This window comes from Uloborus diversus, chromosome 3, assembly GCF_026930045.1.
Source record: "Uloborus diversus isolate 005 chromosome 3, Udiv.v.3.1, whole genome shotgun sequence".
Lineage (NCBI taxonomy): Eukaryota > Metazoa > Arthropoda > Arachnida > Araneae > Uloboridae > Uloborus > Uloborus diversus.
In genome coordinates, this window is record NC_072733.1 from 168,509,046 (window position 1) to 168,581,134 (window position 72,089).

Sequence of the window (72,089 nt, forward strand, 5' to 3'; positions counted from 1 at the left end):
ATGTTGAAGCTAAGAACTCTGGGGAGAGTTTGACCTTCAAACCATTCTTGTTGCACCACTACTTATGTCAGATTAACTACCAATTAATTTGCAATACCCTCATTTTACACGGATTTCATTACACACAGTTTAAGATCTGACACCGTTATTTCATTTTATATGGATGAGTTTTGATTTCTGCAGATGCAGCATTAAAATGCATCAAGTTTTTCAAAATTTTCATATTTTAAACTTCTAAGATTGTAGATAACAAATGATTTGGCATGCTTATAAGGGAGCTTGAGCCATTGGAGACATTTTTAGAGCTCTTTTCAGAAGTAATGTTATTAAACTCACACAATTCATAGCTCACTTGAAAAAAAGCTTTTAGAAGTGACAAATAAGAACAAAACCAACAACAATACCAACATTGATGATACTCGACCGAAAGCTTCCACATTTAAATTTTGAGCCATATTTTGACAGTGGATCTTTCTGATTTGTGTTTATAAAGGAAGATCCCATCATGGAAATGATGAAAGTGACCATGGATGTGCTCATGCCCCACAAAGGAAAAGCCCTGCATAGAAAAATGACTGCCAAAGGAATATCATAAACAGCTCTTATTCATATTCCCTAAGTTAATTCATATTTTCTTCATATCCATTGTGTATTTGTATTGGAATTAGTACATATTTTTTATCAATGGAACATAACCTAACCTATTTTAACATTACTGTTAAGTCTTCATTTACACAGCGTTTCTGTGGAATGTAACCCCTGCAAAAAACGAGAGTCCATTGTATGTAGTTTACAATTTACATGTTGGTTATAAGTAGTAATCCTTACTATGTGTTTGCTTTGCACATTGCAGAGTTAAAAAAAAAAAGTGTAAATATATTTTAAGTGACTGTTTTTTTCTCTCTCTCTTTAGCAAGTGTAAAAATTAAGTAGGATGCTGCGAATACAAATGCTATCAGCTGCAGAATCGGCAGATACCTGCTGGAGCTGTAGATTTGGATCATCGGTCTCACAGTATCAAATAAAGGACACTGAATGGTCGAAACGAAGACAAAAAAGCTGATAATATGTAAACACAATGTATATGTATGTTTTAATGAAACATATTTATGTTATAAATAATATGTATGTTTTTTACATGTTACCTAGCTGATAATATGTAAAAAAAAATGAATAAAAAAATTTTTCCCAATGAACTTGTAAATATATAAATTGTTCCAAAATATTAATTTAAGAAAAAAAATAAGGATTTTGATTATATCATTTATATGAACGAATGAGGGAACAAAAACATTTATGATGGAAATACTGTCAGTGGGAAGAACTATCATGCTTAAATCTGATCCTTACTCTTAACAATAATGAATCTTAATTTCCCACAATCTTAACATTTGGCGTAAAAAAAGTAATTTGCTGCTCATTAAAAATCATAAAAAATGAAAGATATTACTGTCAGTAATCTAATTATAAAATAAATGATAAACCGTCAATTTTCCTCTAGTCTAGTTATTGTAGCTGTAAATTATATCGTTTTAAGACAGAAAGGTCGAGGGACCTTTGACCAGTGCGCTAGGAATAAAACACAAACGCACAGTTCTGGGTTTTATACCTCTAGTGCAGTGTCAAAGCTTCATAGCTATGGGTACCACTTCTCAGTAAAGACGAATTCCGTTTTTTGAAGAAAAAAAAATCGTCACACAGATTTCCATCCTTCAATTAAAAGAGGTAAAACAAAACCCTAAAACTGGAAGGATGGAAGTCTGTATGCCGATTTTTTTTAAAGACTGAATTCTGTTTTAGCAGTATTGCCCAACACTGGCTAATAGCTACATATATGATCGGCCAGTACTGGCTCGAGTATCGGCCAATGCTGCAATAGAGATTGCTACCCGGTATTGGCCAATTTAGTTCGGCCGGTACTGGCCAATGCTGGCATCAAGTATTGCCCAATATTGTTAAAAAGTCAGCCGTTCGACGCTGGCCAACCCAACTTTAACCGATATTGGCCAAAACTCGCTCCGAGTATCTGCCAATACTGGGGAAAAATTGCCGGCCAACATTAGCCAATTTTGATTTGCCAGTATTGGCCAATACTGGCAACGAGTATTGCCCAATACTGTAAAAAAGTTAGCCGTTTTACGCTGGCCGACCCAACTTTACCCGATATTGGCCAATCTACCAAACACCGTGGTTATGACATTGGCCGACACTGCTGTGCTGCTGGGGGTAAACATTAGTGGTCGCCCTCGGTGCTCCTTCTAGACGGCACCATTTCATGCTTCAGAAGGGAGCCTTTCCCCTCCCTTGTATCCATGCCTGATTACCGGTTCTGTTACAAACGTTGCAACCAAATGAAGCATGGACAATGAACCACCAACTATACAATGTTCCTTGACCATGCTATGCTGTCGGGAAATCGACACATACTTTGACAATTAAACATTTAAAAATCAGCATATTTATTCTACTTATTATAAGTTATCTTGTGAAAAATTCTTGAGGAATTTTGTTTGATTATAAGAACTATATGATGCGGCCTGCGGCCGCCCCTCGCTTTGGCCGCCCTTGTGCGGCGCACACTCTGCACACCTGCTAGGATCGGCCCTGGTAGTAATATGAGTTTTGAAAACTTTATACGGGGAGGGGATCCGGAGACCTAACTGACAAAGGGGCCCACATTTACCTTCGGCAACCTTATGAATTTTTCCCTTTTACTATAATTAAAAATTAAATAACTATTTGAAGAATGCAGAAAATATCTTGAAATTTCGAACACTCACCCATCACACAGAGCTATGAAAGATTATGTATTTTTAAGTCAGTATTTTAATTTCTCCGTAATTAAGTTCCGTATTACTGATTCCTTTTCAAACGATATATCGGACGGATAGAAATCTAAATGTCGTTACCGCGGTAGTAGATATACATCGATACATGAGGGTATATCGCTCAGCACTACTTTCCATGCATTCAACCTGGAGATACTCTACTCCAAAGAGAGCAGCGGAAAGAATAGGCAAAAACTTTGACAATTTTAAATATTTCAACAAGAATATAAATATCACTTTGAAGAATTTATTTTTCAACTAATTTGTTACAATTTTTGTTTGATTGTTACTTTATTATTGCAATAAATACCATGATTAGAAACACGCAGATTCTGTGCTGCAAGCGGATAGAAAGAGGCCAAGCCACACTGCAAAAAATATCCGTTCTATTTTGAACCAATTTATGGTGCACTTGTACAAATATCGCGAAAAAGAGGTTCAATTAAATTTTTTCAGAAGCGATGATGGCTCGAAATCATGGTGCAACCGCTCGAAATTACGAATCTCACCGTATTTCAGTTCAACTAACGAAGTGAAGTGAAGTTACTCACCGGCCACCATGTTTTATTTACTTTCGCATATCGACCGATCCCAAGCGGTAATTTTGTAATCCACGCTATGGCTTGGTTTCTTCCATGCTCGATAGATGGCGCCACTACTTTTTCATGATTTTTTTTGCTTTCTTTTCAAACCATGGATAGCTTACCATCCGGCTTTACTTACTCAAATATTAATATTACAAACGATCAAAACGAAAATTTAACTTACAGAGTAAAAGAAATCACTGATAAAAATGCTGCAAATGTAAGTTTTAATTTTTTTTCTTAATTTTATTGCGGATAATCCCGAAAAAAAAAATGTTATTAAAGGGACAGAACAGCCGATTTAAATTATTGCATGGTTTTCATATAAGAATCATAACCCAAAGTTTAATTATGAGATGAATGTTTCAACTTACTATAGGCAAAGGTTAATGTACTTGTAAAATCACCCATGTAAGTATTTTTTACATTTATGGAATTTTTATATTGTAGTATCTCCTTTTGGTAATGAGAAATAACATAAACATGTTTAAAATTGGATGTTTTAAAACTTTTTATGTACATTTGTGAATAAAGATATTATTTAACTTATATTTTGTGTTCATTTACTGATTTTTCCATAATTTTCAAGTATGTTCGGTTAATTTTAAAAAGCAATGCTGTAGTTGAAAAAAATATTTTGGGGAACCCAAAAAAGAAAAGATGGTGTGAAACCAGTTAACACATTATTTGCAATATTTTTACAACAAATACTTTTTTTGGAGACTGCATGTCCCCTACTCACAACCACTGCTCTGTTTATATGACATATCCAAAACATGCAAACAACACTTTTTCTGACTTTAATTGACTATTATTAATGTGTCGCTATGTCGAAATAAATGAATGTGTTGCTTAAAAAAAACTTTGATGATTAAAAATACAGTGGACGCTGGTTAATTGAGTCCGAAGTAAATTCAATCAAATGCGTTATTGAATCAAATTTTCAAAAACAGAACAAAATCTTTATTGAATCATCCACTTTACAGAATCAAAACTGTGTAGAACAAAGGGGATTCATGTAAGAGGTGGCCACTGGATAAACCATAAAAATAATGTGCATTAGGTTTGTTTGCCACTTAAAACTTGCACATGCTACAAAAATTGAATTTTTTGTATTTTTTTTTAAATGTTTTATTTACATTAAATAGAAAAATTAGAGTTCAATGTTCTTGTCTCCACTACAGCTTAATTTTTCTTGATGTTATGCAGGGGTGCCACCTGGGGGGGGAGGGGGGTTGTGGCGCACATTGCAGCGTTGAAATTTAATGGGAGGGGTTGCTTTGAGGGATATTTTTCTCTTTGGGGGGGGGGGGGGGAGAATTTGTGGCATTTAAAGAGGTGCCTTTGCTTTTGAGGGGTATAATCATTCCTGTGCTATGTATAGATTATAAAATGGAGGGAGGGTTCTGTTGAGCAATCACGACTGCTTACTGTTTTCACCTGACAGCAATTGATTTATCTTTTGATTTTATTTTTCTATACTTATAATGCAGCGTTCTGTGCCTTGGAATCAAATTACAGTGGACGCCACTTTATGTGATCACCTTTAATATTTGTGTAACACAGTTGTTTAATTTTATCAGCTGAGCCTTGTTTGGTTGTGCATATGTAAATTCAACTTTCTCTTTTATTATAATCAGCCGGTTATTGATATCAAATCACTTTCGCCTAATGTTATCACATTAGGTGGTGTGTACTGAATTTACAAACCACCACCTTGAGTTGACACAATCTTTTTTAAGCAAAATCGGTATACAGCACATAACATCTAACATCCAGCCCATGGCATTCATTTGAATTTTGAGGTCTTGAATTCAAAGACTGGTTGCAATAAAAGCCGTTAGTAGAAACAGGAAAACCCAACGTGTCAAGTCCTATCGCAGTTTGTGATTGTAAAAAACATGATTTAAATTAAAGATCTCAAAATCCATTTTTTTTATGTACAGTAACAATACACATTTTAAATGCTAAACAAATTCAAACAAAAACTTATCTGTTGCATTTTTTAAACATACTTTATATTAAAACACTACCAGCATATATTTTTTTTCTAAAAGAACACCCATTGATTACAAAGTCAGCTTGATTACTTCCTATCAATCTTTGAATTATGTTTTTTACTCAACTTGTATAAAATTGTAATTTATTTTTTCTTTTGCAGAAATACTCTTACCTATCAATTTTATTAATTTTGATTATCAATTAGTTTATGCAATTTGGAGTTTTAATTCAATGAAAAAGTTTGCCCTGCCTGTCTAAGGGGGAGGGGGTGATGAACTTTTTTTCACTCCCTCCCCCTTATACATTTATTTCTGAATCAATCATACGTTATTTAAAAAATGAAATGTTTACCTGTGGGCAAAAATAGTTGAAGAAAAATTCAATGCATAAACGAAAAAAAAAAAAAAAAAATTTGCTTATGCGTTTAATTACTTCAAATTCATTTTTCTACGCACAGAAACGAAATAAAAACTCAGGCACATTTGAAACAATATATAATATTTATTTCATGAGCTTAATTCTTCCCCATTTAAAAGAGGTTCCTTGTAACCCCCGAAACACGTGTGTAGTGTCCTGCAGATTTAGACATTAACGTTGTATTATTTATGTTTTGTTTTACTTTTCATCACAAAGGCAAAAGCACAAATTTAGCTTTTACTTTTAAATCTGCTCATATTTTTCCTCCAAAAAAATAATAATAATAACAAAAATAAATAAATAAAAAATCTTTTAATTAGTTAAATGCAATTTTAAAATTATGAGTTGAAAAAATATCTTTATGCCTAAAAAGTAAAAAAAAAATAAATAAGTTCTTGTTTTACATTATAATTATTGCTGGATTCGATAGTAATAAAATTAACAATGAAATCGAAAATCGGCGTAGGTGATTAAATGAAAGAATATGCAATAGAACCAGAACTTTTTTTTTGCTCATTTAGATTTTAATAACATAGATTTTTTATTTTATTTTCGATTTCTTAGAAGTACTTGAAAACAACATAATAGTACGTTAAACTACGCACTGCTTCTAATATTAAAGTTGGGCCAAAATACAGTTCGATCACGCTCTAAACCTTCGCATTAAATAAAACCATTTCATTGTTTTACCATATGCTATCCACCCGCGCTCAACCGATCAATATTTTGGTTCAACCTCGCACTAGTCTTTTGCGCGAGCGAGACTCATTCTAGATTTCAGCTTTCACCATTCGTGCGGGAAGAAAACGACGCCGCTTTATTGTTCATTCTTTCCCCAAACAGAAGAGCCAGCAAATGTTCTCCTGATTTTGGTTCGATGTTTCACCGATACTTTTTACAGTGCAAGAAGTACTCATCCAAAGACGGTGTGCACCAACCCACCATAGGCGACTACATCGAGCCATGTGCAGAAGGCGGCTTGTCTTAAACATTAAAGTCCGAGTGTATCTTCCAATCTATGTATGTATATCACTCGAACTTCATGCGAACGCCTGAGAGCCGCCCATCGAACTAGGAATTGATAGATTCCTAACTTTACAGACATCATGTGTGAATAGGTTACAGAGTTAATTACTTTAATAGTTAGTTGCATGGTTAATTACTTTACATTGTTTGCGACCTTAATCAGCGGACATATTAATTTAAAACTTATTTTGTCTTCCTTCTAGCTTTCTTCGAAACGTCGGATTCTACAATCTGGAAAGTGGCAATATTTTCTAAAAGTAGCAGTGACTCATCACTAGGCGTACACGTCACGAATGTTTCGAGTGGCTTAGGTAAAGTGGGGTTTTTGATTAGATGATTTTTTCATCTTTTCCTTTAAAGGGATTCAATTTTTGTCCCAAAAACATCAATTAATATTTGTTCGCTAACTCATTTGCTCGCTGTCTCAGGGTGCAAGTATGGGATGAAACCCCCTTAGTACTCCTTCGGTACGTCCGTTAAATGGCGTTGTACACCAACCCGCTGCAGGCGGCGAGGTTGAGGCGGGCGCAGAAGGTGATTAATCTAGCCGCTTTTAAGTGTCTCGAGTAGTGAACAAGTTTTTTCGAATTATCTTAAAGGATTACCAATATTCTCCTAGCTGCTGAACTCTTGAACACCATTTGAACTACATGGTTAAGTATGCTTTTGAAAGTCTTAGCTTTTAGTTAAGGCAAAACTTTTGTTGGGGAAAGGGGTTATGAATGCCTTTGTCAATCAAAAGGTTTCAATCAAAGGTCAAAATTTGCATCAATTATAGTAGATGTAAATGAAAATTCAAATAGTAAACCTTTTTTCGTTTATATACTTCTTAAACAGTGTTACCATCATTCCAAGCAGAAGCGGATTTTAAGGGCAGAGGGTGGCACGGGCTCATCCCAAAGGGATAATAATGTACACAACTAAATATTTTAAAAACTGTTTCTCCATAATATTGCTACACACTTAATCCATAACTACACACTTATTCTTAACATTGTAACACACTCTCACATGGTGAAAAATATAGCTAAATTTGTAAAAACTGAATCTCTGAGGCTACTGGTCTGTTTGATTTGTCCTCGTGTGTTGTAATCATTATCTCAATATTTCTCTCTAACTAATACCTCTCATTATAATAACATTAGAAAATCGCTCGTCAAAGTATGACGGGTGAAAATAGCTTTTACTTTGAACGAAGCAATTGCCTGTTTGATTTCGTACTGATTTCATCTATAAATGTAGTGAAATATTGTATTTCGTGAGTGCCTAGTTTAAGTGTATTAATTTTTCATATGAGTTGTATTTTTATGGTGTGTTAGGATATTGATTATTAACTAGGGTTCGGGCAAGCCTACCCTGGCAGCCTCGTAATGCTGCGATTAGGATCTGCATAGCCTTCACAATGCTGCCTGCTTAAGTTTGCCTCAATTATAGGGAACCGCCGCCTTCTGCTCGCTATCGGTCACCAGTCCCCGGAAACTGCAAGCAGTTTCATTCATCGGAATCAATGCATTATTAATGCTTTAAATGTAAGTATAATACTAAAAAAGTTTGCTTATCGTTAATCTAGAAAAAAAAGTCAACTAATTCCACTTGCACCAGTGCTACAACCTTGCTCACCACTCTTGTTCATCGTTCACCACATACAAACTACATCAACAAAGTCCAACAGATGCGGGTTCAATATAGTATGAAGTATGATAATATCAATACATTCTGAGCACTAAATATTTTGGGCCTTGACGATTTGGTCAGAATGAAAGGATGATTGCCCAAAATTTGCTGACTGTATGAAAATCTCAAGTGTCAAACGTTTACTTTCACTTCAAATGATTTTGCTGAATAAACTCAAGCATATTATGCAACAAATTTATAAAACAGTGGTACTCCATAATTATTAAAATCGACTGCAAACTATGGCATTTGATCTATCTAGCCAGGATAACTGTTGAAAATTTTGGAGCAAAGGTTTTATTTGAAGTATATTATCCCAGCTGTAAAAATGTGCCTCAATGTTTGCATTTTACTTAGTCTACTTTTGTAAAAATATGAACTTCGTCATGCACACAAAATTAATTAACGTGTGGTGTGTTTACTTCTGAAAAGTCCGAAGGAAGGAGGCTGCTGCGTCCTTAATGTACTTATGCGAGAACTTTTTATTCCACATAAATGTGTTTTCTTTTTGAATTGAAATATCGTTGCTCGTCCTTCAATCTCGGTTATGTTTAAAGTTTTAGCTGGATAGCACCGGACCCCCTGGCATAGACTCGCTAATCCCCGGGGGTTCGCGGACCACAGTTTGTGAAACTCTGCCTTAAACATATATTTGTACATGCCCGTCATTTCAAGGAATACTCGAAAATATCAAAATAAATGAAAAATGCATAGTTACATCATATTTTAAAATCCAGGATTAAGGGAGAAGGCAATTAAACCTTCTAATTGCCTAAATAACGGGCCTGTACACTCAAACCTGTTTTTGTGCGATTTTTTTTTTTTTTTTTTTTTTTTTTTTTTTTTTGTGCGACATATAAAATTTTCAATCAGATTGGGACTTAATTGACGAAATTATATTCAGCAAATTTTATCTGACAATTCGCTTAATTAACATCATTCAGCAGAATTTGGAGCTCTATTCGACAAAATTGTCATCATCGGCGAATTTTGGAGTGTAATTCGGCAAAATTGTAATCATTCGACCGAATGTGTAGAAATTCAGTGAAATTTTGGAGTTCTATTCGGCAAAAAATTTCATTCGGCAAAATTTGGAGCTCTTTTCGGTAAAGTTTGAAATTTTATTCGGCAAAATTTGTAGTTCTATTCGTCAAAAATAATCATCATTCGGTGAAACTTGAAGTTCTTTTCAGCAAAATTCGAAGTTTTATTCCGCAAAATTTTCATTCGGTAAAATTTGGAGTTCTATTCAGCAAAAATTGGGGTTTTATTCGGAAAAAAAATTGAGTTCTATTCGGCAAAATATTATTTGGCACAATTTGGAGTTCTATTCGGCAAAATTTTCAGTTGGCACAATTTGGAGTTCTAATCGGCTAAAATTGGGGCTTTATTTGGCAAAATTATCATTCGGCAAAAGTTGGAGTTCTGTTCGACAAAATATTATTCCGCAAAATTTGAGGTTTTGTTCAGCAAAACTGTCATTCGGCAATATTTGGAGTTCTATTCGGAAAGTTCTCATTCGGTAAAATTTGGAGTTCTATTCGGAAAAAATTAGGGTTTTATTCCGCAAAATTTGGAGTTCGATTCGGCAAAATATAATTCGGCAAAAATAATAGTTCTGTTCGGCAAAAATTGGGGGTTTATTCAGCAAAATTATCATTCGTCAAAATTTGGAGTTGTGTTCGGCAAATTTATCATTCTGAAAAATTTGTGGTTCTATTCGGCAAAATTTGGAGTTCTATTCGTCAAAATTTAGAGTTTTACTTTGAACATTGGGTTTCAAGCTTATCGCACTGAAACATTTGTTATCACTCCCTCCATTTAGTATTACTACTCTAAGGTCCCTTGGGACTTTATCGAAGGTTGACTGTATACAGCGGAATGCTTTGATATTTTTATTGTATTTAAACAATAAAAGATAAAATTCATGTTTTTATGGAAACAATTAACTAACAGGAAGACAATAAATTATTTTTAAAAAAAAATCAAAATTCTAATGTCGAAAAAGTTTGTGCACAAAAAGGAAATATTTATGTTTCACAAGTATCTTCAAGTAGTCCATGGTGGTTCCAATGTATTTGATGATATTAAATAAATGATTCTGCATAGACATTACGAGATTAGAGAAGGTTTTGGAGCGAGTCAGTAGCAAGTCTAGTCGTTACTAGTTTGAGCTCTTGTATTGATAGTACTGATCAAAATTTTTCTGGTTGTCACGTGAGAGGGTTCTTTAGATGTTCGCCATACTGGTCAGCTCGTCAAACTGACATTCTGAGATGTGAACCGTTCTTTAGTTCAGCAAGGTGTGTACAGTAGAACTCGCTTATAACGAGCCCTGATTTAACGAGGACCCAGATTTGACGAGGAAATCAGAATTATTTGGTTGGTACAACGTTTTGTCTATGGGAGCAGAACTCTCATATAACGAGCAAACTCCGCTTAAAGCGAGCAATTACTTAAGTAATTCATGAAACTTCTATTGCACTCTTCCCGCCAACTCGGCTAATCCTTTCTCGGAAAAACCTTTTTGGCATCTTGAAAGGGAACAGAAAATTAATAATGAGTTATAAATCCTGAGAACAAGTGATGAAGGTCTTTTTGTTCAAAACTTCTACCCTAATCAGGGGCTAAAATTTCGTTTTTCAGCCCACGAGTTTTCTCCAATAAACAATGACACAAGAAAGAGACCACTTATACAATTGGAAGCAAATCAACCAACTTCTTCGATATGTGGTATAAAATTAAAAAACATATAGTAAATATGTATGGATTTTTATGATTTTTTCCAAACTCGTTGTTTACGAGCACTCTGTTATAACGAGCAAATGTCGCGGTCACTTCAAGTTCGTTATAAGCGAGCTCGACTGTATTAATAAGTTCTATTGCTGAAAGGTTTTTTTTTTAACCACATGGGAGCTTTTCAACCAGCAACATATGCGGACTCAAGAGTTTATGATTTTCGGAGCTTTGCCTACCATTTAGGAAGCAAAGCGAGTCATATCCATTAGGGTGGGTCGATTTTGACTTTTTTTTGAAATTGAAAACGCCTGTGGTGGGAACAGTTGTGTATTGACATCTAATGCTCATATATATATTTTTTTTTTGGTAATCAAAATATATTTAGATCCCTCATCAGTCCGTTGAAATGTCACCAAATATGTAAAAATTGACACTTATTTTTATTTTTTAAATTTCTCATGTTTGATTTTTTTAATCACCGGTAGTGAAAATGATTGCCTAGTAAGGTTCTTCACTCATAAGTAATAATAATAATAATAATAATCAATCTCCACTCAACCGGTGAAATTTGGAATATTTTCATAATCTTGACGTTTTAAAGCAAAAATTTTATCCAACACTTTAAAAAAAAATTTAAGCATTTTTTATACTTTATTTTTCTATAATAACACTATAGAATTCTTTAGGATTAAAACAGGTATAAAATATTCAAGTAACAGAAGTCTGTCGTCGTAGTTTTACAGCAGCTCTTCGCTCATTTTCCCGAAGTATTAGGGGAAAATGACTAAGAATTCACCTCTGAGTTTTTTGTAATAAAGAAGTTTACACCTTATACTTTGCTGTTCTCAAATTTTGGCATTAATTTTCGGGAAGCCAATGTTGTACGTATAAAACCATCATGGCGTGTTGCTCCACAAACAGATAAAGATGCTTCTGCCACCAACCTAACTGCTCTTTCTACCGCTTGTGTATGACATGGTAAATTCCACAACTCACTTTCAATAACGTCACCCCGTTTCAGCAACTTTCTCAAGTTCCGCATTGGGTATATGTTTGGTGAGTGGAGGGTCTGTAACGACACAATTTTGCCAATTTATCAATTTCGTATAGTTTTTTGCTTGAAAATTTAGAGGTGGAATGACAAAATCATGAACAGTTTCATTAGTAAGAGTTCGGGCCTTCAGGATTGTTCTGTAGCCTAATTTCCTTACCGAGGATCGTGTGCCGTTGATCATGGCTATCAGCAGGTTTTCTGGATGACCAAAAAAAAAAAAAAAAAAAAACCATTTCTTTGTATAACAGGGTCAACTACCGATTTCAGATCATCGCTAAGATATCTTGAGTAGTGAATAACTTCCCAAAGATGCTGTGCACCGGCTGTGCATGAAGTCTCAGTTTTAATCAAAAACCAAACTTTTGCATACACTCTTATAATGTATTCTACAATAGTTCCTATTTCCAGCGATAACTCTTTTGTACCAACATACAAACGAAGTACTCTGTTTGCTGTTGTAAACCACCTAGCATGAGCTAGCTTTCCTGGTGATTTGGTACGCAGTGATGTTGAACAATTTCCTAAACTTATTGCTTGACATATTTGATATAAGTATTTTTGGTCACTGCCAAGTCTGTCTGTATCAACTGTTGGCAAATCAAAAGCGATTTTTTTAAAGTTGACAATTGGAAGCTGCTCACATGTGCCAAGAAGCTTCATATGTAAAAGGACCTGTAGTGCTTCCATCAAGATGCCGTAACAGATAGCGTAAAGGTAGCTCATTGGCGTGCAATTGACATATGAGCCACTGCAACGGCCTTTTTAAATGAAGCTCAAACAGTCTTATTACACCAGGTTTTACACCAGTATTGACTGCTGTTCCATCTAATCCTACTGCAATTAAATCCACAGTAGATACTTGGGTTGTTTTTAAATAGTCTAATATGCTTGATAACACTTCATTCGCTGTACCAATTCTTCTGCTCTGAGTTTTTCGTTACGATTTCTATTTGGTTCATATATGTTTGGCTAAGTGCCAAGAACAGGCCGATTTCTCAGACTGGGGGTGGGTGATTTAAATAGTTTCATTATATCACAGAGAAGGAGAAAAATAAACATTCGGAGGAATCACACCATCTGTCTCTTTGACAGTTAAAACTAAGCAGAAGGAGCAAAGAAAAAAGGCAAAACGCGCAATTTCAGATTCCCGGCAGGGGCGGTATATGTAATATGATATAATAATTATTTTGTTCACAGACAAAGGGTCTTACTATTTACACCACAGGTGAATTAAAAAAAAAACATAAGAAATGAAAAAAAAGTTTTAAAAAAAGTCAATTTTTACATATTTAGCGAAACTTCAGGGACCTGGCAGAAGGTATAAATATATTTTAATTACCAAATTTTTTTTTTAATGAACATTAGATGTCAATACACAACTTTTCCCACCACACGCGATTAAAAATATTATACATAAGATTTTTTTTAAAAAAATGTTAACTTTTTCATATTTGGCAACCCTTTAAGGGGCTGACGGGGGATCTAAATATATCTTGATTTCCAAAAAAATTTTTATGCGAGCATTTGATGCTAATACACAACTTTTCCCACCACAGGCGTTTTCGATTTCAAAAAAAAGTCAAAATCGACCCACCCTAATATCCATCATAGCCAAAAGCGCACCATACCACAAGGGAACATCGACATTGTTGCCGGATGAATATGCTTTTGAAATCTTTCCTCTAGTCACATAAATAGAATGAAAGCTCATCTGTACCATCTATACTCCATTTTTGTTCTACAGAGAAAACAACATTAATACATTTGTCATGATAAAGCAAGTGATGTTTTATCCATTGAAATGTTGCTTGCACGGCCGATCCTAGGGTGTCGGCCGCCGTGTGCAAAGATTTAATGTGCCGCCCCTGAAGAGCAATTTACATGTTTTGACTAATACTTAACGCCCACATAAATCTTTCTTCAAATTTCTGTATCAAGTTCAAATTAAAAAAAAAACAGAAGGATGAATTTATGTAAAAAGTTAGAAACTCCTTAGGTACAATTTATATCTTTGAAGAAAGTGATAGGTACCGAAATTTACTAGTCGTAAAAACGCATTTTATAGTCTGTCTTTGGTGACATCAGAGGAAGGGGGAAAGGGGATCGCACTCAGAAAATATACGAAATTGGCGTATGAAAAATAGCTGTAATTAATCTTTGGTTGTGTTTGGTTGCAAGGTCAAAAGAACAGGAACATTCAAGGTTTATGGAGAAATATTGACGTCAAAAATTGCAATTTTAGGAAATTTTTCGAGACTTGAGGGGAAAGTAATGTTCAAGTTCTTTCCTAAAATTCTTTCAAAATTGATGTCAAATTGTAGCTATTTTTGTGACCTTAGTTTAGGAAGGATCGGCGCTATTCCCGAAAATTTTCTGAAAGAGTAGTTTTAAACACGCAATTTCGGGTTATCTTTGTTGAAATTGCTGGAGGGAGGAAGATTCGGTCGTCTCCTATCGAAAGTTTTCAAAATTGAAGTTTAAAACTCAAATTTAGACTGTCTTTGGTGACATTAGGATGTCTAGCATTTTTCCTCCGGTAATTTATCGGCACTATTGTTTCAAAAACACATTTTTGGCTAGATTTGGACAAGATAGGGGAAACGGGAAAATATTCCGAACTGAAATATTTTTCTGAATTAAAATCAATTTTAGGTTTTTTTTTTGTGAAGGAAGGATTTTGGGGCTCTAAAAAGCTCAATTTTGTGCTATCTTTAGTGACGTTAAGGAAACCGGGAAGCTTCAGCGGATCTTTCTGCATATTTTTCGATATTAATATCTAAAAAATGCAACTAAAGACTTTTCTCCACCTCACCTCTGCGATTGATAGGGGGATGCCGGATGCCCTAGCGTCGTGAAAATTTACATAAGGCATCCGAAATTTTTTAGAAATGGAAGTCCCAAAATCATATTTTAAGCATTGTTTGATAACGATGGGACACAGAGCGAGCGGGGGTTCAGTGTGCCCTCAAGAATTGTTTTTTGAAACTGATGACAATTTGAGGCTAGTTTAGGCAGGAAGGGTTTGGTGGCTCCACGGAACCGTCTAAAAACGAAATTTTGAGCTATAGTGATTACGTTGGGGAAAAGGGGGATCCGGGGTATTTCCCCCAAAGTTCTTCGAAACTAATGATTGAAAAACGCAATTTTAGTTTGTTTTTGAATACGTTAAGTGAGAGGGGGTGGAACTGGGGAACGCTAGAGACGGTAATTCAGACCATCTTTGGTAGTAATGTTAAGCAATGGATTTCAGAGCCCTCTACCGCAAACGTTTCGAAAAAGAAATTCTAAAAATGCCATTGAGCAATTTTTGATGACGTTAGAGAGAGCTGTATCCAAAAAAGACATTTTGGAGCCATCATTTTTAGGCTATGTTTGATTACATTAAGGAAGAAAGGGTGAATAAGAGACTCAATTGGATCCTTAAAATCGGTGGTTCAACCAGTGAAATTTTCCGAAATTAAAGTCCTAAAAACGCAGTTTGAAGCCTTCTTTAGTGTTGTCAAGGCATCTTTTTGAATCCTCGTTTTGGAGCCACACTTAAAAATTGTAAACCGGTGCAAAGGCCCGGTCCTCCTACCTGATCTGAAACCGGGCAGTTCATTCGTGATTTTAGTTAGAAAAAATTGCTGTAAAGGGGTAAAATTGAAAATTTTAGTTCGTTGATTATATATGTTTGGCTCTCAGAGGAGTCGCAATTTTCCATTGTCTCTCCTCTCCAGTCTCCACGCATCCACGACTGCTGAACACAGAATTTGTTGTTTGAAATACTTGCGAGAGCATCCTATCAGCATATTTTTTTTTAACACAAAATATGTCTTCATTGTTTAGGGTCAATAAAAACGTGGGAGGCTGGGTGAAGCATTAGTGACTTAGAAAGCACCCTTTCATGCTACGGCAGGCGGGGGGAGGGGGGGGATTTTCGGCATTGCCCCTCCCCTGTATCCATGACTGATTACCAGTTCTGTCACAAATTTTGCAACCAAATGAAGCATGTTTGTAAAGAGTTGATATTAACGGATAATCTGGCAACACAATGTGCTCTAAACATTCCATTTTTCTTAATATGCTATGCTGTTGAAAAATTGGCATTTACTTTGATAAATGAAAATTTAAAATTCTGCACATTTATTCGACTTATTATGTTACCTTGTGAGAAATTCTTGAGGAATTTTGCTTGATTAAAAGAACTATATGATGCGGCCTGCGGCCGCCCCTTACTTTGGCCGCCCGTGTGCGGTGCACACTATGCACACCTGCTAGGATCGGCCCTGGTTGCTTGTTTGTGATACTGTTTCAGAAAATGCTTTAGAGCTAATTTTTGATGAAATCTGATTTGGTTATCATTAAAGTTCAAGACTAGGAATTGTGAGTAGCAGTCACCGGCTACCAAAGTCACAAAAAATGGTAGCCAGTTTTTTTGCACTTTTAGCACCCATTACATTTTTTTAAAAAAAGTATACATAGACAGAGGTAAGTTATTTAGTTGCGTACTTAGCGGATAAATATGCTAAACGACTGGCTGCTTAATTTTTACTTTCACCTTTTATTTTAATTTGTTTATTGTTGTTATTATTATTATTATTTATTTTTTTTTTTTTGCTAAAATGGCTACTAAAGCAGGTTTAACCCAGATCAATTACGAGAGGATTGATCCAGGTTAAACCTTCCCATTTAGTTTCATTTGATTGCGTAACAACTTTAAATTGCACCTTTACATCATTTAATTAGTTTTAAAAAGAAATCTAATTTAATTCAAATGAAAGAGATTTTTTATGCTTAACTTGCAATCGAAGTCACTCGATATAATATAGACATGTATTTGAAGAACTTCCTGTTTATGCATTATTCTAATCTAACTCAACACAGCTGAAATTTGCTTTTCTAATTTGTTAGCAAACTTGTCAAGATATTCACCTTATCTTTACTTTCTTCAATTATTAGTTGTTCTTTATTTCACTGTAAGTAAATACACCTTTCATTTTATAATGTGAAAATCAATAAAATAAAGTCGTAGAAAAGAAAGATGGTGTAAAAGGAATGAAATCAAGGTATTTGACCGATACCCCTATAAAAGCTGAAGTCGGAAATATGGGAAAGATGAAGCAGTGTTTCCAGATTGTCAAATCCAGATTTCCCCAATTCCCTTCCAACTTTTCTCCCAAAAGTGATGTTTGCTACCAAAATTCCCCAAATCCAAAAATTATTTTTCCACTAATATTTTCATAAAATAAATCGACTTCCTCTAATATTTTTGTCTCTTGAAAAAAATTTTTTCCCCAGGTATCAAAATTTTCTTATAAAATTCCCCAACTTTTTTTTCTTCACATTTTCGCTTTTTTTTTTTTTTTTGTCTTCTTTATCTTTCTTTATCTTTACTAATAATATAGCTGAAAGTCTCTCTGTCTGGATATCTCTCTGTCCGGATCTCTTTCTGTCTGTCAGGATCTCTAACGCGCATATAGCGCCAAGACCGTTCGGCTGATTTTCATGAAATTAGTTTGTAGCATGAGGGTGTGCACCTTTAAGCGATTTTTTGAAAGTTTGATTATGTTCTTTTCCTATTTCAATTTTAAGAACATTTTCCCGAGCAAAATTATCATAAGATGGACGAGAAATTACCAAGTTATCATAACGTGGAACCGTAACGTGGGCAAGCCAATTGGCGAGAAATTCATCATGCATTATTTGTAAATGTACAGGGGGACCAAAAGACCTTTTAATTTTCTACTAGGGGCAAAGCCGTGCGAGAGCCACTAGTCATAAATACAAGCGCCTGACCGAGATATAAGAAATAACCAAATATTTTTTTTCTACTCGCATTTACTACTCTTCTTCTGTATGTATATTTAAACTATGATTTTTATATATATTTATCCAAGAACGCTCTTCACCACACTTATTTTTACCTGTTTCACGTATCAACTAGTTACTCACGCAGAACATTAATGCGAATCCCATTGCATAATATTCCACGAAATGCGAATTCCATAAAGTTGAGCAAAGCTAACCCAACGCTGTTTGATACAATGTTCCCACTATTTCTTGACGCGAATTTAAATACGAAAAAAAAATCTTTTTTCCTGAGATTTTTTCCCCCCAGGTTTTCCCCAAGGAAAAAATTTTTCCACAAAGAATTCCCCTCAAAACTCAATTCCCCAAAATTTCCACAGAGAGCACCAGATTTCCCCAAAATGGGGAAATTTCCCCCAATCTGGAAACACTGAGATAAAGTAAAATCTCCAAGACATTAAAGAAGGCCAGGAAACAAACAAAAGAGTGAAAATTATATTTGTCTTCAGATAGAGAATCTGAACTTAAAAAAAAAAACACCTTCTCAAGTGTTGAAGGTGGTAATTTCCGATACATTTAACGACTGTATCATTGAAATTGGAGATTTTTTGTAAAATTTTCAACCAAATCGAATTCCTTACATTATACTGGTTTCTCCATGAAAGTAAATGACCATAAATTTTCTTTGAAGATCTGATGCACGTAGTTTCAGTTTTATTTGTTCTGAAAATATGTTGCAACAGTAAGATAAATAAATACCTTTGTGCTGAACAGTAAAGTAACTTAAAGTAACAACGTCTAAAAAGCGCAGATTACTGCAGACATATTTTTCGGCGTTTCAGGGAACGTCTTTTTCAATGCAAAACGTTGTTACTTTACGTTTCTTTAATGTTGCAACAGTGTCCAAAACAAATGTCAGTATGCTCTATCATCCAATGATCAGTAGAGGCACAGAAAGAGTTGCTTTGAAAATGAAATTTGGGTATGTCATTGCAAATAACTCTACTGACTTAAATTAAATTCATTTAACACCTTATGGTATTTCTTTAGCTGTACTAAGGCACTTCTGGTGCCTTGTAATAGCATATTTATAGACATGTAATTGTTTCAACATAATTTTACAACTTTTATCTCTGTGGGTGTGGGCGAAACCTCCCTTATGATGGTTCAAACCTCCTTCAAGTGCTGAAAGTTCAAACCTCCTTCAAGTGGAAGCTTTGACCCATTTTGGACTCTTGAAAAATCACTAATAAAAGGAGTAATAAAAAATTCAAACAAAAAATAGGACTGTAAAATGTCGTCAGACATTATACGAGAACGAAAAATGTCAATTCACAAATTTTCTAACGGTCCCAAAAAATATTAAAATATTTTTGTACGAAGCAGGCCAAACCGCTCTAGTTTCCTTTACTCAGCCCCCGATATCATATCACTATAAAAACTTGTGTTCCAAAACGTTTAATTTGGCATACCTAGGTAAAAAAAGGAAAGATGAGAAAATAAGCTTTTCTTTCGTGCAGAAGTTAAAACTACTGTTGAAAGGAAGTCAGAATTTTCGAAACTTTGCAATTAATATTCTTTCTGTATTTAATTATACCCCAACCCCTACGTTTTCAGTCAGTTAGAAATTTAAAAGACGAGCAAAATTTTGTACGAATCTTTATTATTATTATTATTTTTTTTTTTTTCAAGACGAGATAAAATGAAATTATATAACCTTTCTAGCTGTGTTGATGTAACGACGAATGTCTCTGAATACTGAAATGCGGCATTTATATATGGGTAAAAAGCAGACTTTATACTTTGCAGTTCAGTCGTTATGAATTTAATGAAGTGTACGAAAGCTGGAAACCATGAATTCTCAGATTTGCATCCAACTGCGAAAATGTCTGCTAGTGACAGCAGTGTGATGTCCTTTGTAAGGCGAAGCAAATGATACAAGTTTTCTTCAGACGCTCTTAACACCCAATGAAATTGATTGGTGGTATAACAATAGTTTCTCGTCTGTCCAATAGCATCATCAATACTGTAGTAATATAAAACATATTGAATATGGAGACGTTGGACTAATTTTCTCAAATCTTCTTCGAGTTTAGTTCGAAAGAGCCATGGAATTGGTTTCAGAAACCAGAAAACTGAACGTATTGAATATGCGTTTATAATTTAATGCAACAATACGAATGCAATTAAAATTCAAATGTAAAAAAGCACACGTAATTTAAGTCCCTGCGTATGGATGAATCACAAACGACTGATTAAAATGAAAAAAATAAAAATGTAACACATCTTGACACATATCTTCATAAGCATTGCGGATTGAGAAATGTTGCAAGTATAGATTAATTTGATTTTGCGTTTGAAGAAATGTCTGCTTTAATTGAAACATCAGAAGTTGATGAGAATGGGACTATAGATGATGAAGTAGTCTCGTCAAAAAATACCAGTGTGCTTCCAATTGCTAACCCATACGTGGCATCATATTTGATCGTTGTTGGTGAGTTTTAAAAATTGTGTACTAAAACACTAAAACGGTGTTTTCAGTTTTTTAGAACTTCGGATAATATTCTATAATTTTTGTATTACTTTGTAGTCTTTATAGTACCCTTAATGAATTGCATGATTGAGTTGTTTTTCTTCATAATTCATAAGCACTTTTAACCAATTGAATCGCTTTTTAATTAGAAATTAGCTTGAGTACTATTTGTGAAATTGAATGTTTTCTCGATTCTGCTGGTTAGAACCATTTTTGACTGAAAGCTTTAAAAAATATGAACGTAAATGGGATATGCTGTTACAAATTACTTGTTTTTAATTTATATTGATGCCCATTGCTCAAACTGGTCTTTTGGTGCATAAGTACTGAAGCTATTTTCTTTATATACAAAACATGTTTTGTTGATTCATGGTGATAAAGATTCGTTTCAAAATATGTAAATCGCTAGGCACAGTAAACATTCCTTGCTCACGAAGTAGTAGTACTAAAATACTTAGATAATTTGGATCTCATAGTTTTGATGCTAATTAACCTTTTCATTTGTTTAATTGAGATCTCGGGTGTGGGACAGTATTCAATAGAACATGCGTGTTCAAGTATCTCAATAGTACGTTTGAGCGGGGCACAGGTTCTAAAGCTACTGAAATGACGACAGAAAATGCAATGAAATGTTAGGTTATTTTAATCAGATCCCATAGACATTTGAAACTAGCCGCGAGAAATATATCTCCTGGTATTAGCAAAATAGTTTACAGCTCTAATATCACGTCGACAGATAAACTACTTGAACTAAAACTTCCACGAAAAAATTATTCTACTAAAAACTAAATTCATCGTTCGTAGAACAAAATAGCAATAAACGTAACAGACTGGATTGCTTCTGGATTACAAGGTAAACTGCGAGATAAGGACATCTCTGGATAAGAGCTTATCCAGAGATGCCCCCCGCACCAGGAAGACAATCCAAGAGTAAGAGCCTCCTCCCCCACCCCCACCCCAAAAGTAAGAACATTTCCCATAAAACACTCCCCTAAAATTTTTTTAGGATTCAGTCTGCGACATATCCCCCCTCCTCCCTTAGTCGGTCCCCCCTGGTTTATTGATGCAAAGCAAAATAAATATTTTTCACTAAAAAAGATGATTTTAGTGGACAAAAAGACATCCAACAAAAGGGAAAAAAAAAATTTCATACGCAAAACTGACATATTTTGCATTGAAAACATTTTTCCTGCAACACCGCCGTGTTATATGTTTTATTGCTGCTTTATTCTGCTATTTTTTCTGTTGATTTTTATTATTTGAAAAAAAATAATAAACTTTTCATTTTTTATAGTGGACCTGTTAGAAAATATTTTGCGCAATTTGAAATCTTTATGTCCTTGTTTGCGTTTGATACTTTTTTATTAGATAAAAGACATTAAGATAAAACTAAAAATATCATTATTTTATATATTTTATTAAACTTGAATATACTTACAGTAGATCATGTCACAAAGTAATTATAAAGTGTTTTTTCCGGAATGAACTGAAAAGGAATTTCAAAGTTTCAACTTTTGCTTTTTCCCTTGAATTGAGTTTGAGGCATTGAATTTTGTCTATTGTGTCCAAGATTACGCTCTTTGAGAGTAACTGAATTATGAAAATTTTGACTTAATGACTGTTTGTTGGCGAATGAAGTTTGGTTTCTTTTTATTCCAGAAACTAAGGGGTTAAATGACCACATTTATTTGCCCATGAGGTTGATGTAGGTAAATAACACAGGGGAACAAAAAAAAGTTTTTTCTTTGGTGCCTAGAGTTTGAGAATGGATTTTATCTATGTTTGAGGTTCAGAATCAAAATACGAAATTAGTTTTTCTCTATCTGCTCTACATTTTCAAATAAATGATGCGGTTTTACTCAACATATCGTTGCCTCAGAGCAACAGTAAGACATCTAATCCCAGAAACAGCAGTAAGATATCCTCCTATTGCTCTGATGAGACGATATGCAGTTTTAACTCCATTTTGTGCACATCTAAAGCAAGTATACACTGTTAAAACTACAGGTTGCGTTTGGCACCTTTCAGGGGGGAAACGCTTGTTCACCAGCGACACCCAATACGGAGCCGAAATCGCACCTTTTACAAGGGTGAAAAATAGGCACCTTTTAAAAGACAGACAGCGGGAGTGAAAAAAAGGAACCTTCGGAGAGATAAATGGCACCCTTACTGATTTCTACAGTAGATTCTTTTCCCCCCTCCCCCGTATTGTGTGCGTTTTTTGAATATTATTGTGTTTATTGTTTGGGTTTATGATATACAATGTCTTGGTACGTTTTTCACGTTGAATTGATTTTGGATTAAAACTTGTCATTTAAGGCTTTTGATCACATTTCAGACTTTCCAACATAATTAAGAAGAGTTCATGACTTCAATTCCTCTATTCGAGTTGTAACCCTTGGATTGTTCAGTAGTTTTAAATAATATTGACATTTACTTCAGTATGGTACCAAAAAAATAAGAGTGTAGGCATTTATGGATAATTTACAGGCACAGCCAAAAATATTTAGTTATATTACAATCACGGAAAAATCAAATCGTTTCATAAATTGCAGGCTTTTCATAAACGTTCAAGATATTTTAATCAAGAGTAACATACAGATACGTATATATGGTTCGACATTTGAACATAAGTAATCTAAAGAAAGCCCTTTTTTTTCTTTTTTAAATAAGAACTTATTTGACATTAAAAATAAAAACAAATTTTTAGAAACCTACATAATAAAAAGCATTGGAAACAGAAATTAGAAAGAAAAAAATAATAAACGCGTCTAGACACTGCATTCTTTTTTTGAAATAACACCAACGAAATATTTTCACGTAATGAGTCATGGCATAAAACACAGAGATTTCTTTTCAAAGCGTTTTTTTTTCTTCCTTTGCTACGTCTACGCAACTATTTTATTGAGAAGATAAAGACATTTCGAGTATCTGCTGTAGCAGTTAGTTAAATCATTGCATTTTCATCCCGGTTACTTAATATTTATTTCGTATTGCTAACAATAAACATTTTTGGGGAAAATCCGCGAGGCCGCTGTCGCGACAAACAAGTAACACCATATATTATTACACATGATAGAAAAAGCCATACATCACTATGTTAAAACGGTTAACTATAAACAATAAGTAATACTCAGTTTACTTTGTTGAAACACAACTCTGAAAACACTAAAAGCCTGTTGGGAAGCCTTAAATGTTACACCATGATTAAAAGCCTGTACTTACGCAAGTTTTTGAAGGTTTGTTACAGAAATGTTGAATTTTAATCCAGTTTCGTTGTCTATTCAATGTGAAAATTTAATGTACCAACAACTTTGTTGCAGCATCGTCGTCCGCCATTAAAGTGGCTAAACTGAACTTATACCGGAACGCACAGCGCATGTACGAGCGGGGCACCTTTTCGAAGGGAAAAGATTCAACTATTGGTTACAGCGTGAGCTGATGGCTTTTCATTGCCTTCTTTCATCCACTGAGGTGCAAAAAGATATCGGAACAATATTTCCTATCCTCCATGTCTCCCTGTGGTTCCGTCTTTGCACCCTAAGGCGGAAATTCGCTCCTATATGGCACCTCTGGTTATAACAGTGTAGGCTTCTGAAACAAAGATTGCTTCCAGCATATTTGCCATATTGTCAGTCTGAAGTCCAATTACGTACAGGAAAATTCACTATATGGACGTCTGGCAAGTTTAGTAACAACGCTTCAACGAGTTAAGGTCAACTTGTAAGTTTTTGCTTTGCATATATGGGCTACGCGTGATGTGTGACAAGTTGGATCTTTATATAATATTTTCAGGGAGCAATGAATATAGTGGGTGACCCTAAACAAACATTTTTCGGGGGTCTTCTGCAGTCAAACCTTTTAAGCGTAAGCCTTAATGGAGAACCAGGTGTGTTGAGGTGTTGAACCACTCATTAAATTACTTGAGAGACAGAGCATCCCACACTTGTACACCTATAACAAGGTAAATAAGTGAAGGAGAAAACCTTAATTTTCTTAAACAACAGACTACTACAACTTCAGTCTTCTTGGGGCTCTTAAAAATCGGAGACCCATGTCAAATAGCCTAATTGGGCTGTTTGGTAATTGACCTCTGATTTATTTGTGTATTACAATAGGAATGAAAGTTCCGTGTTTAGTTTTTTATTTGATCTATGGATGTAACTTAAACCCATGTCACATGTATTTCAATGTTGTATCTTAAAAATTTGAACCCCTGCGCAAAAACTGATGTCATATTTGAACTCAGGATACTAAATTCATACGAAATAAGCTCCAAATATCATGCACCAAAATGACCGTTTCCCTGTGAATCGCACTATACACAATCAGAAAAGAAGCTTAAAAAGTTCTACACCAACAATACTCAATCTGTGGTCCATAGGTCGCATGCGACCTGCTAAATCTTCCAAATGTAATCTAAAATCAGTTAAAAGAAATTTTTTTTTTAAAGTTAAGTTGTGTGCTGAATTTGTATAAAATACACACAAATGTAATTTACATCAAATTTAATCGCCTAAAAAGTAGAAAGAATGAAAAACTTAGTTTCTATTTAACCCAGGATACAGTATTTATAGGGTGATGGAAAGCACCTAAATGTCACATCAAAAATAGCAAAGGTGAAATTCATAAATAGATGTTTTTAGTTTAACCTTTCACGTGACAAGTAAAACTACTTGAAACCAGTTACTTCGCATTTGCAGACTTGCTGGAGGGGAAAATGCGAAGGGGAAAATGCGAGATCACTAAACTTTCACATTTTCATCTTCTATCAATGATGATGTCCACACAACTGCTTTCAAACACGATTGAACTCTCTCTTTTTTTTTTTCATATGTTACCTAGTCTTCACTCACCAACAGTTTAGTTTTAAAAATTGCCACAAGCGTAGGAATCGAGTTTGTTTCCCATTTCCCGTGTTTCCTTTTACATGAAATGACATGATCGCGTTAGTTCATTGAAGAAAGAATTCCTAGTAACCTTTGTACGCATGTTTTCAATATTTATTCAAACTGTGTGCCTCAAATACATTATTTGCATAAGTTCTAGCAATCACCAATTATATATATATATATCGCTCTAGCGATGACAGCGAAATATCAACTCTTTTTGACCCAAATTTCTTTATATTTTGTAATTTTGTAAAAAAAAAAAAAAAGAAGGAAGAAACTTTTTTTCACATATCTTTATGCGTTAGAAACGCTTCATTAATTTGTTTAATTAAAATAAATGGGAGGTGAGAGATAAATTAAAGGTGAGATTATTAGTACATAAAAAAGTCCTAATTACTGAAAGTTTAGGCATTTTTTTATGGGTACGTTTGAGTCCCGTCAGGTTGTAAAGGGTTAAAGCATATGATTGACACAGAAACTTCAAGTTCCTTCAAAACAACTACTTGATTACCAATTTTGCTATAGTACATATTAAAATAAAAAAAGTGGATGCACACAGGACAATTATGAAATGCAAAGACTAATTTAAAAAATATGCAATATGTGTATATTTTGAACGATATGCCTTATATAGTTTTATGCTACTATTTATTTACATCTCATATTTTTCCTTCGCTTTTGAGCTGTTCGTTACAAATAAAATGCTTACCTATTTAAGATAAGTAACATACAAATAACAACGTTAAAATTGCAAAGATAGAAATTAGAATTACAAGTCTGTGCTTCGAGGTACAAAGAACGAACTTTGCAATGAAATAAAGAAATAGAGAAAGAAAAAGGAAAAAAGAGCTTATTTGAAGCGAGTAATGAAAAAATATCTGACAAAAGGGAGGGGTAAAGGGTTCTTTTCTTTGTCTTTTTTTTCGGATATTTTCATGCATAGGACCTTTTCTTGCTTCGAATTGAAACTCCGAAAGAAGATCTGCAATTCTTATTTCTACTAGGAGGCTCTGCCCCCTGCTCGTGTCGCTTGTCAACCTTCTCTCGCTTTCTGCGGTGGCTCAATGTCGCAGCAGCGGGTGACAATTGATTATTTTTTATGATTTTATCTTTGGATGACGTAAGGGCAGGGCGGGAGCAGGAGAGGGATGAGGCAGGGCGGAATGTCTTCCCCTGGATGTCCTGTATCCATCGTACTATTGCTGACTTGCTAAACATTGGCAGTTCAGAAGAGATAGGATCACAAACACACACACAGGCAGACACGAACAGGTTTCAATCATTGAGAAGAGATAAAATGAAGGGAGTCAAGACTTTCATCCATTAAACCAAGACCCCAAGTCACGTGATATATTTTAAAGCAAAGCATTGGAAGAAATCAGGTTTCTTTCACTTGTTTCACGCAAAACGTTCCAACCATTCGTCGTTGAGTGACGTGACTTGGGGTCTTTGGGTCAACTTTAGCTAAGCCAATGATTGGAATTGCTTCCTCCATTTTAATTCCTGCTCTAAGGTTTCAATAGAATAGATTTGTGCATTTTTAACGTTGTTATTTGTTTGTTAAATTTGTTATTCATTTGAAACTATTCATTTAGTTTCTCTGAACTAAATCCCCCCCCCCACCCTCTTTTTTTTCCAGTTACTGCTGCTACTATATCAAACAGTTTAGTATTGACTGTTATGGGAGTGAGAAAGAAGAAGTTGCGAACATTTCAACTGTGTTTGATATCTGTGTGCGTATCTGATTTACTCTTTTCCCTTGCTTTGCATCCAATGTCCATAGCAACATCTTTGGGGTACGACACTGAAATTATATTCAGTAAATCAGGTAAAATTCAAAAGTGCAATTTATGTATTAAAATGCAAAAATTTTCTGTTTATAATTCAGTTGATACCATGCAGCCTATTATGTAATATTTTGAGAAATATTAATTTTAAATGTTTGCAGGTTGCATGTACTTCGGCGTTATGGCGTTATTTTTTGGTACATACGATATGGTGATGCATAGTGTCATTGCTATGCTTCGATACGTTAACTTACGCTATCCTGCTCGTGGTAAGTTTTTTGTTGTAATTCGTGAAAAGTCGATATGTTTGTGAATATCGTTTATCTATATATTTTGTGTTAATTCCCGATTTTAAACTTGTGCTTAAAAAATACAGGGCGGGGGTGGACAAAAGAAATTTTCCTAAAATAGGAAGACCTAGCGTACTAACTGCTGAAATAATAGAGCCAAAATTTCACATGAATGTTTGAAGGTATGCGCTGGAGATTGGAATGATTTTTAACTACGTAATACTCTCGGTTACTTTTACAGAAAGTGAAATTCTGTAGTGTGGGCTTTATTAATTCGGCGGAAAGGCTGCTAGAGCTTTATATATATATGAGAAGAACCTTTCAACCAACCTGTAAGGATTAATTGGAATAGATGATAGGGTAAGGGATTGAAAGAGAGTAAATTGATTCCTTTCTGGCCTTTTTTTTACCCGACTACGCGTGCGCGTGCACGACGCAAAGGAGGGTAATGTGTTAATAAGTCTATGTATGCATGTCTGTTCCTATGTGGCGTTCTGCAAGCTGAACGCCTTGGCCAATTTTGGTAATTCTTACGTCAATCGATTTGTCTTAACCTTGCGAGTGTCACTAAACACATGACAGTAATCAAAATTTACCATATCAACAACCAGTTGCCATATTTTGTCAGTTTGGGATCGAGTGAGTGTTGCACACTGTGTCGCACGCTACCTGCGTGCTACAAATGCAGGTAGTTGTCGCTGCCTGAAATTTTTTGTTTACTAAGTCTACTAAATGGGGTCTCATTGACCGAGTGGTCTAAGCGATTGCTTCTCCCATTTGAGGCGGTGGGTCAAGTCACCCTCGCTCCGGATGTACTTTCCCCTGTTTCTCATGTAAATTCTTTCATGTGTTCTTTATATGTATTCTGTACTGTAATAAAAAATATATTATGCGTAACGAAGGCAAGACACTCAGATTGTAGTCCTCATCAAAATAAATCCGTGCAATAAGCACCAAAAGAAAGAGAGTCTACTAATTCGATTTTCATTGCTAACATGTTGCATTTGTTTTTGCCTTGATTCGAGGAACTGATTTTCACGACGTATACTTTCTTGAGAGGCTTTTTTAGTTTTGCGAGAAAGATTGGACTGACGACGTTTCCGATTTCGCGTCATCATGAGTTATACAGGCTGTTTATATAGCTGTGCTATGGTTGACTTAAATTCGCGTATTTTTGCCGAAGGTCAAGCACATGTCACTTTAAGCCGAGTTAGGTCCCTAGAGGGACTAATTGTCAGTAGTTTAGACCATCGCAAGTTACTTAATAAACCTCACGGTAGAAACAAACTATCCCAATGAAATGACAAGGTTTGCGAAATGTACCGTCTTATAATTATAATAACTAAGTCAATAAAAATTACCTAAAAAGTGTAAAATAAAAAAATTATTAAATAAAAACAAAAAACCCGACTGCGTAAAAACCAAAATACTAAAAAGAAAAATGTATAAGCCCAGTAGTTTAGAATATTATTAAGAACTACTGAATAACTACACCGTTGAAATAGTTTTATAGCAGTACACATATAAGACAAATCATAAATTCAAAAGCAGAATCGAAGGATCAACCGTCGGGGCCCATTAAAATTTTACAGTGTTCTTTGAATCAGAAAGGAATAGGCCTCGACGGTTGATCCTTCGATTCTGCTTTTGAATTTATGATTTGTTTTATCTGTGTACGGTTATAAAATTATTTCAATGGTGTAGTTATTCAGTAGTACTTAATAACATTCTTAACTACTGGGCTTATACAATTTTCTTTTTAGCCTTTTTGGTTTTTACGCAGTCGGGTTTTGTGTTTTTATTTAATAGTTTTTTTCATATTTAAAGCTTTATAACAACAAATATCGTTATTTTTTCATATTTAATTTTAATTACATTTGACATTAAATTCATCCGGAACATATGAATATATTTTTTAGACAATATTTTTTAAATTGAAAACAACAAAAACTCCCCCACGAAAGTTTTGATCTCTTTTACCCTATGAAAGGGTAAAATGGGCCAGCATGTGAAAATGATGTTAGAGTATTACCGAGTCTGTTTACGTATTAAAGAAGTAACTACAATAAACTCACATGAAATTATTATATTAAGCAGTATAATATTTGTGTTTTAAAATGATGCTGAAAAGGATTGAAATTGAATCTTCTAACATAGCGGTTCCTAAACTTTTTAGGCCACTGAACCCTTAGTAATTTGCTTCTATTTAAAGAAACCCCATTTTTGTTTATGACTAAAAGACAAAATGTGAACGATCCAGGAGTCAAATAATAAACATGAAAAACGATAATTCGATTATTTTCTTCTGCGTAGAAGAAACTATTGATTGCGCGAGAATTTTCGTATTTTGACAGATTAAAACGTTATACGGTGCTTTTTGCCAACCTTAATTATTTTTGGAAACTATCTGTCCGTCTGTTTGTGTTTAGCATGTATTTCTTGAGAGGTATCTAGCTCAAAGTGTAATACATGGAATAGAAAGAAACTTGGTATGCATGAGCATCTCCATGCGAGCTGGTTATGATTCGTTTTGACAATTTTACCAGAGATTGGCCCAATCGAATGATTTCCACTTTTATCGTGACTACTGTCAGTCAAACAATAACACAAGGATTCGCATAAAAAATGGTGCACATAATGTACCTCAATGGGACAGGAGTAAATAAATTTTTGACACCAATCATTTCAAAGGGCTGACACGACAGAATGATTTTCTCGTGAAGCGTTACTACTTCCTCTCGGAAAATAATACAAGAATTCAAACAAAAAACTGAAATTCAAGGGGACCTTAACTGAAAAATGTGTGGATTCGTTTTGGTTTTGGTGCCTATTACAGAGGTAGGTTCACCAGTTTTACCCAATAATGATATTCATTTAAAACAAATAAAAATTTTTGAGTGAAACTGAATCAGAAAATTGGTTTCCAGCAGATGAACGTTGAAGTGCAATTATGATTCACTAGACGACCCGTGCGGAACTCCGCACTCTGCTTCGAATTGTTTCATGCGGCATTTCTCTCTTTAAAAATTTCAAAGAAGAACATTATGAAGAAGAATTGAAAAAAGTACACGGATTTAAGTAAACGGAAAAAAATAAAGGCACAAAAGAAGGAATGTAATTTAAAGACATCAGCGACAAAACCTCGTTAAATACAACGATGTGATGATGTAATGATCGCTCACTTTTTGGTTGTACGTATTTTCAATACAAACATAAATATCATTAAAAGTGTGACTGAATGACTCGTGAAAATCAGTAGCTGTGCATGTGAGAAAACGGGTTGTGGCAAATACAATCCTGCCTATGTGAGCCTGTAACGGAAAAAAATAGGCATAAAAGATATATGTATTGGCACGGGTTCGAACTGGCGCCATTCTGATTGTCAGCATGACACTCCAACCAACCGAGCAATTTCGTTTTCGTTTTCGAGTGCTATTCATTGAAGCAATGTGTAATAAAAAACAGCCAAAAAGCTTTTTGCCAAAAAAAAGAGACCGTGCGTCTATGTTTTGTCATTAGCCAGCTGATACGCTTTAAAATTATTTGTAAAACAGGCTGCTTTAACCGCTACGGCTTGAAGGTCAGCAAATGTTTTTCTTGTAATCGAACACTTAAAATTCAAAACCGAAACCAGTTTAACTGGATGCGTTTTTTATGTGTAATTTTTCGAACGTAGAAAAATTGCAATTTTTTTTCCCGCCGAAAGTAGAGGATAAGAAAAGGATTTCTTATTTTTGAAGTTGATAACAAATTTAATGTTTTTTCATCGTATTCGAATAAATAGTTAAAGGTTTACTGGGTGAACTTTGTAATTTCAATATGGTATAGTAGTGTTTTATTTATACAAAAGGTCGAACACTGCTAAGAGCAAAAACTACATTTCAGCATACAATGAAGAGTTTTTCTGCGCAAAAAGGATTCCCTTGAGGTCTGAATTTTTTAATCTAATATTTTTTTATGCTTACATTATATTCAGTAATCTGAACGGAGTTAAAGCTTTAAAAAAAAAAGAAAGAACACCATTTGATTAATAGTCAATTCATCTGAATAATAACTGTAGCCTGCATAAAAGAGTTTAAATGCCAAGGAGCATTCCCGTCGCATTTATGTTATTGCCTTAAGTGTGTTATCTCTTGTAATGAGTTTTGTGAGGCTCTGAAAAGTTGAGCTCCGACTCTGACAATGTTTACCTCTGTTTCGCTAAATAGGGAGCGGTAATTGGTGCTAAATTGAGTTGAGAAACTTTCTTAGTAGTTTTCATTCTAACTAAAATCCGAGCCAATAACACGTCTATTTTTCACTAAACTCCCCTAAAACAGGTCAAAATAGTCAAGGTGACAGCTCAACTAACCAGAGCTGCGCTCTACATATAATGCGTAATTTTAATCTGTAATGCGTAATACTAATCTAAATTAGCTATGGCGGACCCGAAGTTCAGCTAATTTCTTGCCGAACGCTCTACCAAAAAAAAAAAAAAAGAAACTTATCAATGAAACCGAACAACTAAGCCCAGTGCTTTTAAGCTTTGTTTAAAAAAAAAAAAAGGTTTAATTATGATTTTTTTTTTTTTTTTTTTTTTTTGCCGATAGCGGTGCAAAAAATTGGAAATTTTATTAGAATTTTGAATAAAAAAAAGAAAAGAAAATCTGCATAAGAACTACAGGCCACATCAAGGTTATGCAAGAGCAAGGGGCGTTTCCGAAAAAATTGATTTTTCGACCGTAGGTCTGATTTTTGTCATTAGACAGTTCGATAAGCTTTAAAATGAGGGGTAAATCAAAGAAATCGATCGAGAATTGAGGAAGGTCTCGCGTAGAAACAAAAAACAGGCTAAAGAAATAATATAATAAGGATATTGAAGAAACATTTTTTTATTCTTGAAAATTTTTACAATTTGTTACCGCAGGCTGCTTGAACCGTTATGACCTAGATGGCAGCACGTATTCATCAGTTAGCAGCACGGTTAAAATACAAAATAAATTGAACTATGCTCTTTTTTAAGCGTAGCTTTTCGAATGTAATAAAAATGTGATAAACTATTTGTTTTTTTGCAAAAAGAAGAAAAAATATATATTTTACCCTTCAAATTGAGGTAGTATTTTTTTTATTTGTACAAAGAGTCAAAAACTCATTAGAAGAATATATATTTTAATATAGGATTTATTATTTTTTTCTGAACAAAAAACAATTCTATTGTAGTCTGAAATCTTAAACCTGTTACTTATATTTTCGCTTACATTATGCTTTAATTTTCTTACCAGAGCCAAATCTTAAAAAAAAAAAAAAAAAACAACGTACAATTCTGAAGTAATTTAGCACAAGTTTTCTTATCAGCAAGGATCGTTTCCTCCTCATTTATTCTATTCCTTCATAGTTGTTATTCACTGAATTAAGTGTTCATGTAATGCGCGATATTTCTCTAATTTTTTGTTGCAGATTGTCCGGACGTAGGCCCGAACACGCATTCTCCTGGTTACGAAGAGAACGCTCTGCCGATCAAGCTATTCAGCTCTGTCGGTCATAGCGCAAATTAAAGTTATAAGTTTTTACCGAAAACCTCATTCTGGTTCTTTAAAAGAGGTTTTTCGGCTGAAAAAACAATTTTTAGACCGTGGGTCTATTTTTCGTCAGTAGCCAGCACCATAAGCTTTAAAATAAGGCGTAAATCAAAGAAATCGATCAAGAATTGAGGAAAATCTGGCGTAGAAACCAAAAACAGGCTACTGAAATAATATATAAGGATACTTGGGATGGACAGTGTCATAGGTTTCTTAAATGAACAGCAATGGTTTTTAATATATCACGAAATAGTAGTTGCACTGCGTTTTCTTCATTGAGATTGTTTCTGGCATTCTACGTTGCTCTTTTTAAACAGGGACTACAAAAATTCAGTTTTCTTTTTAAAGCAGTTATTTTATCTCTCCCTACAAATGTGGTTACTGTTTCCCTTTGAGTAAGAATAGTCACTTCGTTCAATTCACAAAAAAGTTCACAAAATATTTATCAGCCGTCGTTCCTCTTGCAAATCATTGAAAACAGCTGAAAATATTGATGCTTTTTGCTCCAGTTGAAATATTCTCATTTCATCTGGAAGTTCATACAACCTTTTAAAAATTTTTGTTTTCGATAGCCAACATATTTCATATGGAAAAGTAGTGATGTGTATTGCCTACCCATGTCTTCACAAATCTTGCTAAATAGCCTTGACTGCGGAGAAAACGAGATTTGACACAACAAACTATATTTCTGAAGCTTCATCAAAAACCTTCCTCACGTCAGATGGTATTTATTTGATTATGCTGGCATGACGATGCAAAACACTGTGACGACAACTACTTCAATCTGGAGTAACATTTTAGATCATCGATATTGATCATTTCATTTTTCTTGAAACTAGTGGAAAATAAATTTATGCAACGGTTAACTCGCGGCGGAACCCTTCCTCTACTTCGGCGAAACCCAAAGGTTCCGCGGAACACGCTTTGTGAAACGCTGATCTAACATTTTGAATATGCTTTTTTTCAGGACAAATCTTTCTTTTTTTTTGTTTGTGTGTGTGTGTGGGGGGGGGGGGGGTACACAGAAATTTACCATTATTGTATTTTTATTATATTTGTAATTCCTTAGTATCAACATGTGTGGTTTGTCCTATAAATTTACTTGCAGGCTTTTTTCCCTTCTACTTTAAGAAAACCCATTTCCCAAAAAAAGTCCAAATTTTCTTTCTTTCTTTTTTTTCTTTTTTTCTTTTGTGAATTTTGCAAGATAGGAAAAAAAAATGTCCCCAGGTGTGTCATTCTCTTTCTCTCACCTCCTGCTTCTAAATCTACTCTCTTCTACTCGTAATTAAAAGTTAAATGACATTAATATTTCTGTGCTTTTGGCCGGAACTTGTGAAAATTGACGGACAACTGATCAAGAAATTGACGTAAGTGAAAGATTACTGTATTTTTCATTATTAATTTCCTTCTGATAGTGATAAAGATTTCAATTTTTCATCTTACTGCTTCAAGCAGAAGCATTTCTTTCTTTAACTATTACTTAACATTATGCACTTTACGCATTTGCCAGTGTCTGACACGGGTGAGCATTACCGGCAAATTTGCACATGCCCGTGTCTCACACCGACATCTTGTATCACTCGTTATTTTATTTCTAATGCCCACCTGAGACTCGTTCCAGTCAAATTTAAAAGTAGATTATAATTATACTTATTTACTATAAATGGCACGACTTATGCAGCATTTTTCACGTGTCAACCCCTTCGTGCATTTTGATGATTAGTGCTAGTTTGATAGAAATTCTTTTTATTACAAAGCAGTTGCTTGGTGTGGAGAAGTTAATATATCCATTTTTATTGAATTTTTAGCCATTCTTGTGCTTTTAATTATGAGAGTTTGATTTAATTTTCTTTTAATAACATTAAAAATAAACGTGTAATTAAATCGTTTATAATTTGTTCGTATTCCCCTTTCTTATAAAATTATCTATTGCCTCACTCCCCTCCTCCCAATACAACTTAAATTGCAAAGGTAACTTAGATTATACCTACGTATTCATTTTTTATGTTAAAAAAAAAGATCATTTTTTGACAGTTTTTCTGAAACAAATTCGTCCCTTAAGGGGCTCAGTTGTAAAGCTTATTCAGTAAGATAAAATCATCAGTTTTTGACCACCCCACTCTGACACTGCTTTAGTAGTTGACACTGCAAATAAAAAATAAATTATCGAGGGAAACACAGGCACCAAAATTTCAACTAAGAATAAGGTAAAAGGCTAGCATTGCAAATTTAAATCCATTACATAATTTTGTATTTTATGTGCAATTTTATAATCTATCTTGTGAATAAATTTCTTCTTTAGGAGTCGCAACTACCATAGTCTATGCAATGAGAATCGGCGTGTCAAGGCCAAAAAAAAAAAACCCACTCTGCACCCTTTTCCTTTCTGATTCTCATGTTTACGGCACTATGAACTTTTCCCCACATTGCTTCTGCAGCTTAAAACATTTGTAAAAACAACGTGGGGGAAAGTTCACAATGCCGTAACCATGACAAACACAGTGGGGAAAGTGTGGAGTGTGGAAAACTTTTTTGATCGTGACACGCCGATTCTCATTACGTAGACTTATAGTATGGGGTACGGGTATCAGTTACTGGTGGTTTTACCTTACCATTAATTCTATCTTTTTTATCCCCCCAGCTGAAAGGGTGTCTCACCGAAAGATAGTGTGTTTGCTTCTACTCTGCGTTTTGTATTCAATGAGCTGGTGCATTGGTCCTGTGTTTGGCTTTGGAAAGTATGAAACTTTTGAAGTCGGTTGCACCATTGCATTTGATGATGACACAACATCTGGGAGAATTTTTGTTAACTGTGCTTTTATCTTTGTTTTCTTCCTTCCATTACGTAAGTCTGTAGAAAGTACATTTAAGAAACTATTAGAAAATTTTCATAATTGGTACTTTCAAGTACAGTGAAACTTCTTATAAGTCGAACTTCGATGAGCCGAAAACTTCAATATTTCATTCCGTCTAACTTAATGGGGAATTAATGTAATTTATTCTCGATAAGCCGAATTTCGTTGAGTCGAAATATTCGAAAAGCCGAATTTTATTTCTTGACCGTCGTTAGATTTTCCTTGTTGACATAACTCCGTAAGTCGAAGTCGTTTTCTCCTCCAATAATATGAACAAAAATAAAGACTAAATTTATAAATTGAGCAGAGGTTTGTTACAAAACAAATTAACATTCAATCAAGCACATATTTTACGGATTTTGTTGCAGTTGATGACGGAATTTAAGTCACAGAGTACTTAACTGGTGAAGATATTTTTTCATGCGTAAGTGAAAATAAAGAAAATTTTTCTGGTGTTGAAGAGAAGTAGTAAAAGTAAGTAAGTTCAGTAATAAAATGAACTTCTATTCAAAATATTAGAAGAGTAGCCGATGTATTGTGCATTTTCATGGAATCCCGTCCGAATTTTCCCGACTCCTCTTTTGCAGATTTTTTTTTTTACTTTATGAGTGAAAACTTACGTTTCAGCATACAATTTTAATTTGTTTTCCAACCTATACAAAATCTTGAATTTATACAGTAATTATATTACACGTTAATTATGTCCAGTAAATATATAATCCCTTTGATACATTATTCTATCAATTATTGCTCATATTATAAATTTAATGAGTTTTAGTTAGTAGTATATTTTATTCTATAGTTTTCATTTCGTTTTCGATGACCCGAATTTTTGATAACTCGAATTTATTTCGCTTTCTTTGCAACTTCGGCTTATCGAAGTTTCACTGTACATGGTTATGAAATGAAGTTGTTTACGCTTACTTAATTCTGCAGGAAAGGATTTTACAAATAAGAATTATTTGCTAATTAAACGTTCTCCTTCATACTGAACACTTTTCTAGGTAGACTTTTGCAGTTTTAGATTGGAAAAAACACTAATTTGTTATTAAATTTAAAACAAAATTCCATTTTAATAATGTATGGTTTTCATATGCTAAACAAAAAATATCAGTATCTCAAAATTTTAAATTCTCCCAAAATCATTTTTTTTAAAATTTCCATGTCACTGTAGCGCGGAAAAGTTGCGATTGGTAAGAAAATATTTTTTTCTTTTTTTTTTTCGAAATCTGATTTATTTCTGCCGCACCGTTTTTTCGTATCTTAAACTTTCGCCTCAATTAACAACAAAAACGTTACAAAAGAATAATGCATGAAAAAATAACTATTTGGGGGGGGGGGGATTAGATGCCACTTCTGAGAGAATATCTTAGAACACTTTCGTCCATTACAAACTATCCTTTATCAAATAATTTCTGGAACACGAAAACTTATTATTTTTTTTAATGCAGCATTACTCCAATTTTAAAATGCTGGTCAAACAATTTTTAAACCGCTAATAGTTTTTTAAACAAATTCTTCCCTGAATTATAGTCATATAACGTCACAACGGAACTTTAATAATTGCTAAAGTTTTGTTTTAAATTTGTGAAAAATGTGACAAAATAGCACTTACCATTATTTTTATGAGTTTGGGGAAAATGAAAAAATGGTCTGAAGCAAAATAATCAGGAGTGCTGAACTCGGCTGGGGGAGGAGGGGGGGGTGTACCCTTGCTCTTAGGGAGGGGGGGGGGGGCACCCTTGGAAAAATCAATTACTTTTCTTAAACAGTAGTACCTGTGGCAACTTTTTTACTCAGATCAATTATTGAAGCAGCAAGGTATCTTGTCCAATTGAGAGACCGAAATACATAAATCATTCCAAGACAGAAAATGATAGAATGAAGCTGAGTGTTCCACAAATTTCAATGCGCAACACAATAATATCTAAACGAATTTAAAATTTTCTTTGTTTCAAATAATTATAAATAAAACGGTTCAGGAGATTTTTAATTGCAGAAGAAATTACTATTACTAGCTTCATGAACACATTAATGTGGAAAAATATTCTCAATGGATGAAATAACATTTGATTTTATGCTAGGAAATGTAAATATAGAAGCAATTAGAATGTGACTTTATTTTTGCGTACAAACACGCATATAATTACAAGCTAGGGGAAGAGAAAGAGCTTTGAAAAACAAGTGATTGTAAAAATTTAGGTGTGAATGATAAACAAGGAATTTTTTCATGGGCGTCCATATGCAAAATTTTAAGGGGAGGGGGGGGGGTGCTCAGATATTTTCCACATGTTTTAGAAGGATATTTTCCCGTGGAAACCGATTTCAGTACAGATTAGAGTGAATAAAATTTGACATTTTTACTTATTCAATAATGGCTGGAAAACAAATGTTTTTACATTTTAGCAAAGAAAAAAATACTAAAGCAAGGAAGTTCTAATTTCTAGGGGGGGGGGGGGGCTTGAGTCCCCACTTGCCCCCTCCCCATATGGGTGCCCTTGAATTTTTGGATGATAAAAATATAAAATTATTTTTTCAACTTTTAAAAAGGACTGTATTGCTGAAAAAATAAGTTTTTCACATGGAAAACTAATGCAAGGCAAAATGCAGTTTATGAATTTGTCCTGTGTCGTTTATATTAATAAGTTTATGGATTTTAAAGACAATAAATGTTAACAAATGTTTCACGAACTGAAACAGATGGAGGGGGCGAGGGGATCGGGTTCTAAAACCAATACATTGTAAAAAGATTTTAATATTATTGTAAATTATTTTTCTTTCTATGTTTTAAATTATTTTCTTTCTTTCTTTCAAATGCATACACAATATAGTAGAAAATATTAAACTTCTATCTATATTATTCAAAAACCTCACACACAAGAAAAAAAAAACATTTATGACTGACAGATTTTCAATATTAGAAAGAGACTAATATATTAATCAGTAGCGTGTCTAGAGGGGGAGGGGACAGCGGTCTGCCCCGGAATTGCACCCAAAGTGGATTTCAAAGTTAATAAAATAAAAAAATCTTAATTCTCTGAAGTTTTTCCCGATTTTTTCTTAAATCATATTTAATCCATTAAATGCCAACGAAAACAAAGCACAATATTGCGCTTGGACGGGGCACGTTACATATGCGTCTAGGGAAAATTTTACATAGAATTTATTCGTAATTAAACTCGTTTTTCAATATTCGTAATTAAACTCGTTTTTTAATTGCAACTATAGTTATAACGCCAAAATAAAAATAAGTTGCTGTTTCTAAAAAATAGCACGAACTTAATATTTACATAAAACATCTTTTTGAAAGAGGGGGGAGGGGGTGGAATTCGTAAATTACAGCCCGGCCCAGATGAAACCCTTGCCAAGAACGTGACTATATTATTGAATTAGTTTTTATTTCATCTTGATTAATAACAATATGAATAAAAAAACATTTAATTAATAACAAGATGAAAAATCTTTTTAAGTTTCTTTCCAGAAACATTAAAAAAATGCATTGATGTTTTTAAATTTCAAATTGAGTCTAATAAAAAAAAATTGCATGAACTATAGATCCATTTTGCTACTCCCTATTAAGACAGTTTTCAGTCATAGTTTTAACCTCGTCCCACTCTTTGCCCTCCTCATACAATAACTAAATAAATAATAATATAGGGGAAAGGGGAGGGGGAGGAGGGCACACGTGAGCAATTTTTTCCTTTTCCGTATTTTTCAAAAAATATTATCAATTTCTCAAAGTAATTCTTCATGATTGAATAATCTTTTCTTTGTGCCACGGAATTTTTTGAGATTTTTTTACAAAACATTTCTCTATTTATGCTATTTTTAAAAAATATATCTTCAATTGTTCACATGTGCCCTATAGGGGGGGGGGCATGTGAACATGTCTAGGGCACATACGAACACGATTGAAAAATGCAGGATAAGCTGCATATTTCAACGACAAACTCTTTAATATGAAACATATACGTATGTACCAATTACATTAGAGGGTTTGTAACCCATATAGTGTGCCAGATTACCGTTCAGAAAGCGTGTTATTATGAAAAGTTTTTTTTTCCCGAATTATATAACTCTGCTAACTTTAAAATTTGAAAGTTTCGTAGTGTGCTCACTGGAAAGACAAGGGAAAAAAACTTTTTTACGACTTAAAAAAAAAAGCAAAGAATATTTTATGCGTAAAGATTTTTCCTATATATTGCGTTAATAATTCATACAGAATATGAGAATGAGTTAAAAATATTTTAAATTTCATTTTTTAATTAAGTGAAAATATTTGGTCCTTTTATTTAATGTAAAAGTATTATATAAAACTAAGCTCTTGACAAAGTATTAAGTTAAAAATAAATTAAAAAGAAATTATCATAAAAATAAATAACTAAATATTTAATAATAATAAGAAGTAACAATAAATTTACAAACTGACTGTAAAAAAAAAGGAACTTTGAATATTTACACATTTTTTAACACCTTATAAATAATACCCTGCACTAATATTAACATTACGGAGAGGATATGGGAACTGTTCACATGTGCTCCTAGATGTTGTGTTCACAAGTTCTCCATCATCTAGTTTAGAACTAACTTGTAGAAAAGAAGAATTTTTAATTAAATTTAAAAAAAAAAACCTGTCATAAATTTATTTGAATGTTCACATAATGGTTTGTAATAATTAAGTTTATCTTATTACAGTAAAACCCCTCTTAACGGACACCCCTCAAAGGCGGACAATTTTTAATTCCCCAGCTCCAACGCAATTAACATTATTAATCCCCTGTCCTGTGGACACCTCTCTATTGCGGACAAAAAGATTTGTCCCGTTAGTGTCCGCATTGGAGGGATTTTACTGTAGTTAGAAAAAATATGTTTTTACGTGAAAAAGAAAGTGATCAAATTACATGAGCATCTGCTAAAACAAAGAAGCTGTCACCACAAGAACACAAACTGGCTTCATGTTCCATAAGTTTTGCCAAGATGTAGGACTGGTACGGTCTTTACTTGGAGTTTTTACTTGATGTTATCCTAGTAAAGCATTCTATGTTCACATGTGCCTCCCTTTCCCCTATTTCGAGATCTGAAAGTCAGTAGACTTTTTAAAAATTTATAATTATTGAACTATTTAAAATAAAACCGTGCGGTTTGCGCAGAAATACTCAGAAACAAGGGGTTTTTTCGTTTATTCTGAAAAAGAATAATATATTTTTTAGTAACATTTTTAACTGAACGGTTGGACCTTTTTTCTTCAAAGAACGACATGTTGACCAGTAGCGTACGTAAGAGATCGGTGCACCCCCCCCCCCCTAAGATTTATAAGTGCGCCTCTCTCCATAAGATTTTTTTAAAATTTTAATATAGTGTTTTTTTTAGAGCGTGCTCCCTTATACCTCTTGCGCCCCTCCCCCGCATAGCAAGAGTGAGGGGGTGCTATGTAAGTCACTAATGGTGACACATCAAAACAGTTTCTGTCACTTGTTCAGATAAGCAAGCACTCCAAGCAATAACATTTATGCAGGATGGAGCGCCTCCGCGCATAGCTACACCTGTCACGAAACTTCCGAGGTCAACATTTGGGGACAACCATGTCTTCAGTCGTTTTTTGGCATGAATGGCCCACAAGGTTTACAGATCTTACACCTTGTGACTTCTAGTAGTGGGATTGTTTAAAATATCGTGTGTATAGAGCCTTCGAAGTACTTCTTAGACGGCTGTAGTTCTCAATGATGAGAAACACATTGAATGGTTGTGACGATGAAACATTTTTATTGATCGAAATGAACTTCATTATAAAATTATTCCATTAATTCAACTCCAGGTCAAAAATGCAACTAACATAAAATTCTGTTTTCCATCATATCTCCCCATGTTCTGAGAATTTCTGTGGAAACCGCATCATTTTATTGTAAATAGTTCAACAGTTATGGAGTTTTAAAAAGTTTTCTGATTTTTAGATCACTCTGCATATTATTGTTATGTGGTTGCTATATGAGGAGGGCAGGGAGGGAGGCGAGGAAAAATTATGACTGAAAACTTGGTTGCAAATACTAAAAGTTTGAGATCCGTAAGGTCAAAAAATACCACATTACTTTTTACCATTTACTATTGAATTTTACAAGCACTTTTTTAAAGAGTTATAACTAAAATAAAAACTAAATTTAAAAAAAATATTTTAATGATAGAAAAACTCAAAAATATATTTTGGAATAAGTTAAAATTTTGAGATTCTGATATTTTTTTCTTTCAGCAAATTTATTTTGAGTACTTTGATGCTGAAGCTACAAAGTGATCTTAACTAAAATCTGCACTTCAAATATAAAAATTTGTTTCTTATTCGAATTATAGATTTGGATCACAGTAACGAAAATATTACAAATCACGGTACGGCACTCTTGAAATGTTTTCATAGAACTGCCACCAATTAATAATTAATTGATTCTCCATTTAATTGTGTACAATCAAGTATCAGTGTTGTGTACATAAGTAACTTATCAAGGCCTTAAAAACATTTTGCCTTAGAACAAGGAGAATATTAGGTATACCAGTTTCAAATCATCCACTATAATATTAAAATCTGTTCGCGTCCGTCTGTCTGTCTGTCTGTCTGAAGATCGATCTTCTCGAAAACCACTGCGAATCGGGAGTCAAACGAGATACCGATCAATTCGAATTTTTCCAAAGAAAACAATAGGACCAATCTCATAATTGTACGACTTTAATTAGCGGGGATATTAATTAAAACGTTAATTAACATAACGCTATTCAGGAATTTTTATTTCTTTCCTGTTGCCATTTTGCATATGGGTGAGCAAATAAAATTCTAATAATTGTGTCAAAAGAGATTTTTTTGGCTGCTGTCCAAATCTTAAAACAACGTTTCCATCTAGAATTTCAATTTTAATTAGTTTAAAATTGGTTGCTCTATTCGGATATTTATCGTCTGTCCTTTCTTATTTTTTCATATTCAACGTTCTTAACTCTTTTCAGCATATGAAAAATGTTTCTTTAGTAATGTTTATTGATTGAAGTGTAAGTTTATCATTCACCGGCCTCATATTTGGGTACATTTAGAATGTGCGACTAATTATGTTTATTTTGTTGGACTTTTTTCCGTCACATGGGTGAGTTTTCGAATTGTAATAAATCTCTTTTTCCTTCCTGTTTCGAATTTTTGCAATACAGTTTGTATCGTTAAAAGAACACGTTAAATTAAGATTGTTTGGATTTCTTTAAGTGAAACAGAGTTGAACAAAAAAGATTGTTTTTAAGTATTTTTACTGAAGCTTAATTGGAATCTGATGGCTTGATATTAAATTAATGCTTATTGGTATTTAATAAGTCTTGGTGCTTTAGTTTCACGTAATCAACAAAAAAGTGTGTGTCATTTTATGTAAAAAGCTGATTGTAATTGTACATAAATATTTCAGATATATTCTATCAGATTTAATTCAGTATAAAGTGAGCACATATTATAGTTGAGAATGCATATATTGTCTTTTGTGCTAATTGAAAATACTCATAACTTGTACTATTGATAAATATGATTAACGTTAAAGAGGTTTTTGCCAAAAATATGCTCTACTGGTGTTTTGCAAACCTTGCATTACGCGTAATTATTTACTCCTTAGCGCTTTAGAAACTGATGTCAGAATAATACAAAAACATCAATTGAACAGCTCTTTCATTTTTTAAGTAGCCCGTGCAACGCCGGGCACGCAGGCTAGTTAGTATTTAAAATGTGTTTTAAAATCGGGCTGAAATGCAAGGTGGTTATGCTGCTTATCTGAATATCAATAAATTTTTATAATTCAATAACATATCTCACGCCTTGCGAGTATAATCAATATATAGCCTCGCAAGAATTTTCTAAAGTTTGTTATTAAATGAAAAGTGATCAAATGATTGGCGACTTACCGTCTTAGATTCATTTGAGAAAGCAACGAGCAAGATATTTATTTCACTGCAACTGAAACACTAGAATACAGTACACCCTCGCTCATCCACACTAACTGAGACCAACAAAATCCGGAAAATTCGGGAAAAAGCAAAACAATAACCAGGTTTATCTTTTATTACAGCAAAAAGCAATGATTTGTAACGAAACTACATAGTACCGTTTCTCGAAAATACTGGGATAGTTGCAGTGGTGTCAGAATCGAACTGACGCTCCACGTACGCCACATCGTTTGTTAAATAAGTATTGTACTTTATTGTACCTCATATGCAAGAGTTCATCAAAATAAAAAACGAATATTTGGTTTATTTATAGTTACGTTCTTGGAATCATAATTTAAATTTATTATTTAAGTAAATATATTTTTTTAACTGTATAAACTTGATCCGGATAAATGCGGGATGTAGAAACGAGGTTCTACCGTATATTTAAAAGTATTTTTAAAAATAAATATAGAAAGAAACTACGAGTAAATGTACGTCGGGGAAGAACGATTTAAGGGAGGAAACCAGATTAGACGGGTCAAAAAAATCCACTTTTTTTTAATTTCATAAAATGGTAGCAAAAGAATTCAAAAACATGTTGTTAAAATTTCAATGCTAAATTTCGTGTAGTTCCGATGCTCGTTTTGGCTTTTTTTTTCCTTTTTTTTTCAAGCGCGTTTTCTAGAAATGACTTTTTTCCAGCTGGTGGGCATTCTAGCTCAAAAAGCTATTGATCAATCGTTAGTAAAACTTGTATAAATATTCTTTATTCAATTACAATCTATATGAACCTAACTCTGGGTTGATATTATTATAAAAAATATTTTTTTACTGCAAAAAAGGTGAAAAAAAAATGCAGAAAAACATGACATTGTAATCAAACACCTCAACACATTCAATTTTCAACGTTTATGATCACAATTAGGTTCATTAGGTTCATATTCTTAGGAAATACATTACCACTATTTCTGGCGGAAATAATTTGAAAAAATTAGAAAGTGTACTGCAAAACAGGAATAAAGTATCCTATAATCTTAAACAAATTCTGATTATTTCTTTTCTGTAAAAAAAAAATCATGAAAAACACAAAAATTTCGGCTTAATAAACAGTTTTTCCCCTTTTAATCTAAAATACGCCACGGATTCATCTTTGTTTCTAGAAACTAACTCAAGCGCTTTTTTTTAAATGCAAACGATCACTTGGGTCAGTGCTCGCCAATCTACGGCCCGCGAAGCTGATCCATATGGCCCATTCACATGTTCAATGTTACAAATCGAAAAAGAGTTTTTCGAGTCTTCCGAAACAACCAATCATCTCCATTAGGTATTACGAATGATTGTTACCAATTTTTTGCCGAATAGTCAGAAATTTATTTTTAAAGAACAATTGGAAACTTCACGTGAATAAAATAACATTTAAGTTGTAATAACAACAATTCATGGTTTGTAGTTTTATTCCCCTTTCGATTTTTTCCCCATTATGATCTAAAAAGATTAAAATGCGTTTTAATTTTGCATGTGTTCTGGCCCGCGATTCAACTTAGTATAAGGTGCGAAGCAATAAAAAGTATGGCTCAACTGACTTAACTAGTCAATAACCGTGAATCTCACTATACTGTAGTATACGAAGAAAATTCAAAGCTGCAAACTTAAAGGACATTTATTTTTTATTCTTTCCAAGAGTTAAAATAAAACACATTGTTAGATAAAAATAGAACTTCTTTAATCAGCTTTATTAGTTTGGGTTTTTAACTTGATGGAATTGCCAAGAAAACTTTAGGAAGCAGGAATACCTTCCGTTTCGTTTATCTCTCCTGCCACAAATTCGAGGAATGAGCTTTTGTGCTTTTTTTCCGAGGCAAGGGGATGCTTAACGTGGTCAGATAATCTTCTTACTATACTCTATAAAAGTGCAATTTCATTGATGTGATGCAAAGCGTTACATGCACTCCATCAAAATTTCATATTAATAACGTTTAATGTAGGTTTTTCTTTTCAAAACTTTAAATAATTGTGATTTTCCTTTTGTAATATACAGAGTGTTTCGTTTTAACCTGCAGGACCTATATTTTCGCAACCGTTGGTCCTAGATATATACTTCCAAATGCAAAAATGTGAAAAAACAGATGCAGAGTTAAGATATTGAAAGTTTGAAGTGAAAATAAAAAGTCGTCAAAAAATACAAAATTTAACTTTTTATACGGGCCCCATGTCCCCTAACTTATCTTTAGGGAAATAATCTCCATTAAAAAATAAATCCAACACAAAAGGTTTGAAATTAGTACGACCAATACAGTCGGATCCTGACTTACGCGAGGGATGCGTTCCAAGACTCCTCGCGCAAGTCGAAATTTCGCGTTGTGGAAAAGCGTATGTTAATGATTTTTTTATTGGCATACCCAATTATTTTAGACAATTTCAAACACTACTAAAACTGTTTAAGACCATTTTTAACTATATATTATCGTTTCTTACATAAAAAGCGGAATTTTTAGTTTTTTACTGTATTTTTGAAAAAAAAAGTTGCATTTCTTCAACATAAAATATACTGTTACGATGCACAAAATCAATGATCAATGTGACAGATAGACATGAAATAAAACAGAACAGTACGTACAGTATGTACTAATAATAAAGCGTCGCACTACAATAGTACAGTATTATTGTAGTTAAATTTATAGCTTAAAAATTGAAGATGATGATTTATGCTGCTCAATCTCAGGCCGTTATTTTAATACATTTTCAAATACAGTAGCTTCGCATGAATTGTATAACATTTCCATCCATGGTAAAACACCTCTTTCACGGTCTCTAATATCCACAATTAGAGATGAAAACGGTCGGAAAAAAACCGGAAAATTTCGGGAAAAAACGGAGAAAAACCGTTTTTTTCCGAAAGGGTTAATTTCCACTCCGGAAAAATTGAAAAAATGATTTTTTTTTCAACTTTTTAGGAAGTTTTAACTGAAAATTTCAGCAAAAAGTGATTAGAAATTTCGCATACTTAAATTCTGATGCAATTTCCTCCCCCCAAACCCTCTTTGTATGTTAAAATACTGCGTATAACTTTGATAATACAAGTTGTTGTAGGATAGTATAATTTGCATATAAATCAAAAAACATTTAATACTTTTTGCAAAAAATCCATATTCTTAGTGAAGAATTTGTATATATATTTTCCTTCTTCAAAAAACAAAGAAGCATAGCTTTAATCACAGAACTATGTTTCTGCTGACTGCGAAACAAATGTACAGGGTGTGACAATAAAAAACACGGGCAAGCAAATATCCCTGTAATTTTATTAAAAATAAATGCATTTTTAAAACACAAAAAATAATAATATGAGAATACCTTTAACTATTAATAAATTAATTGGTTTCAAACTGGTTGCCTTTTGACGTAATACAGAGGTGCAACTGCTTATTGAAATTTTCATTCAAGGACTGCAAGTCCTTTAATCAATCCTATTTCCTAAAAAGAAACGGATCTAGAGAGTCCAAAATTTAGTGCAGTTTAGAATAGACCCCCCTTGGAGTGTCTTCAGACCAAATCCTATTGTTTTGAAGGTTTTGAGCTGGTTGAACGGTAAATCAGTGAAAGATATCTCTTTCAGCGAGGACTTGCGGCCCGTCTCAAAGTTTCTGGCACCTTTGGAGCCCATGCAAATGCCTGAACTTTTTGGAACTCAAAAAACTTCTGTTTGAGTTGTTTTTGCCCTTAATCGTGCTTATCGGTCACAAATTCCCCCATCTTACAAACTACTTCTCTCGTGAAAACCCAAGGGTTTCATTGAGCTCACTTTTGGATGGCCTGACTATTAAATGAAATGTTCACTGTTCATTTTTATACACTTCTGGACATCGACTATCATTTCCAAGCCACTTGAAACGGCATACCGCATCAAATACTGTTTGCCGAGGCACCAACAAGCAAACGAACTGTCGTTCTACTTGGTTAAACAACTTTAAAATTTCAGGTCTTTTGCTTAAAATTGTAAGAAAACCGAAAAACAATACATAAACTAGGAGATATAGTGTAAATTATTTTATAATAAAGTGAGACAAAAATAAATAGGACGCTCATTTCAAAATGAAATTACTTTACTTCCATTCAATGATGCAATCTTTGTCCGATTTTTTTTTTTTTTTTTTTTTTTTTTTGCCGCACCCTGTGTACTTGCTGTGCTAAGCACAAATGTAGAATCTCCAGTTGAGCTCAAGCTGAGATATTGTGTTTTAAAGTTTGGCTCTTCCATATATTTGATTCAGATGTCTTTTTCTCTCTCTTTTATTATATTTAAGAATTTTTTTAAAAAATAGTCCCTGATTAAATGATCCTAAAACATTTTATTTATTGAGTAAAATATAAAACAGAAAAACTTGGTTATAATACCTCAGTTTTGTTCAAAAGTGCAGGTATGACTACTTTTACTACTATGCTAGTCATGACCCCAAGCGACGGTCACGGCTTAGAACGGCCGTATGAATAAACTGAAACTCCGGTTTAAGTTTTGGTTCAGCTTTAGAAACCATTACGCAGTTTTGTTTTGGGGTTTCTGTTGGAAAGAAAGAGATAAACCAAATTAGTTTTGATTTAGACTTAGATTGGACTGGAAAAAATCAAAACTCCCTAGCTTTCATTCTCAGACAGCAAAGTTACATTGGTAAGGAAGGGAAATCATACTTATTTTTCTTTCAAACAATATCAATCATTCAAAAAATCAAAAAATATCAATCATGTTTGAAAGTCAAAAATTACAATTATTATTTCAAGTTTCAAAGGCAGTCTAAAATAGAAAATGTAACTGTTATGATTAGACACACCTAACCCCATTATAATTGGTTGAACGACGACTTGACTTACTTTTGGTGTTGGATCAAGAAAGCTTTCAGTTATAACACAAAAAGTTTTTTTTTTCTAATTAAACTTACCTTCATGTGTATTTCTGTGAAGCAGAAAAAGAGGATGTGTAGGTTGCATATATTTTTTTTTATGCTTAACCCTTTATCTGTTCCAAGAAACACAGAACTATCAAGAAACCATATTTTTTTCATAAAAAAATCAATTTTTCCATTTTTTCCCGAAAAAAACCGGTAAAAAACCGTTTTTTTTCCACCACTTCAAAATTTCCGGAAATTTTACATCTCTATCCACAATATAAAAGCAGCTTCCAATATAATATTATTAGCATTTTGCTTAGTTACTACTCTGCGAGCTTCATACTAAACATGATTTTTTAACTTATACGGATTGCCTTTTATTGAATTTTACTTGCACGTACGAAAGATTCACTCATATCACGGGACGCGGAAGCGTCCCGCCCCGCCAAGGAAACCAAACGTCAGTAGCCAACAGAAGCAAATCCACCGCCAAAGACGAAAGAAAATAAAACGACCAAAAACAAGATTACGCGACAGAACGAATTGGGGTTTTTTGGGTTTTTCACCCCTCTGTATCTCAGCCCCATAAAGACCCCCGGAGTTGATTTTTGGTACACTCAATTTCTAGTGGCCACTGACGCCGTAAATCAAAATACAATGCCCTAGACCATCAGGGGAGGAGGTATTAAAGTTATAAAATCGCTGTTCAAAAAAGTTTTCGCTTTCTTTGACAGGGCTACAGCCTAGACGAAAAAAGGAATCAAGCTGAAATTTCGCACACACATTCCTTGTGCCCTACTTATGTGCCTTTTGTGCCATTTGACCCCCCTCCCCTTCCCCCCTCGTTTTTACTCCCCAAATTGTACCTTCCCTGGGTTCTATCACAGCCCGCCGGGGGGCTACGGTAATGATTTTTTGTATACATATTCTTGGGGGGCCATTGAGTACATATACAAAAATTCAACCCCCAGGGACATCATGGGCCGGAGTAATTAAAGTTTGAAAATCACTAATTTTCCCTAAATTCTTATGTACTTACTCTCAGCTCATAGGGTTTGTTTTTCTCGGACTGCAATTGCAAGGTTAGAACAGATCTAACAGTTATTCCAAAGTTGTCTTAGGAAATGAAATTCAATCAAGACTAAAACAGATCCAACAGTTGCAACTAGACTTTAAATCGCGGATATCACAAATTTGCCACAGCGACTGCGCATGCGCGCAGACTTTGCTCATTGGGCTTTCTGTTTTCAGATTCTATGTTGTTTGTTTATACTTAAGCAGAGAAACAAATTAATGAATGAGATTAGAATGCTGTCCCCCTCCCCCCAGTTTCGCCGATACAAAATTTCTTTTCTTCCTGTTTTTCAGTTTTGATAAATTTATGGAGGGAAGAAATTTTAAATGTCGGCGCGAAACTGGGGTTAAATGATTACAATATTTTACGTGACAAATTATATGAAACTGTACGCATATGAATACGGCACATATAACTTTTTAATTAAAAGCGAAAAATAACACTTTTTTATTGGTTTGCTTATTTTCTAAATTAATGGATTTTTCACAAACAATACATAATGAATTGAAAATATATGAAATTCGTGTGTGGATATCCGTGCTTTGCAGTAATTTGTTAGCTGAAAAAATTTTTGCAATTAATTTAAGCAAGACTTTTAATGAGCTTAGTCCGCGCGCAACATGCGCATTCGCTATGGCAAATTTGTGATATCCGCGATTTGACATCGAGTAAAGTTGTATAGACCTTCTGACACATTCAAATTTAAAATATTTAATGGCTTAGTTTTTTTTTTTTTTTGCTTGGTGATTACATGCGTTATTTCGTTTTTTAAATGGACTTTTAAACAAAACTAGGCATTAAAAAAGACAAAGACTTCTATCAAGAAAAAGATAAATCACCAAACAATTAAAATTATCCCATAAAACGTAAAATAATCCATGATTTAAGAAAAAATGTAATTAAACAAAAAGTGAAAAGCTAGATTAAAATAGCCCTCAAGCTGTAAAACATTTAAAGAAACCTTCATGAAAATGATGAATAATCTGTCAAATAAAGAAACTGTAATAGAATTTATTGCGAAGTTGTAAAATACTCGAAAGCAATATAATTTAAAATATAGTATTTTATTATCCATGAAATTTTCTTTGCAACAGAGAGAGGATACAAGAATTGTAATAAAATTTAAACGCCCAATTCTCGCAAAATGAACATAGAATCTTAATAGTCAGAAAATAACTTGACGTAAAATTAGGCCCCAAGTAACACTGAAAGGTTACGTCATCGTTACATCACGTTGCAATTAGTTGAAACATCGTTACCGTTTCCCACGCAACGTGATATCACGTTGCTTTATCGATTCGTTACAAAAAGCGTAATTTTGAAACGTTACATCACGTTGCAAATTTCTTAAATTTGTAACGTTGACAAACAGTTGCAAAAGAAACGTTACTTATCGTAACTTTTCGTTGCACCTTGCCTCGTCTTCGGCAACCTCCGAATCCTAGTGGCCATTTCCAGTAAACAACTTTTGGCTTGCTATGCCGCCATTGTTTTGCAGCTTCGCAATCGCGATCTCTCATCACTTTCAGCGGTAAGTACTTTGTATTATTGTTAGTGTATTATTGTTGATATACTTATTTAATTAAAAAAGAAGTGTCCCAAGTAACATAAATCGCGTTACATCACGTTGCTCTGAATCGTTGACATCACGTTATTGGTAACGTTGATAGAGCGAAAATATGTCTCGTTGCAAAACGCAAAAGCAACGGTTTTAGTAACGTTACATTAACGGTTTCAGTAACGTTACATCAACCTTTATTTATCACGTTACATCACGTTGCTTTTAAACATTGTATTAATATTGTTTTTTTTTTTTCCCCAAGCTTGAATAAAGTTTTTTTTTCCTTGGTGAGAATGGAGGTGGATTCATTGAACCCTTAATTTTTGATACAATAAGTATTCTGTATTTTGTGCTTTATTGACTCTACATTTATGACTTTTGCTTTCATGATTGTGTTTCTCATTGTATGTAGTAGTAACTGTATACAGCTACATTGCAATAGTCCTGGAGGCTAGAAAGCAGAGGCTGTTGCTAGAAAGACTTGGGAATGTTACCTGTATCGGAAAGAGCCGTTTGAATGTGGAGCTTAAATTAGTAAGAGTAAGTTCAAACAATATTTCTTAATTGCGAAACTTTCTGTGAAAGTTAAACTCATTCCATACAGTGTTGTATAAAATGTTCGCGATTGTGATGAGATAATACCTCAGAGGAAGCATCCCGGGATGAGCTGGTAATCCGGCCACTTTTTTCATTGTCACGTGGCAGGTCTTTGCATTTCCCTTGGAACGATAAATCAATGGTTACTTTTGGTTTGATAAGTTTGAATATTGCAAAACTTTTTTTGCCGAAAAAAAAGAGAAAGAAATAAAATAAGAAGTGATAAATAGTATTCTAACTAGTCTTAGAAAAGAATTACTCACTTTTGATGATTCTTCTATCTTAAGACAAATTTCATTATTTACAACGATTCTTTTCCAGCTGTGTCAGAAACGCATGCTAAAATTTCACAAAATTTTCGTTAATTTGACGAAAAATTTATTCGTTGCATTTTTTACGAAGACATTTTGTCAAATTACGACGAAAATTTCGTGATATTTGAGCATACATTTCTGAGAGTGACTCCACTGATATTCAACTGCGGGACGGATTGTCAAGTAAAAATTAAACAAAACTTTTTGGATGTTGACTGGTGGGAAGCAACCTTGTGCTGACTCTATCAGATATTTGTTTCGAGGACACGCTTCATTAACTTTTTTAGGGCACCGCCATGCTATGTTCCCTAAAATATACATCAATTTCACTTTAGCTTGAAACAAATAGTGAAACCGCAATGGCAGGCTCTTCACCATTAGATGCTCTAATGTTAATATTTGAAATATAGGGTTGCTTCGGGCAAGTAGCTTCATCCCGCCCTACCCCCCAAATGAAATATGTACAATGTACATGACTTTTACAGATTTTTTACATTGGTCATGTCGTACTTCATCACAGTGATTCGTTTTATATATGTTTGCGCTTTATGCAACTTTTTTCCGTGTCATAGAACTTACATCAAATAAATTTTCTGAAAAACACCTTTTAGAGAGTTCAAGAAGTCGTTCTCAAAGAAGTGTTTCCAGGTTAGTTTCTATTTTCGTTATAATCTTCATTGGGTTTTAACGCATAGTTAAATGTGAAGTGAATAGGAATTTTTTCAAAAAGTATTATTGATAAGTGTTTAAAAGTAGGGGTTCTACTTACCCAGTAAATTTTCCCTACCCGGGGTAATTTGGCCATCTCATTATGGGTTAACAAGGTCCCTTCGTAGTGGTGACAAATTTAAAGGAAAAGCAACTCTGATGAAGAAATTTCTATGAATGAAATACAAGATAATTTTGAAGAACTAGATGCAATTTATAGTTTTGCTACGAAAGCTGGTGGCATTGTGTTTGTGAAAATTGCTTTAAAAAACCCTTAAGGCATCATGTATGTCTAATTTTGGGATTCGATTATGCAATTGAAGAAACTACTGCTAAACTTGTGAGAAAAGATAGAAATAGCGGCACTTATTGGCCTGATTCGGATGGTGTTGGGATTATTGCTGAGTTTGAAGTGATAATGATTCTCTCCCAGTCAACTTTAAATAGTCGCTGCTATTAGAGTGTTTCCAATTTCGTTTTCAATTAAAATGTTTACAAAGCAACAAAAAATTTTCTTAATCAACTGTATCATGTTAATTTAAGACAGAGTTATATGTAAAAGTAATATGTAATCCTATAGGTTTTTAATAAATTTTACAGATGTAATTGCTTTGTTTTTTGTTCAATAATTTTCCGTCATACAGATTTAAATGTCAGTAGGTAGCCCAAAAATGGTCTTGATAAAGTGTAAATCATACTAAAAATTTACACTTTATCAAGTAAGACCCACTTTTCATTTTTTGATATGCTCACTTTTAATTTATACAAAAGGTAGGGGGCCTACTTACCTCTTTTTATGGGGTAAGTGGGATTACCCATCTCATTTAAGAAAAAATTATTATTAAGAATATATGATGCATTATTTTTGGAAGCAATGATGAACTTTTGTTTTTTAATATAGTCCAAGATTAAATAAACCAATAACTTTAAACTTTTTTGTTTCAAAACTTTTGTATAAGGTTTCAAAAATTAAATGTTCTAAAAGGGGGTTACACTAACCCCAACCAACCCTACTTTTATTTATTAAAATGCGAATCACAATAACATAAATAAATTTGTGAAAAAAATAATTAAAAAAAGATTGTTTTAAAGTTATTTTTAAAGCATGAAAATCGCATGGCAAAAGATTCAAATTTTTTCACAAGCATTTCGTAGACAAGTAGCACCTAACAGCAAATTATTATTATTTTTTTACTTGCTACATTATTAAATTATGTTTATTTATTTGTGCATAAAAACTTAAGATTGATAAACTATTTTTGGCTTTTTGTAAAAAGTACTCTACTTATTACTATAAGATTATCATGCTAATGTTTGATCCTTTGAGACATAGTGACTTCTTTTGAGGTCACCTAGCCCAGCGATTCTCAACTAGTGATGTTCCGGATATCCGTATCCGTATCCGCGGATATCCGAGGGAAAATAAAGATCTGTATCCGTATCCGTATCCGCTACTTTTTTGACGGATCTTAAACAGATCTTTTCTATTCTAAAAATTCTTAAATATTTGAATAAAAGACTTTAATTCCGTTTAAATTAGGTTTTATTCTCTATTTAAATTATAAGGTATCATTTCAGAAGCCAATTTGCAGCACACGTTGCAAAAAGAAATGTGTAATAAGCTTTAAAAGTGTATCTGTGTGTCTATTTGTGGCATCGTAGTTCCTAATCAGATGAACCGATTTTGATAGTTATTTTTTTGTTCAAAAGGTGACTTGATCGAAAGTGTTCTTAGCTTGGCCTCGTTTTCGCAGAATTTTAATCACCGGAGATATTAATAAAAACCGACTTAACGTTTTTCAGAATTATGGTAGTAAAAACTTACCGTACGTTAAAAATATTGGCCCCAAATTGAAAGAACTAAGTTTTCTGCGTTTGATAATTGTTTGGAACTTCGAAGTTATATACAATAAAAGTTATAATCTTCTTAATTAAATTTTAAATGCAATTCTAAGCCTTTATACGTGTGATCGGTAGCTATTTCATAGTCGAACAAGGAGAAAAAGCTTAAAATGATTTAAAATTTCAATCCGCTGTCAGTTCATATTTGTTAACAATGTGTGTTCTAACCCGCAGAATCCATCTCAATATCAGGTCGGCCCTCTGAGACATGTTTTTTTTTTTTATTTTTAGTTTAATATTAGTTTCTGTTATTGATTTGGGGTTTCTGTTATTCTTCATTTTGGTTTTTCTCAGCATTCTTTAAAACAAGTGAGACTAAATTCTCTATTTACTGTTTGTAAAGGTATTTCCGGCTCTGTTATTCTTTCGGTCGGAATAAGTTGTGTGGAATGGGTCACCGCTGCATTTATGCTGAAATAAAATGCGAAAAATTATTTCTAGCCTATCCTGTAGCAGCTTTACACTCTTGCTCATGTATCCTACATCTACCGAGCAAGCTAGAAATAATTTTTCACATTCTATTTAAACATTAATTCAGCGTTGTTCCATTCCTTCCAACTCTCCCTCAATTTTAACGGACATTTCTTTAAAGAGTAAATCATAATCTTGATTATATTTTCGCCGTAGATGACATTTTTTAAAGAAGAAGTGTTATTATTCTGACGGGAATACCTTCCGTAACAAATTAAACACTTGGATAGTTGAATTGGGTAAAACAAATTGAGATCCGTATCCGTAGATCTTGACCCTAATGATCCGGATCCATATCCGCGGATCTACTTTTTTGACGATCCGGCACATCACTATTCTCAACCGGTGTGACGGTGGACCGGCACCGGTCCGCAGAACATTTTAACCGGTCCTCAGTGATATGTGTGGGATCGTTCAAATTGCATTTTTTCCTTAATCCAAAAAAAAAAAAAATAATTATAATATCCTGTACGACATCCTTTATGTGAATTTTTTTATTGATTTTTATCTATGTTTATTTTTTATGAATTATGAATAATTAGTACTATAATTATTTACCTTATTCTTAAGATTCAAATATTTTTTGAAACATCTCTACAACTCCAAATAAAGTTTTGTTTATATATTTATTAATTCATTTTTTATTAATATTATTGTTTTCAAAAAAAAAGGGGGGGGGGGGAGACCTCAGCCGTTAGCAAAATTTTTTCGCAGGCGTGTAACAGTCCTAGTTTTTTTTTTTTTTTTTTTTGCCAAATGAAAACAGAAAAAGAGGAAAATGGGGGGAAAAACCTCACTAGTCGTTAAAACATTCAGATGTTTTTAACAGTCCGCAAATGCAAGGGGTTTTTTTTTCAATAAATAAATAAATGAGCAGAAACAAAAAAAGGAAGGAAAAAAGTAGGAAAATCATCACCGGTCCGCGATTTTTTTTCAGAAGCTCTCACCGGTTCGTGGATCAAAAAAGGTTGAGAAACGCTGACCTAGCCTATTATTTCTTTTCAGCTAACTCTTGAAGCAGCTGTGTCGGTTGGCTGAAAAAGAAAGAAAACAAAAACGAAAGAAAGGTCTAGGTGACTCAATATAAATCCACTGTACCTTAAAGCATAAAGAGTTTTGTTTATTTTGTTGTAAAGTACATACAATTAAAGCATTGATGTACATAAGAACGTCTCTAGAAGAATAAAATCTTTATTTTTTAATTTACAACATGATGAATTTATCATGAACAATTTGAGGCAGTGAGAAGCAAATGGATGTAAGTGGACATTCTCAAGTTTTGAGTAAAACGCGCATAAGGTCCTAGGCTTTCATTGAAATTTTTCTAAATCATGCTGTATAACAGCACCTACCAAGGCTATTAGTACTATCTCTTGCCCCAAGACAGAGGAGAGATTCAGCTACCATTTGTCCTGGTTATCTACAATTTTTTAATTTTGGCACTTATATCTCTTTGCTTCTTACTGCCTCATTTAATGATTTTTCTTATAGTCAACTTCAGCTATTGCTGCAGCTTACATCATTGCATGGTTTCCTTACGCAATCGTCTGTTTGAATGGAACTTATGGGGACCCTGAAGCTATTCCTTGGACGTTTAGAATCATCGCTGCTTTGTTTTGCAAAACTGCTACAACTACCAATCCTATTCTTTACCTCTTTATGTCAAAAGGATTTCGCAGAGAAACTGTCGAGGTATAAAAATTTTGTTTATTTTAAAAATAATTTTTTAAAGTACTGCTTGAAATGTTTGGTTATCCAACCGTTTTTGTATACCATAGCAAATATTTAGTTCAATGAAACTGTTGTGAAAATAACATGTTACAGCATAATTCAATCATTTGCAGTTTACTAAGAATGTGTCACTGTGTAAAGATGGACGTTTAGTTCAACAGTATTTTTAGCCCTCAAAATTATGTGTGGTTTATGAATAATAAGCAATGCGCAATGTGATTCAAGCGAAGCACATTAAATATGTAAGACATTTGTTCATGTATCATTAACTTAGGCATCAGATAAATCAGTTTCGTAACTATGTAGCATAGGTGACACCTGGGGCGGGAATTTGTGGTGTCCCTCCCTCCCAACGCAAAAAAGAAAAAAAAGATGGTTTTAATGTTCTGTGAAAACGTGAAATTCATACAATTTTCAGAAACAACCACTCATTTGTGTTATTATGAAATTTTAAGCGGCTGGATGTTCAAAAGACAAATAAAAACTATGAACGCTCACTGGTAGGTCTAAACTTTGACAATTTGAACTTGAACCTAGTCTTGAGTATAATGTTCACTCCATGGATGTTCTCCATGTTAAAGTGGGGTCCGGAGGTTCATCTCCCGGATAATTTTCAGATTTGTAGTCTTAAAAATGCATTTTAGCTTTATTTTTCAAAAACTTACAATTCCACTTCGGGTGTTACCCCCCCCCCCCCCCGATGGGTGTAACCCGGGGCGGACCGCAACATCAAGTAAAATTTTAACCCAGTGATCAAAAATACATCAAAATATATCAGACGAAAGAGAAAAAAAAGTTAGAAGAAGAGAACCCATGAAATAAAAAAAACTCACTTCCTTTCCTTCAAGAAGTACAAAAACCATAAAACGAGCGAAAAAAGGTGAAAAATGGTTGCCAACAAACAAAATAATGCCATTGCTTTAAAAAAAAAAGAGTTCTTTAAACGTCAACTAACGGACGTTCTAATCGACTCTGAAAGCTCGAACAAAGTTCATCTTAAAGAATATTCTCAGACCTTTCGATTAGTATAAAAAAAAACATCGTACGAGGAATTTTAGTGCCAAAAATAGGAAATTGATGCGAAACGTTTGCCTAAAATTGAAGCAAAAAAATGACAAAATCCATTAAAAATTGTTCTACGGATTAGTTTGTTTTTGTTCTTATCTCTTATTTTCTGTGCAACTTCAACGAGTTAAGAAACATTTAAACTCTATCTATCTTACATTACCGAAGATCTATATTGTAGAAAATTTTCTAACATTTTTCGTTGATTTAATATTCGGCAGTTCTAAGAGCAAAAGTCTTATCTGCATCTGAGTTCAAAATGAGAAATTGCCGTTTAAAGTTTTGAGCCTCCATATATTTGATGCAGATGAAGCTTTTTCAGAATTTTTTTTGAAAAGTATTCCCCATTCACAAATGACCATAAAACATTGTATTTGAGTAAAATATGTGACAAAGAATCAATTGGTGACCGTAACTCAATTTTGATAAAAGTGCAGTTACGACTTTTGTGCTTAACACGGCAGTATTTTTGATAATTCTTCGTTCTCTTTTTTTAGTTCTCATTATTCTCGCAATTATTTAAGTTTCAATTTCGAAATCAAATTTTATTCGGGAGAATATAATCAGTAACTGATGTGTCTCCTAATATCCGGTTAAAACTTTATTGCAAAACAGTATTGGATATAGAGGACTGCCTAGCCTGTGTGTGAGAAATAAAAGGCATTCTAGAATTTCTTGAAATGAGGCATTAGAGCTGAAGTATGGATCAAGTTCATTCCAACTTCACTTATGCTTTGAACGCGTGCCTCATTTATGAACGTAACATTTCATTGTTACATCCATTACGTTCAGAGTTAAAGTGAATCAATTCAAAATTAACTTGATCCACTTTAACTCTGAATGCCTCAAATAGCATTTTCTCCTTTCTTCTGTCTATTAGAGATAATCTTTCATTTATTCTTCACCTATATTGAACGAAATATGTTTTAATCGCATGTGGGCAACGAACACAGCTTTTTCACTCTAGTGGATTATAATATGAGCTAATCTAATCTATTTTCTCCACAGACTTTGCAAATCCTGTTGAAGTGTAAGCACCCCAGCATCGTTTCAAGCATTCTATACAACTTTTCGCAAAAATCATCAAGTCACCCATCGTCATCCCAAATTTCTCTTAGATCATCCTGGCTAAGTAAACAAAGAAAGGATCATTGTAACTTCCAAAAGATTATTACAAGTGGGTCATCGTCAGGTGAACAAACCCATTATTTGTCAAACATTGCCGAAACACGAGTCTAGTATGTACTAGATGCCGAAGATTTTATAAACGAAATTAATTCAATAATATACAATTTGTTTATTTATTTATTTATTTATTTATTTTTTCAGTTAGGCATGACTCATAAATCTTTTAGTTTTCCATTTTGTAAGTGAAGTCGCTCAAGCTATTTCTTCGAAAGAATTTTGAAAGTTTTAAAATCTACATACTTTTTAGAAATTCAATAAAGCACATTTTGGAGAAGGAAATTATTGATAAATCGATAACAACTAAATCATCCTTTCATCTCAGCAGTTAATATCATTGTACTAGAGACAGCAAGTAATATGTATTATGTACTAACATTGTATGTATTTTTTAAATCATCACACTAAAACATGGTGATGTACACTATGTATCGATCTATAGATTAATTAAAATCTGTTTCAACTGTTTTACATTCACTTGAAGTGTTTTGTATTCATTCTTAGGGGCGCCCCGATGGGAGATCACGGGAGGGCACCGTGACTTTCCAAAAGTTTCCTTTTTCGGCAAATTTTGTATAGCAATTCGGCAAAATTATCATCATTCGGAAAACTTTCGAGTTTTATTCGGTAAAATTATCATCATTCGGCGAAGTTTGGAGTTCTATTCCGAAAATTATCATCATTCGGCGAAGTTCGGAGTTCCATTTGGAAAATTATCATCATTCGGCAAAACTTGGTGTTCCATTCGGAAAATTCAGAATTTCCGCCTTCCCAAAAATTTGAGTTCGGGGCGCCACTGTTCATTCCTTCAATTATTTCTCGACGATGAAACTGTCTTGCTTAAGAGACCAGTTTTCTTCCCTTAAGCAAGACAACTTGTGAAGATATGACATAATATTACATTTTTTTACTCGCCCCTCCCCCTTCCTTTACCACCTAGGTCCTAGATATACTTTAAGTTAGAAAATGTATTCAAGTTAAGGTTACCTTGTCGATATTCGACTTCATTTTACAGGTGGCAACGTATGTCCTGTAAGCAGAGATGTTTTACCAGGATATTTTTCAAATCGTGAAAATACTCATGTGAAATTCATTTTGGAGGAGTTAAATAAATACAAAAACAGCAGAGTAGGGATCAATTTTATTTAAAAAAAAAAAAAACTTTTTAAAGGATGAAATGGAAGATGGCACAGTCAAGGAAGGGATGGGCACTGCATTTTACTTTTTAACATTTGGAACGTTTGACATTTTGAATTTAAAAAAAGAAAGAAAAGAAATGTAAGAAATATAATGTAATAAATTTTAACAAATTTAAGCTACCCCCCTCCTCTTCCTCAATTTCCCATGATGCTAAATATTTATTTAAAATACAAAGCGTGAAAATACTTTTAGTTATATTTTTAAGGCTTATTGTACACTATATCACCAAAAGTATTGGAACATTTTCAAATATTCATTTCTGCGAATTTCTCGAAAAATAAAAGCACAATTGTTCCGTAAAACTTTTATTACATAAATGGATAAAAGCAGCTGCCATGTTCCAATGAAAATTAAATCACCCATTCATAAAGCGGATCAGCAACAAATTAAAGAAACAAAATGTTTTTGGTAGTAATTCACCGTCAATAGCTGAGAATAAGTTGTGAATTTCAGAAGTAAATTTACATACTAAGTACAGTAATTTCTTTGATTTTCGTGAAAGTATCAATTACTATATTCGCGAAGATATAAGCATTTCTTATATCTCTGCGTTTAGTGAGGAAAAATCGTGTGAAGAAAATTGGAATTTTTGAAAGGAATGTTAATATCTTCGTAAGCGATACTTTTATGAAAATCTATAGAATACATGTTCGTAGTAAGTAATTTAATGTAAGAAATTTATAGCGAATTCCCAGCTTTTTACGATGCAGGGTCATCAAAAATCTTTTTGCTTTTCTTCAATTTATTTGCGTGTCGCCTAAACGCGCGAAGGACTGAATTTTTACTGGAAAGTGTAAGCTGAAAGCATTTTTGTTTTCGTTTAGGAAAGTAACAAAACAATTGCTCTGGTGTTTCTCGAAAAATTGGAAAATATGTAAAATTTTTAATGGTGTCCCAATAGTTTTTGTTATTGTTTGACTTGATTGGATTTCATTAATTTGGAATCTCTCGGAGCAATAGGTTTCTCACACACAGAAGGTGCTAGATTGCTTAATTTGGGCACCCAGCTTGATGAAAAAAAATACTGAGCTGAGCTCTTATGCTGAGAGGTAGGAAGTATAGTAAAGGGAGGGGGGCGATGAGCTTTGCGGGGGGTTGGAGAGGCTTTGCCACCATTATTTTTCAACTTGTCGGATTTCAGTTTGTTCAAATATACGTAGATCGGCAAAAATCTTTCATTAATTTTGATGTTTTCCAACTAGATGATGTAATTATCACCGTCCCTTTCCTCCACGCAAATTATAATGCCGTCATTCATCACATCTACGAAATTGATAATTCAGATAGCGGCGCAAAAAAAATTGCATTTTAAAAGAGAACTCCTTTTTTCACCGAATTTCGCAGTTCAACCCAGTTGCGTTACATTTTATTGTGATATTTTAATATATTAATCGCCATTTTGATAATCTTTTAATAATCATTAACAAAATTAAGTATTTTTACAAAAAACAATGTTTAAGATAAGCACTCAAAAAATATTTTTTACTCTGCAAATAACTCGCTTGAATTCGAAATAATACGGCTATTAACTAACTCCAAAGCATCCTCTCAAAATTTCTCGTAGACGAGTGATTCGTATGGCATTGAACACACACACAACAGTAAACTTCCGCCTCGCCATCATTTGTTCTAATTTTACATCCCAGTATCTGGCGGAGCTCCAACAACATTCTAATACTCTTAGGAATGAAATGCTCGATTCTTCTAAAATCCCCCCGTTCCTAATTTCGAGCTCATCTACCTCTTTCCCTTAAAAAGAAAAATGGAACGCTGTTGGCCCTGACATTCACCAGTTCTCACTTTTTTTTTTTTTTTGTAGAAGTAACTCACTCAATCTATGTCAAATTACCTTATGTAACTTTAAGTGATTTTTTTTTTTTCATATTTGTTGGTCGAAACATCCTCTCCATCCTCTCTCTTCCTTTTCGTGAATACGTACCGTCAAAGAAAAGTGAATTGTACAATCAATATCTTTAAAATGTTTACTTAAGAACCCTATTGTCAGGGGTGCACCCACCCCTAAGAGCAAGGGCCCACCTACCTAAATATCGCGATGACATCCCCCAAAAGCAAGAGCCCCCCCTCCCCCCCAAAAAATAAGAAAAACACCCACCCCCCTAAAAATTTCAATGCCGCAGTCTGCGCCATGACCCCCTCTAGGTGGGCGGTTTTTCGGCTATGAGCCAAAATTTTTGGCTATGGGCCGCAACTCACACACTGATATTTTATCCCGTTCCTTGCATAAGGAGTTCTTTAGGAATGCCGAAGTTTTATGACGTTTAGCACACATCCTTGTCTCCAAGACCTTCTTGCATTGTTAAACGGCGTCAACGGCCCCAATCTAATGTTTTAGGGGGGAATATGTGTCAGTGGGAAAACATCATTTGTTTTTATTGATCTAGGGATAAAAATTAATGAAGAAACGTACCGCAAAAGCATTTTGGAAGATGTTGTCTTACCTTGGCAGCAAAAGTTCTTTGAAAAAAGAAAAAAAAAGTTACATCAAAAAATAAAAATAATTAATTAAAAAAAATTTTAAAGGGGGTGTGCAGACTTGAGCGCGCAAGGGCGCATAGGCGGGAGGATGCATCGCCCGCGGGTCAGTCCGCTCCTGTCCTATGGTAATTTTGTTACAAAGCATCGTCTTTCGCTGTAAAAATAAGACTGTTTATTTGAGAATGTATTTTGCTTATTACCCATAGTTCCCGGATTTTAGTCCATTTGAATTGCCTTTGGTCCCAGTTCATCCGGATAAATGGGGTTGTACTGTAATACTTATTTCTGAATAAAAACTGGAGAATTTGATGGTGTAAGAAAATTTTGTGATTTTTCCTGGCTCATTGAACTTTTAAAACTGCCGTGATGAAAGTATTGAAAAAAGTGACCAATAATATTTTGCCGTCTTGCCGACCCACAGATATATACTCCCGAAATAGAGGGTCACGTAACCAAAGTAACAATGCTTAATTTCGATCAAATCTGTTCTCCCGTAGACAAGAGCAACGCTCGCAAGAATTTGATTTAGTATCCAGATGCCACACAAACAGTGAGAGGCAGCATCTTGTACTATTTATGCCTGCCCGAAACTTTATTCTTTTTGTTTGTTTTTAGTTTTCTCCTTTTCTTTCCACCGCTTGGTAACAGGACAGATTCTTGGCCCGCGACCATATTTCGTATCTCTCTCTTATTTGCTGTGAACCTAAGATTTAAGAAAAAGTGCTTTTTGTCTTTGTATCAAATTAATACATCTCAACGCCTCTAGTGTGAACTTCGCTTTTAGAAAACAAAGTTGAAGCAAAAAGAAATCAAAATTCATGAGAAAACAAGTTCCTTTTCAAGGAAGTAAAAAGAACAAAAAAATGCTTATTTGCTTTACACTAAACTGGGAAATATACAGCTTTATACTGCTGTGGAAAGGTAAAGAGCAGTATATACAGAAGTGAGTTTTTGAAACATTTGAAGAAACGCGCTCTACATTCCCCACTAACAAGAAGTGAAATGTTGGAATTAGTCGCTTTTTTTTTTCTTTTTCTTTCTTTTTTTTTTCGTGCTTCATTTTCAGCGAAAACCAAACAAGTAAGCTTCCACAATAAAGCTAAAGTACAGAGGATGACAAAAAAAAAATGTAAAATAATTAAAAATATGCATATGCTGGCTTTTACCTTTCCAAGGCGTTGAAATGATTGGAATTTTAAGAGAAGATATTATTTTAGAAGAACTGAGTAAGCAGAACGCAGCATGTGCGAAATACAATGGTAATTTGGAAGAAGACATTTCTTTAGTGTCCCATTTGTAAATTTAATTATGGACAATTCTTGTGAATGCTTCTCCTTCCATCATTTATTTTAATTTAAATGCATTGAAGCAGTATACTGCCGTGATAAGCGCAAAAGTCGTATTTGCATCTGAGCTCAAAATGCGGAACTGCTATTTAAAGTTTTACGCCGCCATACATTTGATTCAGAATATACTTTCTAAGAATTTTTTTAAAAATTCTTCCCATTCACAAATGATCACGAAATATAACATATAGGTAAAATATGTTATAAAGAACCACCTGGTGACCGCAACTCAATTTTGATAAAAAGTGCATATACGACTTTTTTACTAGTATAGTGCTGCTCTGGTAAGTTGATCTCCTACATTGACAATGTTTACCTCTTTTTAGGGTAATAGGGAAGAGTAATTGGCGCTGAATCAAGTTGGGTTAAGCCCTGGTTTCCTAGAAGCGAAATCACCGCTCTTTGACGTCGCTGCTCGGCATGACGCTGAAATCAAAGTCAAGTGATTCCGGCGTGCCACTCACAACGTCGGTTTTGGTCGGGCGCGCATGCTCAGAAGAATCAAGTTTTCCTCTCGACGAGAAGCGACGCCGAAGGTCAGCGATTCCCTCCTAGGAAACCAATGCTTTACTTTCGCAGTCGTTTTGCAAAAGTTTTACAACTCAAACCAGCTGCTATTATTACCCTTTCATATTACCCGAAAAAGACGGTATGTCGGAGGTCAACTTATCAGAGCAGCACCATAATGTAGTGTGTGTGGCTCTGGAAAGTTGAGTCTTAGTCTTGACAATGTTGACTTCGTTTTGGGGGAAATAGGAAAGGATGATTAGCGGCTGAGTTCAGCTGGGTGACTTTCGTAGTCTAGTTTCGTGTATGTATTCCAACTCAAATAAGCGCCGATAAAGCGTCCCGTTTTCACTGAACTCCCCAAAAAGAATTAAATAGTCAAGATGACGCACCAACTTATCAGAATCACACTAAACGTATATTGAAGAAATTTACATTGCAATGAAAGTTTTACGCAGTAATGATGAGAATTAAACGTCGTAAAATATCATTAATGATGTATTTATGATATGTTTTAAAATGTATTAACTCCGACTAACTAAAATTCTTTGATATATATGATGGAAAATATGGGATTATTTTTTTTTTTTTAATTATATTTTCACAACTGTAGTGAATTCCGTAATCGAAGCTAATATCTGTTTGAGGAGGGATGTAAAAACATTTTTTAAAGTCTGACCTGTATGGATAGATACTATAATAGCGAGCCGTACTGCCCAATCAAATTTTGATAACTTCATCTTTATTTTCAACCTTTTATTTAGTTATCTTTGTGCAAAAACTTAAACGAATTATATTTACGCGGTATACATTACCTTTCAAAGCATAAAAACATCATTTAGTTCATTATTGCATAAGACTTATTTATCTGCTAGAAGAAAAAGCAGTAACATTTTTTTTTCCAAATGTAAAACCTGTTGATAAAAATATTTTTTCGAAATGTATTTCATTTATTTTTTTAAACAATTGAAACAAATGAAGTGTTTCCTTTCTTCACTGCAAAAATTCTTTGTTCTAGCTTATCCATTATTAGCATTTATTTTCATAAATGTTCACGAACTATCGAGAAAGCTAAAACATTTTTAAGATTTGACCTCCTTCTCCTCCTACAGATTCCCGTTAGGAAGCTCCTTTCTCTCACGCTATCCATCTAACGTAAATATCCTGCTACTGCTCTCCTAAACACATAAAATAAATACTTAAATAAATGACAATATCCTTCTCCCCACACGTTTCTGCCAATTTTATATTCATAATTATTTTGGGACAAAATAGTCTCTTTTAATATCAATCCTTAAAAAAACAAACGCAATCATTTATAAAGTTAATTTCAGCGTTTTCATTACATAAGTGATGTAAGTTTTGTCTCAGTTATGAACTTAACATAGGAGCTGCCCATAAATGTATAACTTTTTTTCGACATTTTCGACCCATTTCCTCCTTTGTCACAAAGTATCACACTTCACCATACCCCTCCTCCCTTTGTCACATTTCACGCTATTTTTCATTGACATATTCTTATAAAAAAAAATTGTGATGTCATATTTCTTGTTACCCCCTCTCTCCCCCTTGTCATAAACTATCACAATTTCACGAACCTCCCCCCCCGTTCCCCTTCAAGAGTGAAATCAATTGAGGTCAGCCCTGCATATGCACACATAAATGTTCTCCTGGGCACTTGACTTTTCTTGACTATTACTAAGCTAGAAAATTGCCTTTTTATCAGAGAAATTGGCCTTCAAATTTGTAGTGTTCCAATAAATATCTGCACCTCAAAACCAGACTAACGTAAGTCACATTTTCGCTACTTTTCAGGAGGGCGAAAAACGTGTCTTTACTGTATACGAAGGTTGGGACTTGCGCTCTCATAAAACTGATCAATAAATATTAATTTCTTTTCTTTTTTTTTTCTTTCTTTTTTTTTTAACAAAATTACGTTGCTATGGCTTTATGCAGAAAAGGAATCTATTTATACAGTCTGACCACCAATGAGATGCAAAAGGCTAACATCCGGTTTACAGGCGGAAACGGACACATCTATTAGTTTTCAGAGATACTACATTTTTTAAATGAAATTACCGAATTTTAGGCACTCCAACAATGAAATAATGCCCTCTTGCAAACCATTTATAACCTATGGTTTCTTACTAAAGTCGGGATTGACGGACAAAAGTACATCCTATTTATTGCGAGTTTCATTGTTGGTGACGTCAGAGTGTCACTCGATCTGTGATTTTGGCTATTGTGTATATGAAGATGCTTATTGTTAATATTTAGCTTTTTACCCCTCCTTTCGCTTCTTTTTTCGTTACCTTCCTCGCATCTAAAACAAAGTAAGCGTCATTATATCTACCTACCTTTTTTATTTTAGGAGCTGCATTTTTTATTTCACACTAATGTTTCAATTAAATTAAGTAGCATATCAGGAGTTTTTTCGTTTTTTCCTCAATCTCTCTCTCTCTCTTTAATAGCTCATATATCTCCTGACAATAGTGCCTTCTGCCCTTCTGTCTTTGCCACAAACGAAATTGTTAGTCATACGTTTGAAAATTCTTTCTGCTTTCTGCCAACACTAAATTTTTCTCTCAAGACTCATTCTTTACTAGTAAGAGAATACAATGTTCGGTTCTTTTGTTTTTAATGTTGTTGTCAAGACAAAGGAAGGTTCGGTTAAAATGACAAATTAAGTATCTCCCGCCGTACGTTTGCAGAAATTAAAAACGTTGCAGATTTCGTAGATTATCTGCTTTCTTAGTAGCTAAAACTCGACAACGACACAACTGACTAGAAGAATATTTTCAAAACTCTTTGGAGAGCTTCAAAAAAATAGTTTATGTTTTTGTTTGTATTAATTTAAACGCCATTGTTTTTCTTACGCACGTTTAAAGGCATTTTATTTATCATTTTACATCAATATAATATAAGTGTTAAATTTCAGCACTGATGTACACATATATTATCTTTACTATATCATTATAAATTCAAACAAAAAGCTTAACATAAAAGTACGATGTATCATGTGTTATATAAATAAAAAAGAGTAGCTAAAATTCAATAGTAGCTGAATAGCAATTAGAAAAAGTCTAGTAAGATAGAAATACTTAGCTAACTTACGTTAAAATTTCTTAATCACCTTTTACTTTTCGAAAGCTTCTTTACTGCTAATTTAAAAGTTTAAATATTTTGTCAGGATTTTTTTTTTTTTTTTTTTTTTGAAATGAACCGTTTATGAGACATTAGGTGTGGAAACGAATTTCTTCTTCACAGAAAGCGTTATCTGTTTAGCATGTTTAATAATTAATCCTAACTACTGATTTTTTTTAATCAAAATGCATGCAGAAATTCAACTAAGAGTCAAAAAAGATATTCTGCAGTGACAAACAATGTTTCTGACCAAATGCGAGATTAGAAATAAATTTATTGCACTCTGGCCCTGCGTTTAAAACATTAAAGTCAATGTCTTAAAATGTCAGAGATTTCTTTAAATTTTGTTCACATTGGAACATTTTATTAAAAAATAGTAAAAAATATTTTTAAGTTATGCACTCGTATTTTTAGAAGGAAAAAAAAAACACTTCATTTAAAATGTGTTCTTATTTTATTGGACATTTAAAACAAATTAATTAACAGTACTGGTTCAAAAAAAGAATTTGTTCATTAAATGTGAACATTATTTTGAAGTCGAGTTATTCTTATGTTTTGAGTCTTCTTTTAAAAAGCTCTTTCAATTATTTACGAAATTTACCCTCATAACAACATAGATAATTGGAATGAAATTTTTGCTCTAAATCTAAATCAGATTTACTTTAAAAGGGGTTGGTAAATGTCGTAAAATATCACTCTTCTAGCGACATTGAAAATTTTACCTTAAGCCAAATCAATAAGGGAACAAAATTAAAATAAAAGTAGATTTAAATTTCATTTCTCCATGTTCCGAAGTAGTGTTGCACTACATTTTATGAAAATCGTTCATTGACCATAAGAAAAATTGTCATATGACCAAGCGTGCCGAATAATTTATTTCAATTGTGAATGATTTATTTATTTTTGCAAAATAAAACCCTTCAACCAATCTATGACGCATTTTAAAAATGCGCACACATTCTTTAATAACACCTTACAATCTTTATAATGTAAAATAACTATTTTTGAATTTCACGAAATGGGAATTTAAGTGAACATGTAAATTACTCATGAAATACACCGCCAACTCAGTCATTTCCAGCAGAGGACTGCAGTTTCGTGCTTATTTGCACTCATCAGCCCGGCATAGGAAAGTGACTGAGCTGGAGATGGGAAAACCTCTTATGGAAGCCAAGAGGGCCAAACAAACTGGTAGCTAATGTAGAATTAGCATAGACCAGCCGAGTGACCGAAGCAATGGTTCGGTTCAACTCGAAAATTGATGGCAAGGCATGGTATATTCAGTACATTACCGCCCATTAGCCAGGGCTACGGCAGAAATACATGAAATACACCGCCAACTCAGTCATTTCCAGCCGGGCTGATGAGTGCAAATAAGCACGAAACTGCAGTCCTTTGCTGGAAATGACTGAGTTGGCGGTGTATTTCATGTATTTCTGCCGTAGCCCTGGCTAATGGGCGGTAATGTACTGAATATGTAAATTACTCATCAAATACTACAGTAGTTTACTGCACCAACACACTTCCGCTTTGTAGAGTAGTAAATGCATCACTTAACTCATTGCAAAACAATTTTTTTTTTGCCCTGGATGTTTGGCATTGCTTGCCGAAGCCATTCAACTATTCTTCCATCACTAAGTTTTTCAAATGCTACTTTAGACGATTAAAATGCTTGTCGAATTCTAGTACTAATACGTTGAAAGTCGTAAATAATAATTAAAGGGTAGGCAATTACTCAATTTAGTATTTAAACTTTAATGTCAGCTGCTATTGCCTGTACAATTTTTTTGTTTGTGATGACGTATTTTTTTCCAGGCCTTTCCCAGATATTTAAACACTTAACTAAAAATAATAAAGAAGTTTCCATTCGATGTGGCTGTCATAACATCAAAAAAGCAAATTTGGCGAAAAAAAAAAGTAGCTAACAATGTTTTACTTAGTGATAACTCCATCCATTCCACACTGCGAAGATTAGAAAGACATAGCACAAAAGCGTTTAGAATGATGTTTGTTTTTTGTTTGTTTGTTTGTTTGTTTCGAGTGAGGCTGTGTAAGAGGTTATTTGGCCATAACCAGACCTAGTGCGCTCCCCGACAAGGCATCAGTCTTTCACGTACCACCATTAAGGCGCTGATGCATGACACACGTAGTTTTTGACGTCCCGTTTCCATCAGATGGGAGCACCTGGGCTCACTTTGATGCGAAATTACACAAGGAATTTAATTTTGCCGAGGGAATTCTAAGTCAAACGAATACCCAAGGGATCTTTTACATGAGGCAGGATCATACGACATGGGCGCTGATGATTTTCTGCATTTCGAAATGGCCACCTCAGGTGGACCAGAACCCGGGTCCAAGGCATAGAAGGCTAGCGCCTTACCATCACGTCACCAGGCGGCTGAGAATGATGATTATACAAGACATAATTAAAAAAAAAATGTGATTTGGTAACGGTTTAGTAGTTCCAGTACTTCCTGGAGTGTCGTTTGAATAAAACAAGCTCAATCCAACAATTTATCAGTATAGTTCAACTGCACAAGGTGTTTGTTAGATAACCATAATTTACTGTACAATCTATGCAGGAACTGTGCATTTAATTAAAATAAAAATCGTACGTTCGGCGTACTTATAGTTATGCTCTTGCTATCGCAATTTAAAATTATCTTTTTAAACATAAATTGTTTAAGCAATAAATTTGATCCGGAGATCCGGATAAATGAGGGCCGGATAAACGACGTTACATTGCACATTCTTTTTAAATACTTTTGTGTTTTCGATGTGGTTTTAAGTTTTTTTTTTTGGGGGGGGGGGTTATGTTCAAACTATTTCCATCAGTGATTTTTTAACTAGCTAAAGAATATTCCTCCTTTCATTCAGTTTTTGATATTTTGTTATTTAACTCTTATTGAGTGTCATGTCTTCATACTCGATGCAATTTCATAAAAACAGAGCTTAATCTACAAATATATAAGCATTTCTGCCGAAAATATCAATTTAACGTTTTTTGGGCTATGTAGCACGCAGTCTTCCATAAATTTTCACCTTACTCACAAAAACTTAACATGCAAGAGAAATATTTGATGAGAAAAGGTACAATTTTTAACTTTCAAAATTTTGCAAACCAGTATACCTGACAACTTATATAAGAAAAGAAAATCTCGATTATCTATTGAGTTGTATTTCAAATTTATTATTCTTGGTGAGTTGCATCTACAACTCAAGCTTCAGTTTTCATGGAAATGTAAGTTAAACATTGTGGAAAGAGTTTTCTAATGTGTTTTTTGTATTCAATGACAGTTCAATCCTTTTGCAATCCGTCCGAAAATCACTTTCTTGTCTGAAACAATTGAACAAAACTCTACTTGAAAATAAGTTTCAAATTCCTGATATTTTAAAATATTCATTAAGGAAAAAAAGAAAAAGAAGCAATTAATGGTAACTTCTTGAAACGTGGCCAACTATGTTAAGTCACCTGTCTTTAAGTTTCCTGAGTCACAATCGTTTGTCTCTAAAGTTGACAGCAATGCATAACTTTTCCATTCTTCAAATCCTTCATTCCTTATATTTTAACACCTAAAAATTAGGTTTTTCTTATCATTTCACACGCTGAAATGTTTCTTTTACCATTTTTTTTCTCTCGTGCAACGCAATCTTTCTTTATGAAATACATCAATTGCAAAGAATAAGAAGGTGAAAAAGAGCGAATATGGACGTTTGCCACATCAGAGAAGTAATGATGGATTTAAACAGCGACTTTTTTGATACAGCGAAAAGACAGCACTAAATCAATCGTAACAGAATTTTTTGAAAATAAATATTTTCCTCTGAAAATTAGCTGTAAAGGCGTTGACGAATTATCTTTTTTTCCCCCCAACCACAAACTTTTCTTATGCAGGACTGCAAGAATGCTGAAAATAGTAAGGAATAAATGAAGCATCTCG

The 72,089-nt window shown here is 33.8% G+C and overlaps 1 protein-coding gene across 1 annotated transcript; it reads left to right on the top strand.

Moving 5' to 3' along the window:
• The first annotated feature begins 20,477 nt into the window (after positions 1–20,477).
• On the top strand, positions 20,478–59,766 carry LOC129219044 (rhodopsin-like). Its single transcript, XM_054853364.1, has 5 exons — positions 20,478–20,607; positions 35,818–36,021; positions 51,895–52,022; positions 56,966–57,166; positions 59,279–59,766. Exons 1-5 carry the CDS (start codon positions 20,478–20,480, stop codon positions 59,507–59,509), a joined length of 894 nt encoding a protein of 297 aa, XP_054709339.1. The 3' UTR covers positions 59,510–59,766.
• The last annotated feature ends 12,323 nt before the right edge of the window (positions 59,767–72,089 follow it).

Bases quoted from the DNA above. Each gene is read 5' to 3' on its own strand.
- LOC129219044 (XM_054853364.1), top strand. From the start codon at position 20,478: ATGTCTGCTTTAATTGAAACATCAGAAGTTGATGAGAATGGGACTATA. The intron at 20,608-35,817 runs GTGAGTTTTAAA...TTATCCCCCCAG, and splicing joins ATCATATTTGATCGTTGTTG to CTGAAAGGGTGTCTCACCGA. The intron at 36,022-51,894 runs GTAAGTCTGTAG...CATTGTATGTAG, and splicing joins TGTTTTCTTCCTTCCATTAC to TAGTAACTGTATACAGCTAC.